General features: G+C 37.2%; 4 protein-coding genes and 2 long non-coding RNA genes across 21 annotated transcripts in view; 4 read left to right on the top strand and 2 right to left on the bottom strand.

Moving 5' to 3' along the window:
- The window catches only part of LOC110942029 (sugar transporter ERD6-like 5), a 6,517-nt gene extending 5,201 nt beyond the window's left edge, over positions 1-1,316 (top strand). For both annotated transcript variants that reach the window (XR_002594586.2, XM_022183722.2), the window contains exons 14-18: positions 106-165; positions 254-307; positions 555-614; positions 700-814; positions 986-1,316. Coding sequence is in view for 1 of the 2 variants with exons in the window: in XM_022183722.2 (XP_022039414.1) it covers positions 106-165; positions 254-307; positions 555-614; positions 700-814; positions 986-1,128 (432 nt within the window). In the remaining variant the exon portion in view is untranslated. The remainder of the gene's footprint in view (positions 1-105; positions 166-253; positions 308-554; positions 615-699; positions 815-985) is intronic.
- An 8,998-nt stretch (positions 1,317-10,314) lies between these two features.
- LOC110939440 lies at positions 10,315-10,790 on the bottom strand. Its single transcript, XR_002592258.2, has 3 exons — positions 10,704-10,790; positions 10,533-10,589; positions 10,315-10,416 (listed from the first exon to the last, which is right to left on the bottom strand). It is a non-coding gene; the product is annotated as an uncharacterized LOC110939440 (long non-coding RNA).
- Positions 10,791-13,220: 2,430 nt separating this feature from the next.
- LOC110942028 (RNA-binding protein 39) lies at positions 13,221-22,392 on the top strand. 4 transcript variants are annotated; one of them, XR_004863210.1, is made up of 15 exons: positions 13,221-13,795; positions 14,656-14,739; positions 15,956-15,987; positions 16,062-16,140; positions 16,252-16,308; positions 16,540-16,595; positions 17,698-17,926; positions 18,664-18,754; positions 18,845-18,919; positions 19,033-19,116; positions 19,479-19,543; positions 19,625-19,826; positions 19,987-20,075; positions 20,487-20,601; positions 22,151-22,392. XR_004863210.1 is itself a non-coding variant. In XM_035975544.1 (15 exons), the coding sequence occupies exons 3-15, from the start codon at positions 15,944-15,946 to the stop codon at positions 22,190-22,192; spliced, it is 1,224 nt and encodes a 407-aa protein (XP_035831437.1). In that variant the 5' UTR covers positions 13,221-13,795; positions 14,656-14,739; positions 14,873-15,943; the 3' UTR covers positions 22,193-22,391. The 4 variants fall into 4 exon arrangements, 3 of the variants coding, with proteins under 3 accessions (XP_035831437.1, XP_035831436.1, XP_022039412.1); XM_035975544.1 differs by having other exon boundaries at positions 14,873-15,987; positions 18,664-18,750; positions 22,151-22,391; XM_035975543.1 differs by lacking the exon at positions 14,656-14,739 and having other exon boundaries at positions 13,228-13,795; positions 15,956-16,140; positions 18,664-18,750; positions 22,151-22,391.
- A 2,648-nt stretch (positions 22,393-25,040) lies between these two features.
- On the top strand, positions 25,041-29,567 carry LOC110942027. 10 transcript variants are annotated; one of them, XR_004863213.1, is made up of 5 exons: positions 25,041-25,505; positions 25,911-27,122; positions 27,221-27,332; positions 28,527-28,756; positions 29,130-29,567. It is a non-coding gene; the product is annotated as an uncharacterized LOC110942027 (long non-coding RNA). The 10 variants fall into 10 exon arrangements; XR_002594584.2 differs by having other exon boundaries at positions 29,299-29,567; XR_004863214.1 differs by having other exon boundaries at positions 28,527-28,698.
- Positions 29,568-29,800: 233 nt separating this feature from the next.
- On the bottom strand, positions 29,801-36,282 carry LOC110942026. 3 transcript variants are annotated; one of them, XM_022183718.2, is made up of 7 exons: positions 35,646-36,282; positions 35,436-35,547; positions 34,921-35,002; positions 33,674-33,818; positions 30,811-33,410; positions 30,640-30,739; positions 29,802-30,556 (listed from the first exon to the last, which is right to left on the bottom strand). In XM_022183718.2, the coding sequence occupies exons 5-7, from the start codon at positions 33,303-33,305 to the stop codon at positions 29,915-29,917; spliced, it is 3,237 nt and encodes a 1,078-aa protein (XP_022039410.1). In that variant the 5' UTR covers positions 33,306-33,410; positions 33,674-33,818; positions 34,921-35,002; positions 35,436-35,547; positions 35,646-36,282; the 3' UTR covers positions 29,802-29,914. The 3 variants fall into 3 exon arrangements, with proteins under 3 accessions (XP_035831438.1, XP_022039410.1, XP_035831439.1); XM_035975545.1 differs by having other exon boundaries at positions 29,801-30,556; positions 34,921-35,547; positions 35,646-36,280; XM_035975546.1 differs by lacking the exon at positions 34,921-35,002.
- A 1,598-nt stretch (positions 36,283-37,880) lies between these two features.
- Positions 37,881-53,159, top strand: LOC110942025. The gene is made up of 11 exons (XM_022183717.2): positions 37,881-38,030; positions 50,334-50,667; positions 50,747-50,962; positions 51,051-51,143; positions 51,254-51,376; positions 51,453-51,818; positions 51,998-52,084; positions 52,167-52,304; positions 52,390-52,512; positions 52,584-52,829; positions 52,900-53,159. The coding sequence occupies exons 2-11, from the start codon at positions 50,338-50,340 to the stop codon at positions 53,026-53,028; spliced, it is 1,851 nt and encodes a 616-aa protein (XP_022039409.1). The 5' UTR covers positions 37,881-38,030; positions 50,334-50,337; the 3' UTR covers positions 53,029-53,159.
- The last annotated feature ends 18,176 nt before the right edge of the window (positions 53,160-71,335 follow it).

Genomic DNA, 71,335 nt, shown 5'->3' on the forward strand with positions numbered 1-71,335 from the left:
CACCATCCCAACTAACCAAAGTCGGTTGCTTTAATTTACATTACATTACATTATACGAAGAGTAAATTGTTCTCCTAAACCGTAAAATATTTGCTTTGCCTCAAGGTTTCTGCAGCTGGAACATGCTTGGGTTGTCTCTTCTTGGGGATATCTTTTTTGCTACAGGTTTGTTTGTTTATTTATATAAAATTTATTTTCCACTTTAATTTTTTTTTCTACTACAAGATATTAAATTTGTAATTTATTGATGCAGGACCTTCATGAATACAAGGAGTTAAGCCCCATATTGGCACTTGTCGGGGTATTGGTATGGAATTTTATGGCTTCCCAATTTATTTTTTTACTTTTTGGTCATGAAACTTGATTGTTTGGTTCACATCTTAACATGCCTGAATACTACATTTTCTTTTCTTAAGAAGTCTAGATTCAACATGCTTTCTAACATAGCGGACCAAAAAGCCAAAATGACAAATTTTTACGTAGTTCTGTTCTGTATAATCTCATGGTCAAATTTATAATCTGTTAATAGTTCAACTGAAGTTCATTGCTAGCAGGTATTTAAAGGATCATTTTCACTGGGCATGGGAGGAATTCCATGGGTCATTATGTCTGAGGTATGGCTTTCATTGAGCCTATGGCATGTTCCATTTAATTGATCATAATAAATGCAAATGTCTGTTGTGGTTGATAAATATTCAGATCTTTCCTATAAATATTAAGAGCTCTGCTGGCAGCCTGGTGACAGTAGTTAACTGGTTTGGTTCTTGGGTCGTTACATACTTTTTTAACTTCCTGATGAAGTGCAGCACCGAAGGTCCTTCCCCCTCTCTCTCTCTCTCTCTCTCTCTTGTGCGCAAGCGCACGCACACACACAGTTACTATGTTTTTTTTGTTTAAACGTTTATTATATGATTTTTTTTCAACTAAACGCGAGTAACATTTTTGACTTGCATATGGAGTTGATGGGTAATGATTTTTTTTGCAGGAACCTTTTTCTTGTTTTCTGGCGTATGCTGCGTTACCATTTTGTTCGTTGCAAAATTAGTACCAGAGACCAAGGGCCGGACACTAGAAGAAATACAAGCGTCAATGAACCCATTGACGACTTCGTCTCTCTCTGATCTATAAGGTTTGCTATTGGTAGTTTGTGCATCCTATATTGGAATAAGTTTATACGTACATCACAATATACATGTTTATATCCACATTGTAATGATATGCGGGCCGGGCGATATAAAAAATGGGCCCCTAAATTTTAGAATAAGTTGTAAGGGTAATATATTCTTTAATGAAAGTGGTGATACTTGCAAGATTCAGGAGAGAGTCGTCGTCCTCATCATCATAATACTCGGTAAATTCCACCAATAGCAAAGCTAAGGTAGGGTCTGAGGAGCATAAGATGTAGACAGCCTCGATGGTAGTTTTGCATCAAGCCTTGGACATAAGGCATATAACACTCGCCAATTAAGACAAAGACCAATTAGTGCATGTACTCCATTGTCTTTTGCCTTTCAACGCCACCACATGATGCATGAATCCCCCTCTTTTAACATTATTTTCACGAAATTAGTAAAATAATGTTAAAATTAGTGCACTTTCACTTTTGCCCCCCGAGCGCCCACACATATATACATTATATGCGCATACCGCAAGCAGGGGCGTAAAGATTCAGGAGAGAGTAAATTACAAAATCGTCCTTTATGTTGACGCCAGATTGCTAACTATGTCTTTTATCTTCAAAATGTACAAAAAACGTACTTGATGTTTGCCATCCCTTGCACGTTACGCCCTTTGGCCCTAACTCAGTTTATTTTTATTGTTAAATTAGGTAATACAAGGGTATTTTAGTCTTCTTACCCATTTATTTAAACATTTTCATAAACAAAACAAAATATAAACTTAAAAATTTATTTTAGTATTTAAGGTAAAATGACTAAAATACGCTCATGTGAGGTCCACTTAGTCAGATTTAACTATGGAAACTAACTGAGTTAGGACTAAAAGACGTAATGTGCAAGGAGTTGCAAACATCGAGTACGTTTTTTTTGTACTTTTTGAAGACAAATGACATACTTTGCAATCTTGTCTAAAGGTAAAAGACGATTTTTGTAATTTACTCTTCAGGAGCTAATATACAAGTGATCTTTACCTCAATTGGTTTTGCATGTCAAAGAGTTTAATCCATTAATTAGAAAGGTTATTATACCCATCAATTAAACATACATAATAACTTTAACTTGTTAAATTGTAAAACCATTTGACATGACTAAATACACAAGTTATGCAAGTCGTATTTGAGTTATCCTAAAGGGAGGGGGGTGGTTCACTAGTGATAGAATTCTATCACTCACAAGCACCAATCAAGTTCCGCCATGTCATCGACCATTTTTCCATCACTCACAACCTTTTTTAGTCAGGGTGGTCATCACTCACCACCACACCCAACAATTTCCCCCCAACCAACAATTACACTCACAAAACAAAAACAATAACGCGTTAAAAATATCACGAAAATGGAATTGCGTTATAGCAAGTCCACGGGGTGGGGGAGATGAAAGTTCCACGCGTTGAACTTCTCTTCCGTGATAGAATAATGGACGAGCCCGGGTTCTCTAAGTGTCACGACTAGGCTTAATGTGTGTATGCCACTACACACTTTAACTTCCATTTAACATGATTAGATAAACATGTTATACAAGTCATATTTGGGTTGATACAATTTTAGATAACCTGGGCTATGGTTGATGTCTAATCGCCACTTCAAACCCTGTTTGACACAGTTAAGTAAACAAATTGTACATTTCAAATTTTGATTATATCGTTTTGAGTGCCCATCTAGGGTTGATGTTTGTTCACCATTTCAACCATAACTTCGAGAATCTAAAACAATTAATCTTTTACTATTCTATAAGTATATATGTACATTATTTTATTATTTATAAAAGTAAAAATGAAGAGATGGTTTTGAATGCTTTCAATTTATTTTCTTTTGGTTAGATTTCTTTTTGTTTTATCAAACTTAAATTAACACTGAAATACGAAGCAACAAACATTTCACGTTCTAATTATTTTCTTCATCGATGCCCTAACAAGCAATTGCCTTAGCTTGGGCTAAACTTTGATAATAGGCCCTAAGGGTTCCTCTGCCCCATACCAATATTGTAAACATGACTCTTATGACACCACAAACTAAGATGAGCAAATGGTACCAGTTTGGAACCGATACTGAACCGGTACCAGTACGCAATTTTCTGAGCTGAGTTGATTTTCGGTACCGATAATTAGCGATTTCGGTACTGGTTTGGTATCGATCCGGTACCAGTATTGACCAAATTTTACCTTCAAATACCGGTCTGTACCGGCACCGAACCGTACCATACCGGGTATTTCCGGTACCGCAACCGAGCGCATCCCTACCACACACACATCGCCTTGGGTTAGGCTGCTTTAAAAGCTACTTCATGTAGAATGACCAACACATGAGAAAGTGTGCCTTCACAACCAACATGTGTTTATACCATTTGCATTTGATGCTTTTGTTTTCTTTGCGTCTAAGACTGTGGAGCTACTGAGTCGAGTCTAACGGGTATGCATGGTTTACATATCCCTAAAATCATCATCACAACAGCAAATTGATCAGAAAAATTGTGAGTGCATATGTCTATCGCTTCCGTCAATCACATATCATAGCTATCAGATGAGACAAGACATGGTTTAAAGTGTAGATCATACTTGATAATGTACATCCGCATGAATCAAACATGTTGATCCGCACGGATCAACATGATGCGATGTTCTAGGGTTTCACACGAATGCGCATTTCCTGGTCCGCACGGATCTACTATATCCGCACAAAGGTCTTGATCCGCACTAGTTTAGTTGATCTGCATTTAGGCTTGATCCGCGCATATGGGGAATGTTCATTTGGTGCGGACCTGGGATCACTGTATATAGGAGTGTTATGTCTTGCTCATTTGTAACTTTGAGTGTCAGAGAGGGAAAACTCTGTCAGTTTGTTTTCGTGGTTTTGTACTTACAAATCTATCAATAGAAAACAGATTATAATTAGCTTGTTCTTGTTCAATCCACTCTCGTACTTGGATTCCGCACAAGATACAATATCTACGCAATCAACTGAGCATTCAAGTGCATCGGAATCGATCCTAACACGCACTTTCAAAAATTCAGACAAATACATGAAATTTACATATCCTTAAAATTTGCAATCCAACAATTTAATTGTGTAAGTCTCAGAACGATGTCATCATATACTGTACAATAGGGATTCGAAGCAAGCAACGAAACCCTTTCATATAGTCAGAGAAGGAAACCGGCAGCAAACCGTCCTGTATGAACGAAAGTACCGGACCACTGTACAGGCCCAAAACGATAGTGCCTATAACGTCGACGAAGGCGGCCAGCTTTACGGCATCTCTGATGATACCATCAGTGTGAATGCATATGTCTATCGCTTGCGTCAATCACGAACGTAGCTGAATCAGATGTCATAAGACCAGTGCTGAATTAGGGAAAAGTCAAAGCTTGTGCATGTTGAAGCCCATCCGTACGGATGGACATCAAGTCCCTACGGACGGATGGAGTAAACGGTTATCCGGAAGCTTGTAAAAGTCCATCCGCCTGGATGGAGGCCCATCCGTCCTGATGGAGTCCATCCGCTAGCTATGTCATCCGGATGAGGACTGCCTATATAGAGAGGTCTATGGTCTTGACATTTGTATCTTTTGGGTAACTTTGAGGCGAAGCTCTGCCCATTTGTTTTCACGGTGTAAACGTTGTCAATTTAGTAAAGGAAAACAGTTATAATTACATCCTCGTGTTTTATATACGCACGTGATTGGATTCCGCACATATCACGTGTCGGTTCGCATTCAACGGTCAATAATTCAATCCGATCCTGAACTCACAAGTGGTATCAGAGCAAGGTGCTTGATTGCAAGGATTGAAACAAGAAGATTCAACAACTTCATCAGATATCAGAGACTACAATCAGAGAAGTCCACCCATTCCAAGTCTGTTCATCAAACTTCAACAATTCTTTACAAGATCATCATTTACAACATCAAGAACACTCTTGGTTTCGTTATGATTATTAGATTTCGAGTGTTCTTATGTTAGATCGAGTCGAAACTCTGTCCGGTTGTCGTTGATACGTAGTAAAACGACTATTATTTACGTTTTCGCGCACGATTACAACTCGATTTATCGGATTCCGCACGATAAATCGTTTCAACGTAGAGCTTGTGATCGTATACGATCCGATCCTGAACTCACAATCATCATCGACACCGTACAAACCTACCGCCATCCAATCGACGGCCAGAGCTTCCGAAAACAGAAACCCTCTATGCTTTTCTCTATAGAAACCCCTATCTGTTTCTCTCTTTACAAGAAGAAAGTTACAGTAACACTCCTCAACGATGAAAGTATCGAACCCATTGCCGTAGGCGGTCGGGACCGCCGACAACGAAGACAAAACCCCCAAAGGGAACCCATCGTTTGCCTCTCTTCTCGACAAATAACACATGGTCACCGGCCTTCGACGACAGAACAACAAACCTTTTAGTGCGAGATGGTGGCGGCGACGGTAGTTGGTTGGAGATTGTGGTGACGGTAACAGGTTGGAGGATGGCGATGGAGATTGTTGTGGTGGTAGTCGTTCAAGTGGGGTGGTGACCGGTGGTGATGAGGTGGTGGGTGGTGGTTGGTGATGGAGAAGAGAGAGATAAATATGTAGAGAGAGAAGAGAAAGGAGGAAGTGTGTGTATATGACAGTAATATATATATATATATATATATCACTAGTCTAAGTTCCCGTGTAATACACGGGTGGCTAAACAACAAAAAACATTATACTTTAATACGTAAATTCTTTATTACATCCTGATGATATTGAGCTATAAGAGAGTAACTGAGTGCTTCTCTTTGACATCCTAAAGTTATGTATATTGATCGTAAACATAATTTTTCCATAGATATAAAATAAATAATTATCCAACCTCGAATTAGTGTTGAAGGCCTTCCACATTACATAAGCAATGATTCCCCTAAGAGTAGAAACAAAAAGCCCCAACATTGTATCTAGTTGAAATATCCGATGATCGGAGTTGTGTTTGCGTGTCAACCCAACCCGACTCATCCCATACCATAAAAAAAATCAAGGAAGCCTATTTACAAAGAAAACCTCAAATTAGGCATGCAACTAAAGTAATTAATTCAATCTTTTGTTTTTCTAAACGGGGACGGCACCCCGTCAAAACTTTATTAATAAAATTAAAAAATAATAGTTACACCTAAAGAGCATTGGGTCTTCCGAGACATACCCCAAGAACACCAACCTCAAAAACGCCTAAGGCCTTACAAAACGGGTTTTAACAAACCCCTACCCCAACCACTCTAACAAATAACAATTACTACTTCTAACTCTACTCACGACCACACACAACCCAAGTGTTACAAACATAAAACCTATTCAAAATCCAAACAAAAAATAAACGAAAACAACCAAAATCAAGACTAAATACAGTTCAAACAAAAAACATCAATCTTCAAAACTCTATCGGCTTTCATACGCATCAGCAACAAACTTCAAGCTTCTAGCCATCATTCAAGTCAAACCCAAGTCCAATAACCTGCATTTACCACCAAACCTAACAATACCTATCAGCAAATAAACAGTCAATAAACATTCAATGTGAGTTTAATCCCAAGTCCACAAATTTCATGCCAAAAACTAAAAAACTGGTTGAAACTTTAAGTGAATTCAATTACAAAATAAATAATGAATCAAAGTAGAAAGCTTAACACATTATATGTTTTTGTCCAATTTTGTTCTTAATAAGTATTTATTGTGTTAAATAGTATTACAAAAACCATATTAATACAATAATAATCTTAACATATGAATTAAACAATTTTAGAAATTGTGTGCATTAAAACAGACTTCGTCAACTTTCAACCGTTTGACACTTTGACGCATTCAAACCGTCTTCTTTTAACCGATTAAAAGGTTCTAGGTTTTATAATATGAAAATGGGTGACTTTTAACTCATTTGGCCCAAACCTATTTAGCCTTTTTTTATAAACAAATTACCCCTTTGATGTGTTGTAAGCTGACCCGCTTATAAGTAAATATGTCAAGTTTAAAATCATAATCAACAGGGAGTATTTGAATAATCCTGAAATGCAGCTGGCATAATCTGAATGTTGAATTCTTCTATAAATTATATTTTCGGGTTCCTATAAAACTGAAAGAACAGAACCCATGAAATTGAATCAACGCCCAATTGTAAAAACCAAATAACATCGAAAAAAGATATAAAATCACCTTAATTGGCAGAGACTTGTCTCGGAGTTCTTCTACTCCTTAGCGACCAACAATTCATCACCGATTATAGCCAAGTTAGATTTAAAAGCTGAAAAACTTAGTCCAAGGTCCAAGGCTTCGATTTACTTCCTAAACCAGATAAAAATGACTCCAAGTCTGTTTTAAGTAAGTCGTTGTCAATTTCCTTCAAAGTTTACAACTTTGTTTCAGTAAACAATCACTTTCATTCAATTGGAACCGGATATAATTATAATAATATTGACGATGAACATTGGCATGCTCGTTTCGACAACAGTTGCTCACATAGGCATAGGCACGACAGGTTAGAAGTTGAGAAAATAGAATAGCACGTATATGAAAGATGGTTGTCTAAAAGTTTAAGTTCTTTCCCATATGAATTCACCTAATAATTTTCTAATTTCGTAATTATTGTAGTTAAGTTACAATAAAATTGGATTAGAACATACCTACCTACAACATAATATGTGAGCCTAACCTTAAGACCATATTTCGGCAACTCATAAGCTATCATTAGCAACTAAATAATCACTCCAAACAAATATAGATCACAATAAATAAGAATCGTAACCTTTGAACAAAACGGTTGATGAGGTTGTTTGGATGAAGTTTGGTGACCCAAATCAACCCACATAAAAGTAAATGAACAAAAGTGACACCTTTGTTTAAAATTATCAACTGTTTCAGAATATAAATACACACTTGTAATTTATAGAAATTAAAACAAACCACATTGGCACTTTGAGTAGAACACAAAAACACACCTGAGTTCTTTAAATTTTGCAGCAAGATCTTCCAGTGGAACACATTTCTGTTTCTGCAAATTGAAGAGCATGTACGTGATATCATGAAATCATTTTATAACCCATTACCTTTAAGAAAACAATTTACACATTAAGTTAAATTATTTAATAAGACCAAAGACATACCTTAATGTACTCAACAAAATCAAAAAGCAAACCATGGTTGGCATATCGAACTTCATTTTCTATAGTACTTTCAGCATCTACTTTAAAATCCCTTTTTCCATTTCTCAAACTCTAAAGCTGCTGATTAGATTGAATTTAACCTATCAAATGTTCAACACTATATGGAGGTCGAAATTCGTGTCGACTCGCTAGCTTTTATATTAAGTTGAAATCAAAGAGAATTTTACATATATAATAAACTAAATTTTTATAAAAATAAAAAAAACCATAAAATTTGGTATTCTTCAGCTATTTAGTCACTAACCAGCGAATAACGTCAAAACCTCGCAACGCTACGGCACGCGCTATAGTGGGCGCTATTACCACTATTGACATCTATGAATCTAATCTCTTTTAAATAGAACAATTTAGGACATTATACGAATTTTAATATAAGTTAGACTAATTTTGACCCGTTTAACTTGTACCCATTTTATATTTTGCTACGTTTTTTTAATATTTTACATATATCAAATAAAATTAAAGCCTGAATTGACCCGTTAAATGAGGTGCATATTGGTGACTTTGCAAAAGAAAATTAACGGAAATTACCTGGTCATAGTTAAGTTCCTCTGAAGGCAGCACCTTTCCCTGCAAAAAAATATATTAAAAAACAGCGTATTATCATCAGGTTTCTAGAAATTGACTGCGAGAAGTAACATCACCTAAAGGCAGCACCTTCCCCTGGAAAAAAAAAAGAAAAGAAAATCAAACTAATTGACACATAACTCCCATTTTTAGATTAAAAAAAAACTTACAGCAACAAAACCACCAACTCCATTACCAGCATCCACAATTATATGAAATCCTTCCAACGGCTTTTTTGTTATCCTGAAGCAGGTGACAAAATTAAAATGACAATGTTCCTTCAAGATTAGTTAATACTCGGTTCCGCTCATTTTACCTGTTATGATAATAGCTCCAGTTGTATAAAAATGTTCATTTTTTTTCAATGTAGTATTGAATACTGCTAGTGTGGCCTGCCACATCGACTGGGCGAATGGGCAAGAAACAAAAAAAAAGTTAGCTTGTTTCATTGTATTCACCACAAACAACACATGTTTTCGAGGGAACCTGGATTCTCCTTCTAAGCAGCAAAATTATAGTCAACATTCTCTCTTTCACAACCCTCCATGCCACAATTCCTACCTTCTTTGGAACCCACGAATTCCACTCAAAAACATAATTAGGTCGAACCCTATTAACTCATTGCACCCATACTTTAATGCTCCTAACATAAGTTCCAATCCAATTCAGCACTCCCAAACCCTACCCTAACTCAATTTAAACAAACAGAAACCTGAACCCTAACAACGTGTCACTTAAGACACTGATAATACATGCGGTAGCTATCATTAGCAACTACATAATCACTCCAAATAAATATAGATCACAATAACACTTGAAAAAGATTAACAAAATGAACATAGAGAAACCTGATTGTAAGAGACTTGCCAATCTTTGACTTTTCAACCATAAACAATTTATAACCCTAGAAGATAAGATATCAATAATTGGTGTTTAGAAAGGCATAAAGGGTTTGATATGAGTTTCGGGAAACATTTGAATAAAGTGGAAACCTGTGTAGGAAGATGAGGTGAAGTTGTATAATGAAAGCTCTTTCCAGTGCTCTTTGCAAATTGAAGATTTCGAATGAAAATGAGAATCGGCCAATGCTCTAATCGGATTACATCATAAATCCCCTCAAAGACTGATTTGGTAGAGTGTCTTTCTCACTCCCAATAAAGACAGTACGATCCAAAAGCAGCGATGCATCACATCCCTACATCATGTTTCACTGTAATTCACTTAAAACTGAATTCTAAACATAACAAATGCATATAATACATCTATGTGTTTACATATGTCTGTTCTTTACAATGGAAACATGTAACTAAGAACGTAAAGCGTTTGATGCTTAATAACGAAACACAACCCATATGAGAGCAATAGATGGTTCATGTACACCTTGAAGTACATACAAAAAGCTTTCTTAACTTTTTAACCCATCCATAGCTTCAAAACTCTATCCCGACCACCCGATGCAACTTTCTCACCATCTGGACTCCAATCCACAGCAAAAACCTTAACAAATTGAAAGAAAAGAATGATAATAATTATCATCTTGTTGAAATGACCTTTATTCTTGTTAACCTTCTTTTTTTTTAAGAAAAACAATATAAATTAAAAAAAATAATAACCTCATCTTCATGACCAGGAAGGTCTTGCTTCAATTTCTGTGTCCTCACATCCCAAACCTAAATATATAACATGTTTAAGATCATAACAAATTAAAACAGTACTTGTAAATTTATAGAATTGATCTAGATTATTCATTATTTATAATCAATTATGAACAAAATTAATGTTACCTTCAAGGTAGAGTCCTTGCTACCACTCAAGAGAAGCCTGCTGTCAGCAGACCAACTGCACAAAACCATACAACACTTGAGAAACGAATTTGTAATAGCATTTCATGGATTTCTATTACTTTATAACATCTAACAAAATAAAATTGGCAAATAAAGCAGAGTTCCTAACCAACTCAGATTTATACGGATCCGTCATATGAACCAGAAACCCAACTTCCATATCTGCAAAGAAAATAAGAATACACACAAAAAAAATTGAAATTAGAACAATATTATATTCAAATAAACAGAACAAAAAGTCTGTTTTATTAAATTTTCAAACTCCGTAACAGCATGGCAACATAATAAATCTGTATACATAATCAAAATAAGCGATTAGGGTTTATGATGGAATGAATGAACTGGAAAACTAAGAAAAGAGGATTAACCAGAAACAAATAGAAATCCATTACGGTGTATTAGAACATCAATAAACAGACAAATTACAACAATCAACTGGTTAAAATCTCATATCAAAAACAATTAGCGGATCCGTTAACATCAACAACAACATACAAATCATACAACAAAATTAGGGTTTTCTAATAAAAACTAAAAATTAACATACAAGGTGGAATCCAACTTACCGATCCTTGTATTTCGAAGTCTGATGATGAACATAAAACATAGCAGGCTTCTTCAGTGATCGTTTCAAACATCCGATTAAAAGAAATAATTTGTATATAGGCGATATAATTGGAAACGGTTCCATAATTTCCTAATAAAACTTCCAATTATTGAATAAGATTGCAACCTTCCATATATAATCTAAAGAAACCGCGCAGAGAATTGAAGGAATTGAAGGAAATTGAAGGAAATAGGTAGAATATGAGAATGACGCCCAATTTCACAATTCTCTGGCCAAAGAGAATAGCCACATCAAAGTCAAATAGTCAAACACTATTTTGCTTTAGTATAATAGATAGATATTAATATCTTTACAAGTAAATTACCAAAAGGCCCTTAATTTTATCTTAAAATTACCAAAATGTCCTTCTAGTTAACAAACATTATAGATGGAGTTAAGACCATAGAGCAAATTGGGAAAACATAGTAAACGATCGGAGAAAAATGGCTATTTTTAAAAGACTGGAACAAAACCGTTAAAACGATCAAACCACATGGAGCAAAACGGAAGTTTACTCTTGTTAATAAAAAGAGTTAATTTCAGAGTAAAATTCCCAGATAGTCCCTGTGGTTTTGTAAAGTAACACATATAGTCCCTAACTTTTGGAAATTAAACCGGTGCTCCTTGTGGTTTACTTTTTGTTACTCGGATGGTCTCTGGAATGGATGTCCGTTAGTTTTCACAGTTAAATCTATGTAAAATGACAAAATTACCCCTTGCTTTTATTAAAATACAAGAAAAAACTAATTAATCATTTAAAATATCAATTGCCCCATAATTAATTATTAATTGTTAAATACAAATATATAACACCCCACCCCACCCCCACCCCACCTATCTCTCTAAATCTGTGAATCTCCCTTCAAAACCACTATTACCATCACCATGCCACCACAAAACCACCCGTCACCACCACCATACCACCACAAAACCACCGGCCACCACCACCATACCACACCACATCTACCAAACACCACCAATCAACCATTGTAACAACCACAATCACAACGCCGCACCACCACCGCTGCACCACCTCATCCCTGAACAATGACCGCCGCACCACCTCCACCCTAAACCCACCACCGTCGCACCACCTCCACCCTAAAAATATAACCGCCACACCATACCGCGACCACTCTGATTCTGTGACTTATCCAAACAGTCCACCCACTAGGCCAGCGCCCCTTTTTGTTATTTATTTTGTTTCAAATTATTTCAAACAAAACTCAATAGTCACATTCTCCAAACAATACCCACCTGAAAGCCCAGAAACTTAAACACGCCAATTCGAACAACATAGTCGATAGCACTCAAAATTGTTATGGGGTTTTTGATCCCCCTATGTAAATCGATTAAAACAATGCCAAAAAGACTTACAGGTTTCAATTCCGGCGATGGCGACAATCACGAACAGAAGACGAAACAGAGAATATAAGATGAAATTCGAAAGCACAAAGTGTTGGAATGATGTTCTTATGGTTATTCTTATAACGATTCGGACCAACACAAAGAATTTGGAAAGAAATTGACGTTTTTGAAGTGGTGATGAAGGGTCGGGGTGGGTGGCGGTGGTGATGGTGGGTGTGGGTGGTAGTGGAGGTGGGTGGCCGGTTGTTTATAAGGGAGAGGTAAATAAGATGGGCCCACACTTTTAATAATCCGTATTGTTTTTTTTTTTATTTTTAAGAAAGAGGTAAATAAGTAATTTCAGATGGACTTAACGAAGAAAACTAACAGATATTCACTCCAAAGATAACAAAAAGTAAATCACAGAAAGCACCGATATAATTTTCAAAAATTAAGGGCTCTAACTGTTGCTTTACAAAACCATATGAACTGTACCGTCTTTTTACTCTTAATTTCATTTAAACCTCGATCTAACATAACATAAAGCCCGAAGCAAATTGCAGCGACTCAATAGCGAAAGCTAGGGTTCACTTCCCAGTGCCCACATCTATAACTCTCTCCACCACCAAAACCCTAATCCATCAACTGCAATGGACTTCGACGAATACGACTACTTAGAGAAGACGGTCGACGAGCCTGACAACCGGAACGGTTCATCATCGAAGACCAAAGACGACAAAGGTCACCGGCGGAAGCATAGAGAAGACGATGTTGAAGATCAGAAGAAGAGAAGCAAAGCCGATGATGACAACGGTGGAAGCAGAAAGGATAGAGATAGAGAACGTAGCCGTGAGGAAAGGTCAGAGCGCCACAGAAGTCATGGTAGGGATGAGGACAGAGAAAGAGATCGTCGGAGAAGCAGTAGGGAGAGGAGAGACAGAGATAAAGATAGGGATAGGGATAGGGATAGGGATAGGGAGAGGAGGAGCCGCAGTCACTCGAGGCATGAACGCGAACGAGAGAAGGATAGGGAGAGGGAGAGAGAAAGAGAAAGAGAATTGGAGTCAAGAGAGAGCAGGTAAATAACTCATTGCTTTTATCTGATTATATCAATACATTTTACTTTTATAAATATATGATTGTGAATTTTATGGAATTAAGTTAAATTAGGTGCTGTTTTGAGACAATAGGAGTATGGTTTGTTAGCCGCAAACTTGTTATAGATTATGGATGAACAGAATGGGATATGCTTTGTGTTAGGAATCAAATGGCACAACAGAACAAACACACAATTGAACAAACGATTTAAACACTCAGAAAGAATTGAATTTAAAAACAAATAGAAACAAGACAATTTGACCTGGTTTGGATTTGATGCGAATCCTACATCCACGGGCTGTAACTAGATATATTTTATTAAGCTTGGTACGAAGATTACAATGCATGGAATGGGTATATATTCTACCTTACAAAGGTAAAGCAGATAGAAAAATTTGCACAAGAACTAGACAAAGAAAAGGCTGATCAAAAGAAGAGGTTAAGAGAACAACTTCTAGCCTTTATCATGAAAGAAAAATTCTATCCTGCAGAAGAACAACAGTTTAAAGAATGGCCATTAGTAATTAGGTTAAGAAATTTAGGCCCCAAGAAACTAATCATGTATCAAAACAGAACCAAAGTCTTCTAAGCCTTCACCAAGCCCAATAAGCAAAGGTCTTCAAACCTAACACTTTGTTGGTTTTTTGTGTGTAAATGCTCATTGATCTAGTAGCTGTCTTTCTAGTTACATAGTGATTCTATACTTCATGTGTGAATGCATCTCTTAAAGGAACGAGAGGGCTATGCAAAAAAAAAAAATAAATAAATAAAAATAAAAAAACATAGCTGTAGCTGGCAAACTAGCCAAGTATTAGTATCTAACTTGAGTTGAAATCGTAGATGGATTGTTTGCACATACTAAAATGCGGATTCTTTGTCAAGTCTTCACCGAAGAAAGTGAGGTTTCCACAATAGCTTTATAAGGTCTGTTTGTTTTTTTAAACTTCGTTTGGCCCTTAAAGCTTGGCTCACATCAAATATTCTACTTTCTGTAAATAAATGGATTTAAGGTTTATTGTGTTTGGAGATGTTAATGAATGGTGCGTTTAATTTATAGGTTGGCAATGCATATGGTGCTGTCAGTCTTACGAAGTTTTTGTTCACTGGGAAGACATTATTGTTTTAACTCCAAACTTATGTTCCTTGCTGTGAACCATGGATAGAATTATGGAATATCAACCTCTTGGAGTGTTCCAATATCAGATTGTAGTGTTATACACTTTTGCAATGTTTAGAGTTAGCATATAATTTTTTCCCAGAAAAGAGAGAATTGTACTTCTAGCATTTTTCGTTAGCTTAACTAAGCATAAATTTACATTATTATTTTTTATTTCAGATTGTGAATACTTTTATTTTAGAAAGTTCGTTCGCCCGTACTTTTCTTGTAAACAAGTATTTTGAATTCAGTAGCAATTTTTTTTCTTCTAAAAGTAACTTGATGATATGCCGTTGCTTGAATACTGCATCATCTTTGCTTGCCTGATTAGTGATGCGTCAAATTGTGACAAGTCTATAAATCAATTACGAGAAAGAATGCAAACAAAGAATTGGTTATGAGCAAATATGATAGTCATCTTGTTTATGAGAAGTCACTGTACAATACAAGGTGACTTTTTATACTTTTTATTTGCTTGTGGAATTGATTGGGACTACTTTTTATATGCTTTGTGGAATTGTTTAGGGACTATGCTTACTTGTGTTCTACGAAGGATCTGTTTTTGTTGACTAGATTCTCATTTTACATTTTGTTTCTATCAAGTTGATGTTTTAGTTGCTTTACGATGTTTTTAGTTAGTTCTATGGTATGCATGCATATAAATACCCGTCAAAATCATATCTAAGTCATAAGTTAGTTCATGTTTCACTAGGAAAGCTATTGATGAATTGACTGATCATCTGCCTTGTTTGTTTGAAAACCTTAGAATCATCATAACATTGTCGGTGCTAGTGCCCTTGTAACATTGCATGTAAATAACACTTGGCATTAATGATCCCACAAGGTCACGGATGTTGTTATTCAAAGGTTTGTGGAAGCAGAATAGATGGTCTTTATTTGCATTCTCATTTGTGATCGTGAATAAATCTGTTAAGTGTTAATTATTGCTGTTCAAATGACCAAGGAAATGTTATGTGTTCACAGATTCCTTGTGCACTTCATGTTTCCACAAAAAGGTAACGGCAGATTATCCAACAGTGTCTGCCCTTGATTTTTTTACTTATTGTGCTGTAAGTTGTTTCCATGACAGGAGGTTGAAGGATAAGAAAGAAGTACTAGAGCCTGAAGCAGATCCAGAAAGGGACCAAAGAACTGTTTTTGCTTACCAGGTAGGTGGTTTATTCTTATCCCATTGAACCTTTTCTGCGTCTGTAGGTTTGTCTATATTTTTCTGCACTATAATATTTAAGACTAATGTTGATGCTACCTTTTTTATGCAGATGCCCCTGAAGGCAACTGAATGGGATGTTTACGAGTTCTTTTCAAAAGCGGGGAAGGTAAGGGAATCACCTGATCAGATTGTTTGTTTGTCATAGGAATGGTTTGTTTTTATTTTTTTTTTATTTTGCTATATATAGTTTTGAAATTTGTTTTAGCATGTAAAGCACTGGCTTTCACAAGGTTGCATACTAGCTATTGTGTAATATGTATTATTGATATCCAAGAAGGCATTGTGTCAATTATTCTGTTCTGTTTTAAATCTATTTATATTACTTTTTCTTCTGCAGGTGAGAGATGTGCGATTGATCATGGATAGGAATTCACGACGATCAAAAGGAGTTGGGTGTGTGCTCTGTTTAAATGCTTCTCTATTTTTATAAATGAACTATGAAGTCGTATTTCTTATTTAGCGAAGACAGATTTTGTGATGTATATAGTTATGCCCTTATAGGCATCTCAATGGAGAAGTCCTTACAAACAATGATTATCCTAGGAGTTGGAAATTTTACATGTATGATTATCAAGTATCAAAATTTGTATCTCTTCATCAAAATGCAACCTATGATTCTAGCATGTTGTGCATCTGGTTGTCAAGGATATTAAGTTCTATGTACATGCAACCAACCATTGCTTATAAGCTACACTAGTTGCAGTTTTATAGATATATTTAACATTGTTATTTGTGAAGCACTTATCTGGGTCCTGGTGGGAATATTGTTTCTTTTTGCAGTTTATATCTAGCATCAGAATTAGTTCTAGGTACTAGGATTTTGTACTTCTGTGATTCATTGGCATATTAAAAGTAAAAAAAAAAAAACTAAACTTAATATAGTAATATACATTCTTACTTAGAAAACTCAATTGTGGTAAAGCCAGTGTCCGATGTTTTGTAAATTTGGTATTCATTGTAGTTTAAGCTTTTTTGTTCAAACACGATGCATCATCTCTCATCATTTTGATGCCTTTCTTTTGATCTGCAACTTGGAAATGTTAGCTTCCTTTTCAAGTAAATAAACCAAAAAGTTAGGTGTGTTCTCCAAATTTTTAAAATGATTTGAGCAACATAACTTTTATTTCTGTATTCGCGAAGTATTTTTGAGTAGAAGACTAGAAGGCAAAGGAAATATAGACACATAAATATGAATATGGTGTAATAATTTAGCTTCACAAAACAATCAATCTTGTGCTTAAGGTAATAGATGAATGACATGGACACATACATAAGATTACTCTGCCTATTGAAAGTAAAATGGCTTGATTAATAAAGCCAGTCGACGTATTTTCTTAAAAAAATTCCGTTGCTATCTTGATTTAAAACATGATATATCTTCCTCTCGTTCTTTTCCTTTCTGTTTATAACATCCTAAGGCTTATCCCATAATCTTTTTATTACCATGTCTTTTGGTCACAACGATCTAACTTGTGTCTTGAATTATTTACTTCAGGTACATTGAGTTCTATGATGCAATGTCTGTTCCCATGGCGATTGCTCTATCTGGTCATCTACTTCTTGGGCAACCCGTTATGGTTAAGCCTTCAGAGGCTGAGAAGAACCTTGTCCAATCAACTGCTACAAGTGGAGCAGCAGGCGTTGGCGGACCCTATGGTGCCGCTGATCGGAAGCTGTATGTGGGAAATTTACATTTCAACATGACCGAGCTGCAGCTAAAGCAGGTAAAATGCTTTGCACCTCACATAGTTTATTAGTGGCAGATTAAGTTGGTTTTTTCTTATGGATTTTTACTTTTCTGTTCATAAGAGTTATATGGGAAAAAAAACTCTAGGCCTTCACATTGTTTCTTTAATCCATGGAGAATGAACTGTGTTTGGAAACATTGTGAAAGTTGAATTTTTTAGGAAGTAGGGACAAAGTGAGAAAACTTAAACAGAAAGGAGTTAACAAATTTTAAAAGCAAAAATCACCCATAGTTCATTAATACGTGTATGAAATCATGACCAACCAGTATGCACATGTTAGAAAATGTTGCCTTAGAAAGCGTAATCTGTTTCAACTTTCTGCTCCTCATTGCTTCTTTTCAATTCTCAACCTCATTATGTAACTGAAAACACATCAATACACCTATTTTAATATTGTGGAATTTATAATATTATTTAATTGCGTCATGCAACTTAATAATATTCAAGATACCACAATGTTAAAAGAGGTGTATAGATGTGTTTTCCTTTACATAATGAAGTTGAGAATTGAAAAGAAGCAATGAGGAGCAGGAAACTGTCCAATATTAAGTCTTATTTAAACAAACCAAAAAGATGCATTATATATTCAAACATTCACAAGTAATAGATGTTAAAGTGATTATCTTATTCAAAAGTACACGTGAGTATTGGAGCTTTAAGATTTTTCTTCTTGTTATCTTTGAGATTGACATCTGTGCTTTCTGGAATCACAGATTTTTGAAGCTTTTGGACCTGTGGAGCTTGTGCAACTCCCCACTGATCCCGAGACAGGGCACTGTAAAGGTTTTGGCTTTGTTCAAGTCGGTATTAACTTCGATTTTAATTCGTTTTTTCACTAGTTATTAAGCTTCCATTGATGTTAATATACAACCCTTGGTCTCATTTTTTTTATAGTTTGCTCAACTTGAACATGCAAAGGCAGCACAAAGTTTGAATGGGAAGCTTGAGATTGCGGGTCGGACAATTAAGGTGATATTTTTGTCAATTTACTTTTTATTCCTTTGTCATATTATACTTTGGTGTTTATGTAGCCAATATTTTATATCAAGGGCTTCTCACAGTTGGTTGCTTTATCCTTGTAGGTATCTTCAGTTACAGAGCACATTGCTGCACAAGACACTGGGGCAAAAGCAGCGGACTTTGATGATGATGATGGTGGAGGCTTGGTGAGTCCGCATGACAGTATATATCTATCTATCTATCTATCTATATATATTACATATATCTTTTAAAGATCATTTATTTTACTGGGGGGAGTCTGATTATTTGATATAAAATATAGGTTCTCTATTGAGCACAAACATGATCGAACCAAGCTAGTTGTTTTTGACTCCACTATTTAAAACTCTTTGCGTTGACCGAATAATCATTGGATCAAAGTTATCTTCTGTTTTTACTTATTCCCCTTGAAGAACTAATAACTGTTTTTCATGGTGAAATCAGTGATGATCACTGTAAAGTGTCGAATCTTTTCATTTAGCAAAAAGATATGTTGTTAATAGCTAACTTTTTATTTCTTTCTCTACAGGCACTTAATGCTCAATCAAGAGCGATGCTAATGGCAAAGCTTGACCGCAGTGGCATTACCTCAGGGTATGTTTGTGGGACCTTCATTTTCATTGCATTTTTGTTCTAAGTTGAGCTATATTTATGTTAATATGTTTATTGTTGCAGTCTCCCTGGATCTCTTGGAGCACCTATAGTTAACGGATCTGTTCCGACGGCCCTACCTGGTGCTTTGCCGATGAATGTGCCAGCAGCTACACTTCCCGTTCCTGTTTTGCCAACCCAAATTGTTTCTCCTGTTGCTTCAGAACCCATTGGAAACCCAAGCGAGTGCTTGCTGCTAAAGAATATGTTCGACCCTGCTACAGAGGTTTGTTCTTTCCTTAATCAACTGTTTTGCTGCACTGTGCGCTTAATTTGCCTGCCTTTGACTAATGTGATCAATTGTTGATACATGTTTCTTGTAATCGAACGAAACTTAGAAGTTGAGTATTTTGTGCAAGGAATTCATATTTAAGTATGTTTTGCAGGCTGACCCAGAGTTTGATTTGGATATCAAAGATGACGTGGAAGAAGAGTGTTCCAACTATGGACGGGTGAAGCACATTTATGTTGACAAGTATGTGTGTTTAAAATGGTTTTGGCGTACTTGCATTAAACTCTGTTTGATTCGGATACAAGTTCAGTTGAATACCAAAAAAAAACATCGTGTTTTTAGTCATATATTTGTCTGATAAAAAGCATATTTATTAAGAACACGTTAATGTGCTTATGCTCTGTGAAGAATTTTTTCCTTGAATGAGGTTGTGAACAACATCCATTTACACATAAGCATACAATAGAGGAGAACACAAATATGAATTTGTATAATTAAACTGATGAATAAGATTTGCATACTTTTGTACATGTGTTTCTTATTGAATGACACATGCTTAATCTGTATGTATGAATGTATACCAAAATTGTGAATTTTCTCGCCTAGGATGGATCTTTACAGAAGTTGTGTTTTAATGAATTATCTCGATGACAGGAACAGTGCTGGTTATGTGTATCTACGATTTGATAGTGTGGAGGGAGCTGCACGAGCTCAACAGGCAATGCACAAGAGATGGTTTGCTCGTAGGTTGATTTCAGCCATTTTTTTGGTGAGTTTCATTATACACACACACACACATATACGTAGAGGTAAGTTAACGTACAATTGGCCTTAACGTACGATGCGTTCGCTATTAGAAATCGCATGGCTTCACAAACCCGGACTCACAAAATTGGTTGTTCGCATGTTATATAGTCAAAATCGCATGGCTTCACAACCCCGGAACATGTCATAAACTCGGACTGACAAAATCGCATGGCCACAAATTCGGACAACCAAAATATACAAAATCGCATGTTATACACTAATCGCGTATGCATCGTACGATAAGGCATATTCATAGTTATCAAAAGCGTGCGCTTTTGGCGCCTAGGCGTTTTTTCTGGGCGATTCCCAGTAATTGCGCCTTTGATTCCTAGCTAATTATAGCGCAGCCTAAATCCTATTGATATTTAATATTTTTCTTTATTAAGTCGTAATATCCCCTTTTTCTGCAGTATTTATAGGGATTTTACTAACAAATGATATCACTAAAGATCAAAATCTCATTTAGTAATATTCAGTTTGTATTAATTCGTAAATTCCACTTTTTCTGCAGTATTTATAGGGCTTTACTGCAGTATTTTTTTGCGTTCTCTTTTATTACTTTAATGAACTATTTGTTTTCGAATATTAACATGTTGGTTTTGAGTATTTTGTTATCTGAGACTTTTTAAATGGAGTATGAACATTTTTGTTTTGGTTTTGAGTACTTTATTGCTTTAATGAACTTTTCTATTTTTTTTTTATTTAAGTGCGCTTTTTTTTTTCTCAGGCCCACGCTTTTTTTGCGCCTATCGCCTAGGCCCTAAGCGGAGCCTAAGCGCCTTGAGTGCGCTTCACGCCTTTGATAACTATGGGCATATTGTACATTACACTTTTTCTATATATGTATGTATATATAATTATATATACACACTAGGTGTGGTACATGGATTGTAAGGTCCAAGATTCTAGTAACCTGAGGATGCATGGATACGTGTTTGCACGTTTATAAAAACTAAATCATAATGAAAGTTACAGATGTAACATATGGATTTGAAACATATCAACTTATTAAACTAAATTCTTTCAAACCTCACTTCAATTGATCATCCATATAAGTCTAGGCTATTACTGTAAATTAGTATGGTGCTGCCATGTAGGATGGATTGCAAACATATTAACTTTATTGACAAAGGTAGAATTCTAAAACTTAATTGACACGAGTATGTGTCAAATGGGTTGGAAGTCCTCCAAAGTTCATTTTGGAATGCTCAGAACCTCATTTATCTGCTTTATTAAATAACTAGATAGTTACTTTAACACTAGTTTCTAAAATTTTATTTAAATATTAATTGTTTACGAAATAAAAAAAAGTGCAAAAACTTTCAGCTCGGCCCGACCCGACCCGACTCATTTGGACCTGTGTTAAAAGGGACCCACCCCGATTTGTTATTCAACCCGTCCATTTTACTATCACGTGAGAAGTGAACATTGATATCTTCTCAGCAGTAATGATGTTGGATATGACGTTTTTCGTGTCTAATAGCGTTTTTTTTTTTGTTTTGGAATTGCAGCAACCATACGAGTATGATGCCAAGTTCAAAGGTACTGCGTGACGTTCGTCATTTTAAGGTTTTGGTGTGATATATATGGACTAGTTACGTTTGTGACAAGATATTAAATAAACGGTCTTTGGTTACGTGTGGTGTTTGGGATTATGAATCTGTAATTTATTTATAAATCATGGGTATGTTGCTGGAATGTAATTTTACACATAATTGCATTTTTTAATACAAGAAAAAAAGGGTTAAACGACCGGTTCAATGTTTCAAATTGTGGGCTCTATTTTCAGCTGGTCAGATGGACTTGTTTTTCTTTAATCAGATTAAGCAGTTGGATCAACTGCAAACTGATTACCAAAGACTTTCAAACTGTAGCACTTTTCTACAAAATCAGGTGCAACAAATTTGGGGAAAAGTGATTAAACGAATCATAAAAATAGTGAGATTGGTTTTAAACATGTTAAGTGTAGGACAATTATGTATTAAAGACCCGTAAAACATTTCTCTTTAATTTCTCTTTTTTTCTTGGGTAATAGAAAAATCTACTAATTCACTAATCTTTGGTCTTCATAATTTAAATTTAAATTTTATTGAGTAATAAATGGGGAAAACAAATCTGGGACTATTAGATATGTGATAATCTTTGGTTTATGGTGCGGTGATTTCAGTGAACTGGATTTGGGGGTAAGGTGTTTGATAGTGAAGAGAACAAAGGATGTTATATAATCATAACTAGAATTTAACCTCCACGTGTTGTCGCCTGCTAAACCAAATCATACTTTGATTACTTGTACATTACTACGTATTCATAACACGGTTTCGAAAAAAAGTAAATCGAGATGTAGATAAAAATTGAGACGATAATTGCATATTTAACTTTATAACTAATGTAAAGTACGTGTGTATACACATATTATATGTAAAATTAAAAAATAAGAAAAAATCTATAAAAATTAGAAATTTAAAATGACAAAAACAGAAATCTCACATAAGTTTAGTCTTAAAAAAGGATTACATCACTACATATTACCCCGGGTCATCCACCTTCATCTACTCTGGATATTTTCAGAAAAATATATATATTACATTATTTTTTAAAATAATATTATTATTATTAGAGTAAATTACTATTTTGGCTTCTATGGTTTCGCTAGTATAAGTCTTTCAGCCCAGAAAGAAATATTTTGACACATCAAACCCGGAGGTTACATTTTATAATGATTTTGGCAACTGACACTAACTGTGTTACTTTTTTGCAGTAAGGATAATTTGGTCATTATATACCTTAGGGGTGTATTTTATAAATATTACAAAGTTCTTTGTATGTTTAAGAGACTATTTATTTTATTATTTAAGTTTTATTTATTATTTCGTTATTTTCATGATTATTATTTAATAAATACGTTTTAAATATACAAATGTGTTATTTATAAACATTGTTTTTAAAATCATTTGTTTTATTTACTTTTTTTTCTCAAAATCATCCATCTTTTTAGAATCGTTCATTTTTAAACCGTTTGTTTTGTTAAATCATTCTTTTAAAGTTCACTTTTTCAAAATAATTCATCTTTTACCGTTCTTTTTAAAATAATTTGTTTATTAAGGTTTATTAACTATTTTTTTAATCGTGCGTTTTTAAAGCAGCTCTTTTTAAAATAGGTCATTTTAAAAACTTTGTATTCTATAATTTACTTATATCCGTTGGGAAAAAAGAACTTAAAAAGGCAACGATTTTAAAAATCAAAGGAATTTAAAACGATCAATTTTAAACAAATGAACGCTTTAGAAACGATTTTTTTTAAAACATGACGTGTATAAAAAAACAAAAGGTTTTAAAAGATTAAGTTAAAAATGTAAGGTTTTATCGAACAATTTTAATTAAAAATGAATGAATTTTGAGCAAACGAATGATCCAAATAAATGGAAGATAAAAAAAAAAGATAAACCATTCTCTTAAAAGGTTTGCAAAAGATCGTTCATTTTCAAACTTTTTTTAGAATGATTTATCCTTTTTCAAATCTTCCATTTCTTTAGACCGTTCGTTTGTTCAAAGTTCATTATTCTTTAGCCTTTAGTTTATTTTATTTGTGCACTTTTAAAACATTACACTTGTTAACTTATTTTTAAGGATTTGTTTTTTATAAACGTCGTTTTTTAAAATCTTTGTTTTCTAAACCCCTCATTCGTTCAAAATCGATCTTTTTTAAATTCCTTAAAATTTTGAAATCGTTCATTTTTTGAAGTTCTTTTTCCCTAATTGCTATAAGTAAATTGAATACAAAGTTCAAAAAATAAACGATTTCAAAAACGGTTCTAAAAGGAATAGTTTAAAAAGAAACGTTTTAAAATATTGAACCAGTTAAAAAAAATTGTTTAAAAAACAAATTATTTTAAAATAATGGTATAAAATGAACAATTTAAAAAAACTTTAAAAGACAAACGACTTTAAAAAGAATAATATTTTAAAATACTTCTAGCCACACAATTTATTATTAACGTGACAATTGTATACCGGTTCGAAACCTTTAGCCACATTTTTAAGAAAATGTGTGACAGTTACTAGCATGTCTAGCCACAGCTTAAAAAATGTGGCCAAATATAACCTATTGTCACGGTATTTGTTTAATTTTTTAATTAATGTGACGGAAACACATTTTTTTTAAAACCTTTAGTCACACTTTTTATAAAAAAATATGACAATCACTAGCCACGATAGAAAAGTGTGGCCAAATATTACTAACCGTCATAATAGGTTTTTAATGATATGGCTAAATGATGATTTATATAAACCACTTAAAGAGTATTGATTATTTAGTCACTTATAAGTTTTTTTAAGTGGCTAAACATTATCAACTGTGACCGTAAAAAAATGTGGCTATACTTATTCTATAGTCACACTTTAATTTATTTAGTTTACGTGACCAACCTTTTCACTTCTTTACCCCCTCCATTTCTCCTTCCCCAACCATGTTCTGTGTTTCAACAAAGCTACCCAGTCTCTCTTTCATCAAAAACCCTAATCCCCAAATCCCAGTTTCACCCAAAATTCAATATAATAAGCCATTTATTCGATGCGATATAACAAGGTCTAAATGAGCATATGCCAATCGGAGAAAAGGAAGCTTAAATCAATATAACATATTAAGCCATTTATCCGAGGTCCGTTTCGAGGTGTCTGAATGGTGGTAATTCGGTTGTTGTTTCTGGAGGTGGTGATAGTGTGAATTTGTTCTAAGAGGCGTGGGAGGTCTGTGTCTAAGAGAAATTACGGTGATGATGTTGGTAGTGCAGCAAGGGTTGTTTCGGATAGTGATTGAGGAATAGGCGGTCTATTTCGGTTGTTCAGCATCAGATTAGTGGCTCCGAGGTATAATTTGATACTTAATTAGTTAATTGTATTCTGTTGCCATGTTTGTAGAGTGTTTACATGAAGTGTTAGTGAAATTAAGTGTGTTTGTTTAGTGCTTTTGGTTTAATGATTAAGAATAATGCTAAGTTTATAAGAGAATTTCATGAAACTAGACCTTATTGAAGGATTAGTGAGATACTGGATTTTTTATTAGAATTTCAAGATTAGGATTTTGTTTTTGTTTGCTACCATGTTTCCAGTTTTAATCAAGGTTAGGTTTTTATGTTGTTTTTGAAGTTTATATGGTTGAATTATGTTCTGTTAATGGTGACTTTCAGTTTTATAGGCTTTTTAAACTTGGTGTTCTTGTGATATATCTGTAGCATGATTTTGATCATCATTTTCTTTTGGAAAAATCTACAGTTATCATAAAAACCGAAGGCAATCGCTACTTCTGCGAGTTCTTCTGTTAGTGAAAGAGAAGTTGTTCTCAAAAAGCCTGTTAAATCTACTTCTCAAAACGGGTTCGGGTCAAAACGGGTCAATTCCAATAAAGGGTTGTTCTCTAGGAAGAATTCTCCCGGTTCGTTTTATTGCCATTAGGGGTGCAAACGAGCCGAGCTACTCGTGAGCTACTCGAGCTCGGCTCGAAAAAAACTCGAACGAGCCGAGCTTAAACGAGCTCGAGCTCGAGCCCGAGCCTAAAAACAAGCTCGTTTAGTAAACGAGCCCGAGCCCGAGCTTCGCTTATCGAGCTCGAGCCGGCTCGCGAGCCTAATCGAGCTTTCTATTTATATATATTTTTTATTAATATATTAAACATATATTTATATAATAATAATTACCATTTATATAAATATAAAAAATAACGAAATTATATATATAATAATAATAATTATTATTATTAATATAAATTAATTAAAAATTACTAAACAAGTCGAGCCCGAGCCGAGCTCGAGCTTGAAGAATTACATTCGACCCGAGCTCGAGCTTCAGAAATAAAGCTCGAATCGAGCCGAGCTCGAGCTCGAGCTTTCATATGTTAAACGAGCTCGAGCTCGAGCCTGGTCGAGCTCGGGCTCGTCTCGGCTCGTTTGCACCCCATGGGTCCGGGTCGGAATGGGTTTCGGGTCGGAACGGGTTTCGGGTCGGAACGGGTTTCGGGTCGGGTCGAGTCAGTTTTTCTTTTAAGACAGTCAAGAGATAAGCATTCAAAGGGAAAACAATGCCACAAACATTAACTCTGCACAAATATTATTAGTTTAAATGTATAATCTTCGTTACAGATAGTGACATATGTTTTGAAATTGTGACGAGTACTACAAAATTTGAATGTCAGATCACGAGTCATCCAAATTGGCTTTAACCGGTGTCGTTTTACGCCTTAGGTTAACCCAAATTGGCTTTAACCGGTGTCGTATTAATAAATGTTTAAGCGCAATTGATCAGGATCAAGTGATTTCATAAATGTTTTGCGACTCGGTAGACCGTTCCTTTCATGTAACTTGGCCTATACAAAGTACACAGAAATTTCTTTTAAATCTCAGATAGGTGCGTTTCATGGCAAGGTGGTTTAGAGTACGCGGGGATCAGCTTGGGAACCAAAGTCATGGATTCGGATGGCCTTATGGCCCCGTAAGACACCCTTCACTCATTATTATTACTTTCAGTTTATTATTTATTAACTCTATTAATATTTATTTTCTTCATGCATGTTAAATTTTTAATTGCAGGTGGCGTTAGTTACACCATTCAGTTTTAGTTTTCCTGTAAAGATCCCGGCAGTCCAGCTGATGGGAGCTCTTTACATGGGCATCAAACTGGTCCTTAGAGTTGATAAAAACAGTGAGTTTTTAAGGCACATAAATAACTAATATTTATACCTGGGGATCATCTATATAGGTTTGCGTCTGTTCTCATTCTTTTTGTTTATGTATTTAACAATATGTTCGTACTGTACTGTTTGGCAACAATGTTTTTATCATAATAATGACCTAAATATTTAAACGAAACCATTTACCAAAACCGCAAAATGTTTTGACCCGTTGGACCCATTTGAAAGCATTTGGAATAAAACAAAAACAAAATGGGTTAAAATCGACAACTCTACATTCTCGATTGTTTATAGGTTGTATATAAGTTACTTAGCTGAGGTGAAACAAGTGTCTTGAACATCCACTACCAACATATTAGGCTGCAGAAAAAAGATGAGATTTGACTTTCTTAGGTCAAATATGGTATTGCTAATTTGACCTTATTTGACCACATGGTAATGCAGGTGAAAACTAACTTCAATGCACCAAAATTTGAATGTCAGATCACGAGTCACCAAAACAGTATTATATGCATTCTTTTTATAGGTATGCAGAGTATTTGCAGCCTGACTGCAGCATGATCGCAGCCGATCTGCAGCATGTTCGCAGCCGGCAAACGATTAAGCGGCCAATTTAGGGGTGCAAACGAGCCGAGCTACTCGTGAGCTACTCGAGCTCGGCTCGAAAAAAAACTCGAACGAGCCGAGCTTAAACGAGCTCGAGCTCGAGCCCGAGCCTAAAAACAAGCTCGTTTAGTAAACGAGCCCGAGCCCGAGCTTCGCTTATCGAGCTCGAGCCGGCTCGCGAGCCTAATCGAGCTTTCTATTTATATATATTTTTTATTATTATATTAAACATATATTTATATAATAATAATTACCATTTATATAAATATAAAAAATAACTAAATTATATATATTATAATAATTATTATTATTATTATTATTAATATAAATTAATTAAAAATTACTAAACGAGTCGAGCCCGAGCCGAGCTCGAGCTTGAAGAATTACATTAAAAATTACTAAACGGGTCGGGTGGTTTTGATAACGGGTCAAAATGACTATTTCATGTGTCATGCTAGTAAAAGTTACGATGGGTTGGGTGGTTTTGATAATGCGTCAAAGAAACAATTCCGGCCGGTACCTAGCACTGATGTGCAATTCTTTAGATACCAGATTTGAGGAGAGATGTGTAATAATCTTGATTCACTTTTTTTTTGCAGTCTGTACCAAAGATTGGTATCAGGGTACTGGTACCAAGCACTGATGAAGGTGGAGAAATGGCTATCATCTCTGCGGCAGCTAGATATCACAGCTTGAGAATATGCTGAAGCAGAAAACTTTTACTATGTTTGTTTTTTGCACCAGTTGTTAATCTTTTCTATGATCTGTGATGTAAGTTTGACAGCTGGATATTACAAAATTTGACAGTAATGAGCCGAGCCCGAGCAAGGTCAGCTCGCTCATTAGTTGGCCCACTTAAATTAAAGTCCAAATTTGAAATATATAAAAAAATTATAACATATATTGAATTTTCTAAGTCTAAATTTACTATCAGCCAAACCCAATATTCAAATAGTACATACGGCCATTTTTCAATGAGAAAATCAAATAAAATCTAAATTTACTATCACCACTTGACCATAACTTTTTCCAAGGCACAAATAAAATCTAAATTTACTATCATCACTTGACTGTAACTTTTTCCAAGGCAATAAAAAATATTACATTTTTAAGAGGTAACCATATATTTCATTTAATTGAATGTTCAGCTGATCGCACCCACACATTTCTAACACTTTTAACTTTCTTTCTTTCTTTCGTAGTGTTTGGGGTGGTTTGTGTCCGGTTTGCGGGTTTGATCCCGAGTCCGCTGATCATCTTTTAGTGAGGTGTACGGTGACGAAAAGAGCTTGGTGGTGGATTTGCGTTTGGCTAAAAGTCCTATACCGAGCGTTTTAACTAAGTGACCCACATCCTAGCTCATTGTCGCAGCCTGGGAATGGAGGCAAAAAGGAGAAGATAATTTATGCAGTTTTTTTGCTAACTTGTCGGAAGCTTTGGCGAAACAGAAACGAGAGTATTTTCGATAAAAAGTTCACTTCAGTAGCGATCTTGGTCGATGACATAAAGGTTGAATCCTTTCGATAAAAAGTTCACTTCAGTATCGAGTGATTGTTTAAAAACCAACTAGATCTGGTCTGTATTATGTAACATGACTACATATATGTTTTATGGTTAAACGTCTACTGAAGTTATGTTCAGCTGCTGGAGTTTGTACCTGAAATTTCCGGATACAAACTTTATAGTGGGACCTAGGGAAACTGAATTTAACAAGAGGCATTTAGCAACCAGGTTAGTCTCAACCCGAACCAACCCGGAACCATTTTAACCCGACAAAATTGCCCCTTGATGTACATTCTCTTTAAAAAAAACTTTATTTTAACTAACCTGACCCGATCCGACCCGAAACCTGTTCTGACCATTCAGACAACTGTAGGCAAAGGTTCTAATATTATCATTCAAAACATTAAAATTCAGCATTTTTACATATTATTCACTAAATAAGAAACAAAGAAAATGACTAATGTAATGATAACAATGACATGCTTCAATCGGCATTACGTAAAACTATACCGTTACAGTCGGTTCTGTAATAATCATCGCGGGATTCATTACCCATGTCAAGTGGATCTACACGTGGCAATATATTATCATTGTGAGGAAAAATTACAGTACTAAATTCCTCATCAACGTCGTCATACGAATCTCTATAGTTTTTGGGAGGTGTCATAAAGACAATAGACATTTTTTTATCCAGCTGGTCTTTAACATAAAACACCTGTCGTGCTTGTGAGGCCAAAATGAACGGATCATCCTTGTGGCCTAATTTGTTAAGTTCAACCAACGTGTAACCAAGACTATCTTGTTTGACCCCGTTTCTATTTTCAACCCAGTCGCACAAGAAAAGAGGAATTCTTTTAATATGATAATCTAGTACCCAGATCTCTCGTAATACCCCATAATAGAAGTTTTTTCTGTAGGTTACTACTTCTTTAGAAATGTGCATGTCAGTTGCCTCTACACCAACCCCACTGTTTTGGTAAACTCCACCGTCACGAGCTTTTGTACGAAATGTATATCCATTGATTTCATATACATCGTATTTTAATACGTTGCTGTGTGCTCCATGTGAAATCCACTTTACGGTTTCTGATATACTTTCAGTGGAAACCGCTAACTCTTTTTCAACCTAAATTTCATTACTAGGATGAGATTCACCTTGCACAAACTACAATAAAGGAAAAACTAATATTATGCTAAAATTTAAATTACCTTGTTACGTAACCAGTGACCAAACGTTGTGTTATGCTCTTTCTCCAGCCACGCTTGTGGTTTACCACCATGTCGGTTTTTCAAAAAGGTCATGTGTTGTCTACAAGTACATAAATTAGTATCATATTTGATAGATTCTAATGTAAAAAAAAACATGTTAGTTATACTTACTCAATATAAGGCACAATTTCGGGCGTATTTTGCAAAACATAGAAATGTGCTTTCAAGAAGAGTTCCGGAGAAACCAGAACTGGTTTACCGGCTGACAAAGGATTTCCTTCCCCGTTATCATTTTCAGATGTCTTATACTTATATGGTGGAATGCCAATAGTCTTCATGTTTTTTTGGTATTCGCTGAAAAACTCAATTGTTTCTTCTGCAATATTCTCCTCAGCAATGCATCCTTCTGGATAAGTTTTGTTTCGCACATGCCCTTTAATAACCTTCATGCACCTTTCAAAGGGATACATCCACCGAAAGCATATTGGCCCGCATAATTTTACCTCCCTAGTAAGGTGCACAGTTAAATGAATCATAATATCGAAAAAGGATGGGGGAAAATATTTCTCGAGCAGACACAGTGTCACACAAAGCTCTTCTTGCAACTTATCTAGTTCTTCTACCCTGATTTCTTTGCTACATATTGATTTGAAAAAAAAGCAAAACCTGATAATAGCATATCTTGTGGGTTCCGGCATGATAGACCGTATTGCAATGGGCAAAAACTGTTGCATAAGCATATGATAATCATGTGATTTAAGTCCCACAAGTTTCCTATCCTTTCGATTCACCAAACTAGAAAAATTAGAACAATACCCTTGTGGAACCCTTAAGTTGTATAATGTTTCACAAAACTTGTCTTTTTCATCTTTCGTTAATGTGTAACATGCTGCAGGAAGTATTGTTTTGTTGCCTTGTTTTTTAGCCTGCAACTCTTGTTTTAACCCAAAATGCGCCAGATCCAATCGAGCATTCAATCCATCTTTCGTCTTTCCTGGAACGTTTAGCAATGTTCCGACAATACTCTCAGCCACATTCTTTTCAATGTGCATGAAATCAATACAATGTTGGACACAATTATACCGCCAATACCTAAGTCGTCGATACCATATGTTGAATTTCTTCCAATAGGTCGGTTCTTTATGTCCGGAATTTGAACTATCACACTCTTTTGATGTGTTCCTTTTTCTCTTAATTGTCTTCCCCCCTCTTCCAGTAGAAGTTTCTAGGATTCCTGATACTTTATCCTTAAATCCTTTCCCCCATATATTCTTAACGTATTTAACCTCGTTGAATATTTCTTCCCCGGTCATAGGATTTGTAGTAGTTCCCCATTCTTGTTTTCCATTGAACGCCTTCGTTTGCTTTCTGAAAGGATGGTTATATGGTAGATATCTTCTGTGACCAGCATAACTCTGCTTGGATGAGAAAGGAAGTCTACAACATTGAGTTTCTTTTCGACACACTACACAACCATGGAATCCACTATAAGGGCAGCCACATAGTGTACCAAGAGCAGGGTAATCATTAATCGTCCATAAAACAACTGCACGTAGGATAAATTTTTCTTGTGCATAGGCGTCATATGTTTCAACTCCTTCTTCAAATAAGAGTTGTAGATCATCAATCAAAGGATCCAAAAACACATCAATATCGTTTCCAGGCGTTCCCGATATTAGTACCGAAAGCATGATAAACCTTCTTTTCATACACAACCAAGGCGGAAGGTTGTAAATGACAGCTAAAACCGGCCAAACACTATGATTTCTATTACCTCTATTTACGTCAACCCCATCTGTGGAAATGCCAAGCCGAAGATTTCTTGGATCGTCAGCAATTTCGGGAAATTGGTTATCTATGGCTTGCCATGCAGGTGAATCTGATGGGTGGCGTAAAACACCGGGTTTTTTGGAACTGGTGGCGTGCCATAATAAATCTTTTGCTATACTCTTAGCTTGAAAGAGTCGTTTCAATCGTGGTATTATGGGAAAGTACCACATTACCTTTGCAGGAATATTTTCATACATTATTTTAGTGTTCTCATCCACCTTCCACCTTGACTTCCCACAAGTTGGACATACAACCAAGTCTTTGTACTCCTTCCTGTAAAGAATGCAGTCGTTGATGCATACATGTATCCTTGTATATCCTGAACCCATTGCCTTCATTGTCTTTTTTGCCTCATATGTATTGTTAACCATTTCGTTACCTTCAGGTAGCATCTTTTTCAACAAAACTAGAAGTTCAGTAAAGCACTTATCTGAGACTCCATGCTTACTCTTCAAGTTGACTAGTTGAACTAGTGCGGACAACTTTGTGAAGTTAGGACATCCTTTATAAAGGGGCTTCTCAGCATCAACAAGTAGTTCCTGAAGCTTCTCATAGTCCTCTGTGAAATTATCTTCTGTGGCATTTACCATTTCTATTGTTTCCGTGGCATCTGTTGGAATTTCGGTGTCAAAATACTCTGTATGAAGCACATTTTTAACTGGCTCATCTTTTTCTCCATGTTTTATCCACCTTGTATAATTTGGATCAATTCCCTTATTGAACAAGTGATGATCCACTTCATCCAAAGGAAGAGAGTAGTGGTTTAAACAATTTATACATGGACATGGAATTTTTGTTTTTTGTTTAGTTTTTTTTGGGTCGATGTTCGTCGACATCTTCAAATTGCGAACTGCGTAATCTAGAAATGCTGCAACTCCACATATATGTTTTTTTGGTTCTATCGGTTAACATCCAAGACTTATCCATCCTTTAATCACGACCTGGTACATAAGCATAGTAGAGTAAAAACACATTAGAATAAAAATACGACAAGGTATGTAGAGAAACATCATATAATACACGCATCCTTATGATTGTCAAATTTTATTGCCTGATCACCGACCAAGCAATAAATACAGGGTTGTATTAAATTAAAGAATAGTAGGGTTCCATAGTTCAACAAATCGTAGTTCAACAAATCATATATCTATTGAATATGTTTAAACAATATTTATTAAAGAACATGCATAAATTAGTTGAACACCTTTCAAAATTGTGGAACAACAGCCTTGTAGTTTCGTATGATGCAGCCTTCTTTTCGTAACAACAGGGTTTGTATATATGCAGCCTTCAAAATTGTCGAACATGCAGCCTTCTTTTCGTAACAGCAGGGTTCGTATATATGCAACCTTCAAAATTGTCGAACACTAGGGTTACGTATAATGCAGCCTTGTAGTTCCATATTACTTCAAAATTGGTTATTTTTAAATAAAAAGGACGATGAAAGTTGGTTTTTTATAAATTAAAAACGGATTATTTTTCAAGCTGATGGAGTGGTGGAGTGGTTCTGGTGCGTGTGAAGCAATCAAGGGGTCGTAGGTTCGATCCTCGTTTATGCCTGGATTTTAGGCTATTTTTTTGAAATTTTAGTTCTTGTATTTTGCAGTTAAATTGTTCAAATTATCTTTTTTTTCTTGTTGGTCAAGAGACCTGGCAAACGGGTCGGTTCGGGTCAGGTCGGGTCATGGGTTATAACGGGTTCGGGTCAAAACGGGTCAATTCCAATAAAGGGTTGTTTTATGGCCGCTTAATCGTTTGCCGGCCCGATGAAGGAATGATCATCATTTAACAGTTTACCAGCTACAAGTCGAATATTAATAAATTACTTATGATTTTTATGGCCGCTAGGGGTGCAAACGAGCCGAGCCGAGCCCGAGCTCGACCAGGCTCAGGCTCGAGCTCGAGCTCGTTTAACATATGAAAGCTCGAGCTCGAGCTCGGCTCGATTCGAGCTTTATTTCTGAAGCTCGAGCTCGGCTCGAATTTAATTCTTCAAGCTCGAGCTCGGCTCGGGCTCGACTCGTTTAGTAATTTTTAATTAATTTATATTAATAATAATAATAATAATAATTATTATAATATATATAATTTAGTTATTTTTTATATTTATATAAATGGTAATTATTATTATATAAATATATGTTTAATATAATAATAAAAAATATATATAAATAGAAAGCTCGATTAGGCTCGCGAGCCGGCTCGAGCTCGATAAGCGAAGCTCGGGCTCGGGCTCGTTTACTAAACGAGCTTGTTTTTAGGCTCGGGCTCGAGCTCGAGCTCGTTTAAGCTCGGCTCGTTCGAGTTTTTTTTCGAGCCGAGCTCGAGTAGCTCACGAGTAGCTCGGCTCGTTTGCACCCCTAAATTGGCCGCTTAATCGTTTGCCGGCTGCGAACATGCTGCAGATCGGCTGCGATCATGCTGCAGTCAGGCTGCAAATACTCTGCATACCTATAAAAAGAATGCATATAATACTGTTTTGGTGACTCGTGATCTGACATTCAAATTTTGGTGCATTGAAGTTAGTTTTCACCTGCATTACCATGTGGTCAAATAAGGTCAAATTAGCAATACCATATTTGACCTAAGAAAGTCAAATCTCATCTTTTTTCTGCAGCCTAATATGTTGGTAGTGGATGTTCAAGACACTTGTTTCACCTCAGCTAAGTAACTTATATACAACCTATAAACAATCGAGAATGTAGAGTTGTCGATTTTAACCCATTTTGTTTTTGTTTTATTCCAAATGCTTTCAAATGGGTCCAACGGGTCAAAACATTTTGCGGTTTTGGTAAATGGTTTCGTTTAAATATTTAGGTCATTATTATGATAAAAACATTGTTGCCAAACAGTACAGTACGAACATATTGTTAAATACATAAACAAAAAGAATGAGAACAGACGCAAACCTATATAGATGATCCCCAGGTATAAATATTAGTTATTTATGTGCCTTAAAAACTCACTGTTTTTATCAACTCTAAGGACCAGTTTGATGCCCATGTAAAGAGCTCCCATCAGCTGGACTGCCGGGATCTTTACAGGAAAACTAAAACTGAATGGTGTAACTAACGCCACCTGCAATTAAAAATTTAACATGCATGAAGAAAATAAATATTAATAGAGTTAATAAATAATAAACTGAAAGTAATAATAATGAGTGAAGGGTGTCTTACGGGGCCATAAGGCCATCCGAATCCATGACTTTGGTTCCCAAGCTGATCCCCGCGTACTCTAAACCACCTTGCCATGAAACGCACCTATCTGAGATTTAAAAGAAATTTCTGTGTACTTTGTATAGGCCAAGTTACATGAAAGGAACGGTCTACCGAGTCGCAAAACATTTATGAAATCACTTGATCCTGATCAATTGCGCTTAAACATTTATTAATACGACACCGGTTAAAGCCAATTTGGGTTAACCTAAGGCGTAAAACGACACCGGTTAAAGCCAATTTGGATGACTCGTGATCTGACATTCAAATTTTGTAGTACTCGTCACAATTTCAAAACATATGTCACTATCTGTAACGAAGATTATACATTTAAACTAATAATATTTGTGCAGAGTTAATGTTTGTGGCATTGTTTTCCCTTTGAATGCTTATCTCTTGACTGTCTTAAAAGAAAAACTGACTCGACCCGACCCGAAACCCGTTCCGACCCGAAACCCGTTCCGACCCGAAACCCATTCCGACCCGGACCCCTGGGGGCCCGGACCCGTTTTGACCCAGACCCGTTTCGACCCGAACCAAAACAACCCTTTTTTATAATTGACCCGTTTTGACCCGAACCCGTTTTGACCCATGACCCGACCCAACCCAACCCAACCCGACCCGTTTGCCAGGTCAAACAAATACTAATTGCAAGTCAAGATGGAGTAACAAAAGTATATCCAAGCCTTCTTCACATATATACAATCATAATTCAAGTGATTTAGGACATAGAGGTGTAAACGAGCCAAGCTACTCGCGAGCTACTCGGGATCGACTCGAAAAAGAGCTCGAACGAGCCGAGCTTAAACGAGCTCGAGCTCGAGCCCGAGCCTAAAAACAAGCTCGTTTAGTAAACGAGCCCGAGCCTAAACGAGCTTTCTGTTTATATATTTTATATTATTATATTAAACACATATTTATATAATAATAATTACCATTTATATAAATATAAAAAATAACTAAATTATATGTATCAACAAATCATGCCCCGATCACCTTGTCCGCTGCGGATCGGGGTGTGAAAGATTTCCTACCTTAGCTTTCCTATTGATGGGATTTACTGAGTATGATGATGATGCGACAAAAATCTTACAACAAAAAGTCATATATGGCTTAATGGACGATATTGGGCCTTATTGGATTGCAATAGACACTAGCATGTCATACAGTTGCATAAATCAGTTCGGTTAATTCGTATAACCGGTCAATTAGATTAGTCATTTGGGCCCATGATGGTTATTTGGGTTCTTAAAGGTCAATTAGGCCCAATGAAGGTCAGTTAGGGTTGTTGAGCTCAATGATTGTCAATTAGGCCCAATGACGGCCAATTAGACCCAACGATGGTAAACTAGGTTCAATGAAGGCCAATTAGAGTTGTTGAAGCTTAGTGATGGCCAACTAAGCCCAGTGGTGATCAAATAGACCCAATTATGGTCATTTAGGCCAAATGATGGTTAATTGCGGTTTTTGAGCTTAATGATGGTCAGTTAGGCCTAATGAAAGTCAACTAGGTCTGATGATTGCCAGTTAGCTTCAATGATAGTTAGTTGAGCTTAAGGAAGGTCAATTAGGCCTAATGAAGGCCATTTTGGGTTGTTAAGCTCAATGATGGTCAATTAGGCCCAATAAAGGTTAGTTAGGGTTGTTGACCTAAATGACGCTTAATCAGGGCCAATAAAGGTGAATTACTTGTTAGAATGCTCCAGTGAGTAGAGTGTGAATTCTCACACGACCCGAAAAATAACACGAACCTAATGTAGTCACTTAGAGGCAATTAAGGTGAATTACTTGTTACACTGCTCTAGTGAGTATGGGTATGAATTTCGGACACGACCCGAAAAACAACATGAACCATAGGAAAATTGACCAATAGGGACTAAATTAGTATGATCATGACCCAAACTTTTGTGGGTTGACCCGAACACAACTCGTTTAACCCGAGTTTTTTAATTTTTTTTCTGAAATTAATATATTAAAATTAAAATTTACTTAAAAAACACAAATGTATATAATAATATCATATATTTATTGTTATTTTGTGTAATATATGATAAATGTACCTTTAATTTTCGTTTCCCACCACTTCCCCTAAAAAAATTCTAATTTCCCTCCTCTTAAGTTTTATTTTCCCCCTATATTTTCATTTAACCCTAAATAGATTCCCTCCCAAAATTCATACCCAGATCTCATCTCATCTCATCTCGTACTGATGCCCCTCTTCTCTTTTTGTCTAATCTCTACTCTGATTGAACGCGAACCGAAGGAAGAGGAACATAAATCGGAAGCCATCCGATTTTAGACGTTAATCGGAGCTCTGAAAACCAATTAAGGACTGACGTGGTTAAGGTAAGTGCAAGAACCCTATTTTCTTCGTATTTATTGGACAGTATGCGTGCTTGTGTTGGTTGGTTTTTCGAATTAAAGTCTTGTGAAAAGTCTGAGAATTGATGAGAGGTTTGCGAATTGAAGGTGTAGATCTGAGAATTATATGAAATTGTGATAAGTCTTATGAACTGATGAGAGGTTTGCGAATTAAAGGTGTAGATCTGTTATATAATTGGACAGTATGCGTGCTTGTGTTGGTTGGTTTTTTTCCTTTGGAGTTGCTGTTGGCGAAATGGGAATAAGGGAGGTAGTGTGACACTCGAGGTTTTTTCCGAACGAACACCTTGTAATATTTTGTGTATATAAATATTATTAAATGAAAATGTGACTTTTACATGTTATGTGCGATATGTATGTAATATATATATGTGTGTATGAGAGTCGAGACCACGACTCGCAACCACCCGGTTGCGAGTGGGCCTTTGGGTCGTAACCGGTTTGGGCCGAAACCCCAAGCCCAACCCGAAAACCACCCCTTGTATATATATCCCACCTTTCCTTATTTCCTTCATTTTACACAAACAACAAACACACACACTTCTAATCCCCCTCAACTAGAAAACCCCAAAACAACATCCAAACTCTTCCAAATCTCGGTCCAAGCTCAAGGATTTCGGACAAGAAACTCGGTCAAGATCATCACTCGGACACTCCATCTTCTCGGTTCCTTTCTCTTTGTTTTCGGCTCCTTCTTCTTCTTCACAACCGGTTAGTATTATCCTTGTGCATAGGATTTATGTTATGTTGAATGGACTTGTATGCTTGGTTCATAGTGTTATGTATGAATTTAGGATGATTTGTGAAGTTGAATATATGTGATAACATGTTTAAATGGCAAGAAAAAGGGTAGTTTAAAAGTGTTCATAGCCAAACATATTATGCTTTATTATTCTTGCAAAATGATGTTGCTAGACTTAAGATTTCGGCTCCAAATAATATGTTTCTTGTTCTTACATGACAATCTTGTTTGAAATATATGATTTTGGTTCAAAATGCATGGTTATGATTAACATGAAAACCCTAGAAAAACTATGAACTTGATGAACTTGTTGAAGATAGTTTGAAGATTTTAAAATGGTAATGTTTGATCTATTGTTGTATATGGGCAGATTAGGAAAAGTGTTAGTGAAATATTATTGGTTGTTTCCTAATCTGGGCCTGAATTCTTGGTACAATTTGGACTGTCATATCTGCATCATCACGTGTACATGAAAGGGACATATTACGACTCGCAACCACAGCATTCCAACTCGAGACCACGCAGTTGCGACTCGCAACCATAGCATGACAAGTCGAAACCACACGATTGCGACTCGAGACTACGACGGTTGCGACTCGCAACCAAAACGTGACAACTCGAGACCACGGTTGCGACTCGCAACCATAACGTGACAAGCCGAGACCACCTGGTTGCGACTCGAGATCTTCTGGTTGCGAGTGGGCTGTCCATTTTGGTTTTTGGGCCGATATGTGTTAACTTGGGCTATCTGTTGACTGGATTATGTGTTGCTGTTGACTGCTTAATTGTTTAGGCCGGCCCAATAACCCAACGACTGCTTATTTGTATGTATGTTACGTGCCAGTATGTGTTTTACGTGAATGCTTGTATACCGAACCTGACCTATACCGGTAACCATGTTAGGACGTGGTGACCAGCGTGTTTGACCAAGTAACCCAAATCTACCGAGCAACCCAAGGTGAGTTCACAACTTAAAAGCATGCGTCCCGGTGGTTTGGGACACGAGACTAAAACAACCCCATCCCCTGGTAAAAGGGGATGCCATTTACATACCTTCCCTAGTTATCGGGAACAAAACTTACTTTTCCTTCCCTGGTATTGGGAAACCTTTTGGTTAATTACTGTTTATACGGATTGCAACTAACGGCACTAAACGAAACTCTATCACTCAAGTCCCTACTACAAATACCGATTAGTCGCCGGGGTCAGGCGAACGGGTTATTAGTTGATAGCGCTATTTAGGTGTTTACCAGCCTCACACCGTGCCCTGGTTTGGGATCGGTCGTGAACTAATGTACTCAGACATCCGTCAATGATGATAGAACATTGACATCGGGGCATCCTGCGGATACGCAACGGTTACCTAGTGTTCGGTATTGGAAAAACAGTTTAGTCGCTAACTTTTGGGGTAGCTCCCCATGGCATGTATAAACGGATAAATTAACTGGCGAAACAAGTTTTTGGTAATTAAAACTGGACAACTAGTGAACTCACTCAGCATTATTGTTGACCCCTTACTGCATGCTTTGCAGGTAACCCGTGACGAAGGAGCTTGCTGCTTGGGAACGTGTAGTGTCTGTTCACCCTTGTGTTGGGTGTTACCTTATTGTGAATTATGAACTTTGTTTAAACTGCCTTACTTATGCTTCCGCTACTTATTAACTGTTTGAACTTAAAACCTTAAACTCTGAACTTGATATTTGCTAATCTTATGGTTAGTAAGTATTACTTTTGTTATCAACTTAATTATTCAGTATAATTGGTGGCTGGATCCTGGTCAGTCACGCCCTCGAAGCGGGTGTTATCCGCAGGTGGAATTTGGGGGTGTGACAGATTGGTATCAGAGCCATTGGTTATAGTGAACTTGGTTTTAAAAAGGGGAAAATCTTTTTGGAGAAAACCAGACTATAACCCGTGACTCGCGACGACACTACACTCCAAGTGCAAGGCTCGACACATTTGACCTCATAGCTCGGACCAGTGTTTACTTGTTTGCTTACTTTATGTTTCCTGTTTTGCTATACATATTAGTATGTCTAATTAGATAGATACACCTCTCTTTTCTATCTCATTCTCGTTACACTACGGCATCACACTCATACTGCGTTTTCTGATTTGAAGACAATGAGTGGACGCGGAAGAGGAAACATCAACATGACGCAGGCTCAGTTCACTAACCTACTCAACACAGTGGCTGCAGCTTTCGCAGCTCACCCTATAGGTAAGCTCGTTGTTTTAGGATGTTTAGATCCTACCGCCACATCGACTTTTCGCCTCTAAACCTATACGTTTCGCTTCTCACCCTATAGGTCAGTATGCACCTGCGCAACCACCCGTGTGTACTTTCAAAACCTTCATGGATTGCAAGCCTCTCCCTTTCAACGGCACTGAGGGTGCCATAGGTCTTCTGCATTGGATTGAGAAAATTGAAGCTGTTTTTGCTGTTTGCGAATGTCCCCCTGCAAATTGGGTGAAATTTGCTACTGCTACGCTTGAAGGAAGCGCGCTTTCTTGGTGGAAGGCACAGATTCAGATGTTTGGACTGGAAACTGCAAATGCTACTGCGTGGGAGGATTTCAAGGATATGATTAAGGATGAATACTGTCACCGGGATGACATCCACAAGCTTGAGAACGAGTACTATGAGCTCAAGATGGTTGGGTCAGAGATTGAAACTTACACCAAGCTGTCTAATGACTATGCTGCTCTTTGCCCAAACATGTCTCGACCTATGTATCGAAGAATCGAACTGTACATCAAGGGTTTGGCTCCGGAAATTCGAAGCCATGTAACTTCAGCCAACCACACTACCATTCAGCCGATCGTTCGACTTGCTCACAAACTCACTGATCAGGCCGTAGAGGAGGGCAGGTTGCCCAAAAGGATCAGTGCTACTGTCGGAACTTCTAGTGACAGCAAGCGTAAGTGGGAAGGAAGTCAGGGCAAGGATGCTAACCCCACTCAGGCCCCAGCACAGCAAAGGAAAACTGAAAACAACAAAGGCACTCAGCAACAGGGTGGCTACCGGGGAAGCTACCCTAAGTGCAACAAGTGTAACAGGCACCATAATGGGGCATGTAACAAGGGCCAGTGTCAGCGATGCCACAAAATGGGGCACAAAGCCAAGGATTGTAGAAGCCAGTTCCCAACAAGACAGAATCAGCAACAACCTCAACAGCAACAGCAGCAGGGAAACGACCGAGCATGTTTTAAATGTGGGGCAACAGGGCACTTTAAGAAGGATTGCCCTGAACTGAATCAGAACCGCAACAATAATCAGGGAGCTGGGAACAACAATCAGAACAACAATGCTGGGAATGGTGCTAGAGGAAGGGCTTTCGTGATTGGAGCTGGCGAAGCAAGGAATGACCCCAATGTTGTGACGGGTAAGTTCTTACTCGATGATCGTTATGTTTCTGTGTTATTTGATTCTGGTGCCGATGCTAGTTATGTATCCCTACGTATTAGTAAGAAGCTTAAGCGTCCGCTTTCGTTGCTAAGTTCTCCTCATATCGTCGAGTTAGCTAATGGTAGAAACATCGAGGCCTCACATGTTGTCAAGGGCTGCAAACTAGAGTTGTCTGGTCAGACATTTAGTATCGACCTTTTCCCTGTTACTCTTGGAAGCTTCGACGTTGTTATTGGTATGGATTGGTTATCCAAGCATCGCGCTGAGATCCTCTGTCAAGAGAAAGCAGTTCGTATTCCTCGCCGTTCTGGCAAACCCCTCATTGTACAAGGTGGCAAAGGTGGAGAAATCTCCGGCATTATCTCGTTCTTGAAGGCCCAGAAGTGCTTACGAAAAGGGCACACCGCTATCTTGGCACTTGTTACCCACACGCAGGAAAGGGAAAAGAGGATTGAAGACTTTCCAGTAGTGCGTGACTACCCCGAGGTATTTCCTGAGGAATTACCTGGACTCCCTCCCCATCGTCAGGTCGAATTCCAAATCGAGCTAGCTCCCGGAGCAGCGCCTATAGCTCGTGCGCCTTATCGACTAGCCCCCGCAGAATTGAAGGAACTCTCGACGCAACTACAGGAACTATTGGATAAAGGGTTTATTCGCCCTAGTTCATCACCCTGGGGAGCACCGGTACTCTTTGTTAAGAAGAAGGATGGCACGTTTCGAATGTGCATTGACTATCGTGAGTTGAACAAGGTCACCATCAAGAATCGTTACCCTCTCCCGCGAATCGACGACCTATTCGATCAATTGCAAGGATCAAGCTACTATTCTAAGATTGACCTGCGATCAGGCTACCATCAGTTAAGGGTCCGTAATGAAGATATTTCCAAGACTGCATTCAGAACTCGTTATGGTCATTATGAATTCCTCGTTATGCCCTTCGGAATGACCAACGCCCCTGCAGTGTTCATGGATCTCATGAACCGGGTATGCAAACCCTACCTCGACAAATTCGTGATCGTGTTTATAGACGACATCTTGATCTACTCGAAAAGTCAGGAAGAGCATGAACAGCACCTACGCCTTATCCTCGAACTCCTTCGCAATGAGCAACTGTATGCCAAGTTCTCGAAATGCGACTTCTGGCTTCGAGAAGTCCATTTCCTGGGGCACGTGGTTAACAAGGATGGAATCCACGTCGACCCGGCTAAGATTGACTCTATAAAGAATTGGCCTACCCCTAAGACTCCGACTGAAGTCCGCCAATTCTTGGGACTGGCGGGATACTATCGAAGATTTATCATGGGATTTTCAAAGATCGCTCAGCCTCTCACGGCTCTTACTCAGAAGGGTATGGTTTATAAGTGGGGTGAAGCTCAGGAAACCGCGTTTCAGAGGCTTAAGGATAACCTCTGTAGTGCTCCTATTCTCTCGTTACCTGAAGGGACGAACGACTTTGTGGTTTACTGCGATGCGTCTATTCATGGGCTCGGTTGCGTGTTGATGCAACGCGAGAAAGTTATTGCCTATGCATCTCGACAACTCAAGACACACGAAAGGAACTACACAACACACGACTTGGAACTAGGAGCGGTGATATTTGCGCTTAAGATATGGAGACATTACCTGTACGGTACCAAGTGCACCATTTACACCGATCACAGGAGTCTCGAACATATTTTCAAGCAAAAGGAATTAAACATGCGACAACGTCGATGGGTCGAACTTTTGAATGATTATGAATGCGCCATCAAGTATCATCCGGGCAAGGCCAATGTTGTGGCAGACGCCCTCAGCCGAAAAGACACTATACCAAAGCGAGTGCGAGCATTACAACTTACCATCCAGTCTAGTCTTCCTACCCAGATCCGAAATGCCCAGATCGAAGCTCTGAAACCGGAAAACATCAGGGCTGAGTCCCTGCGAGGATCGAGACAGCAACTAGAACAGAAAGAAGACGGCGCCTACTATGTGACAGGGCGCATTTGGGTCCCACTTTACGGAGATTTACGAGAGCTTGTGATGGACGAAGCCCATAAGTCCCGTTATTCAGTACATCCTGGTGCAGATAAGATGTACCACGACTTAAGAACCACATACTGGTGGCCTGGCATGAAAGCCCACATAGCAGCCTATGTTGGCAAATGTTTGACCTGTGCAAGAGTCAAGATCGAGTATCAGAAACCAGCAGGCCTACTACAGCAACCGGAAATCCCGAAATGGAAATGGGAGCAGATTTCCATGGATTTTGTTACAGGGCTACCTAGATCCCAACGCGGGAATGACACTATTTGGGTGATAGTAGATCGATTGACTAAGTCTGCACACTTTCTGGCTATTAAGGAAACAGACAAGTTTTCTACCTTGGCAGAAATCTATTTAAAGGAAGTAGTCTCCAGGCACGGGGTGCCAACTTCTATTATTTCCGATCGAGACGCTCGTTTTACTTCCGAGTTGTGGCAAGCTATGCACAAATCCTTTGGCTCACGTTTGGACATGAGCACCGCTTATCACCCGCAAACGGATGGGCAGTCTGAACGCACCATCCAAACCCTGGAAGACATGCTTAGGGCGTGTGTGATCGATTTTGGCAAGAACTGGGAGAAGCATCTACCGCTGGTGGAATTCTCCTACAATAACAGCTACCACACTAGCATTCAGGCGGCACCTTTTGAGGCATTGTACGGTCGTAAATGCCGATCACCTCTTTGCTGGGCGGAAGTCGGTGATAGTCAACTCACAGGCCCAGAACTGGTGGTAGATACAACGGAAAAGATTTCCCAGATCAGGCAACGCATGGCGGCAGCTCGTGACCGTCAGAAGAGCTACGCTGACAAGCGTAGGAAACCGCTAGAATTCCAGGTCGGGGACCGGGTTCTACTTAAAGTCTCACCCTGGAAGGGTGTGGTTCGTTTTGGTAAACGAGGCAAGCTGAATCCACGATATGTTGGACCATTCGAAATTACCGAGAAAATCGGTAAGGTTGCTTATAGATTGAACCTGCCTGCGGAGCTGAGCGCGGTACACAACGTATTTCACGTATCTAACCTAAAGAAGTGTTTGTCGGATGAAACACTTGTGATTCCTTTTAAGGAACTCACTATTGATGAACAGCTACACTTTACTGAGGAACCGATTGAGATCATGGATCGAGAGATCAAAACCCTCAAACGTAGCCAGATACCCCTTGTGCGAGTTCGTTGGAACTCACGACGCGGCCCAGAGTTTACCTGGGAGCGGGAGGACCAGATGAAGTCCAAGTATCCCCAGTTGTTCCCAAACGAAAACCCCAGCACTGAAGCTACAACCGAATTTCGGGACGAAATTCCAAACTAACGGGGGGATGATGTGACACCCCGTTGAAACACGCTAGCTTGGCAGTGGCTGCTTCAACTTTCGGGACGAAAGTTCTTAAAACTTGGGGATAATGTGACACTCGAGGTTTTTTCCGAACGAACACCTTGTAATATTTTGTGTATATAAATATTATTAAATGAAAATGTGACTTTTACATGTTATGTGCGATATGTATGTAATATATATATGTGTGTATGAGAGTCGAGACCACGACTCGCAACCACCCGGTTGCGAGTGGGCCTTTGGGTCGTAACCGGTTTGGGCCGAAACCCCAAGCCCAACCCGAAAACCACCCCTTGTATATATATCCCACCTTTCCTTATTTCCTTCATTTTACACAAACAACAAACACACACACTTCTAATCCCCCTCAACTAGAAAACCCCAAAACAACATCCAAACTCTTCCAATCTCGGTCCAAGCTCAAGGATTTCGGACAAGAAACTCGGTCAAGATCATCACTCGGACACTCCATCTTCTCGGTTCCTTTCTCTTTGTTTTCGGCTCCTTCTTCTTCTTCACAACCGGTTAGTATTATCCTTGTGCATAGGATTTATGTTATGTTGAATGGACTTGTATGCTTGGTTCATAGTGTTATGTATGAATTTAGGATGATTTGTGAAGTTGAATATATGTGATAACATGTTTAAATGGCAAGAAAAAGGGTAGTTTAAAAGTGTTCATAGCCAAACATATTATGCTTTATTATTCTTGCAAAATGATGTTGCTAGACTTAAGATTTCGGCTCCAAATAATATGTTTCTTGTTCTTACATGACAATCTTGTTTGAAATATATGATTTTGGTTCAAAATGCATGGTTATGATTAACATGAAAACCCTAGAAAAACTATGAACTTGATGAACTTGTTGAAGATAGTTTGAAGATTTTAAAATGGTAATGTTTGATCTATTGTTGTATATGGGCAGATTAGGAAAAGTGTTAGTGAAATATTATTGGTTGTTTCCTAATCTGGGCCTGAATTCTTGGTACAATTTGGACTGTCATATCTGCATCATCACGTGTACATGAAAGGGACATATTACGACTCGCAACCACAGCATTCCAACTCGAGACCACGCAGTTGCGACTCGCAACCATAGCATGACAAGTCGAAACCACACGATTGCGACTCGAGACTACGACGGTTGCGACTCGCAACCAAAACGTGACAACTCGAGACCACGGTTGCGACTCGCAACCATAACGTGACAAGCCGAGACCACCTGGTTGCGACTCGAGATCTTCTGGTTGCGAGTGGGCTGTCCATTTTGGTTTTTGGGCCGATATGTGTTAACTTGGGCTATCTGTTGACTGGATTATGTGTTGCTGTTGACTGCTTAATTGTTTAGGCCGGCCCAATAACCCAACGACTGCTTATTTGTATGTATGTTACGTGCCAGTATGTGTTTTACGTGAATGCTTGTATACCGAACCTGACCTATACCGGTAACCATGTTAGGACGTGGTGACCAGCGTGTTTGACCAAGTAACCCAAATCTACCGAGCAACCCAAGGTGAGTTCACAACTTAAAAGCATGCGTCCCGGTGGTTTGGGACACGAGACTAAAACAACCCCATCCCCTGGTAAAAGGGGATGCCATTTACATACCTTCCCTAGTTATCGGGAACAAAACTTACTTTTCCTTCCCTGGTATTGGGAAACCTTTTGGTTAATTACTGTTTATACGGATTGCAACTAACGGCACTAAACGAAACTCTATCACTCAAGTCCCTACTACAAATACCGATTAGTCGCCGGGGTCAGGCGAACGGGTTATTAGTTGATAGCGCTATTTAGGTGTTTACCAGCCTCACACCGTGCCCTGGTTTGGGATCGGTCGTGAACTAATGTACTCAGACATCCGTCAATGATGATAGAACATTGACATCGGGGCATCCTGCGGATACGCAACGGTTACCTAGTGTTCGGTATTGGAAAAACAGTTTAGTCGCTAACTTTTGGGGTAGCTCCCCATGGCATGTATAAACGGATAAATTAACTGGCGAAACAAGTTTTTGGTAATTAAAACTGGACAACTAGTGAACTCACTCAGCATTATTGTTGACCCCTTACTGCATGCTTTGCAGGTAACCCGTGACGAAGGAGCTTGCTGCTTGGGAACGTGTAGTGTCTGTTCACCCTTGTGTTGGGTGTTACCTTATTGTGAATTATGAACTTTGTTTAAACTGCCTTACTTATGCTTCCGCTACTTATTAACTGTTTGAACTTAAAACCTTAAACTCTGAACTTGATATTTGCTAATCTTATGGTTAGTAAGTATTACTTTTGTTATCAACTTAATTATTCAGTATAATTGGTGGCTGGATCCTGGTCAGTCACGCCCTCGAAGCGGGTGTTATCCGCAGGTGGAATTTGGGGGTGTGACAGGTAGTCTATGTGGTTTAACAGGACAAATAGAGGATGTGAGTTATTAGTGTCTGGATCCTTTCAGAATAGGTTGTTGTAAGTTCTTCAGAAAATTGCAGGCCATGCTCTTGTTAGTTGTTACATGTGCTTATGTTGTTACTGGCTGCTAAATGCTTGTATTATTTTATTACTGCACCTTCATGCTTCTCTCATAACAGGCATTGTTGTATCCCATATAATGTTCAGGGCCTCTAAATTAGCATCATAGATGTATTATACATAACCATAACCATAACCATAACCGAGATGTCGGTTATTGAAAAGTCATAACCATAACCGCTCGGTTATGGCGGTTTCGGTTATGGCGGTTTTGATGGTTATGATGGTCGGTTATGGGTCGGTTAACCATGAACTTGGGTCTAGCTAAATTTAGCTCAATATTTAAGAGTAGTAAAACAATAGTTAAATGATGATAATTTATTATTATTCAAAGGGTAAAAATGAGATGGTAAAAAAAGGTTTGATAGTTAAATGCTCTGTTTTTAAAAGTAAAACACATATTAGAAAAACACTATAGTTTGATACTTTGATTTGTTTATGGAAAACTAGCAGCAGATTCTAATTATAGAATTAGGGGTGCAAACGAGCCGAGCTACTCGTGAGCTACTCGAGCTCGGCTCGAAAAAAAACTCGAACGAGCCGAGCTTAAACGAGCTCGAGCTCGAGCCCGAGCCTAAAAACAAGCTCGTTTAGTAAACGAGCCCGAGCCCGAGCTTCGCTTATCGAGCTCGAGCCGGCTCGCGAGCCTAATCGAGCTTTCTATTTATATATATTTTTTATTAATATATTAAACATATATTTATATAATAATAATTACCATTTATATAAATATAAAAAATAACTAAATTATATATATTATAATAATAATAATTATTATTATTAATATAAATTAATTAAAAATTACTAAACGAGTCGAGCCCGAGCCGAGCTCGAGCTTGAAGAATTAAATTCGAGCCGAGCTCGAGCTTCAGAAATAAAGCTCGAATCGAGCCGAGCTCGAGCTTCAGAAATAAAGCTCGAATCGAGCCGAGCTCGAGCTCGAGCTTTCATATGTTAAACGAGCTCGAGCTCGAGCCTGGTCGAGCTCGGGCTCGGCTCGGCTCGTTTGCACCCCTATATAGAATAAAGTGATGGAATTTAATTATTTTGAATAAATGTCGATTTTATCATGATTTATTTATATAAAAATAGAGGATTATACGTGACCAAAGATGATGAATTAAAGTACAAATCCACAAACCTTAATATGGAAAAAGAAACCAGGAAATATGTACTCCTTTTACTTTATCAGTTAATTATGCAGTCGATAAACAAACAGCAGTTTATTATCAGGAAATAACACCACAAACAGCAGTTTATTATGCAGCCAATAAACAAACGAGAACAAAATTAGTTAAAGGTGCAAACGAGAATAAAATCAGAAACAATACGTAATCGATACGACGGAAGACAATACGTAAACGAGAACAAAATCAGAAATTATACATAAACGTAAACAAAATCAGAAACAATATGTAAACGAGAACCAAATTATTTTATTGGTTTAATTCAATGTGGTCCTTTGGTATTCTTTCAGGCTCCAACATATAAGATTGGATCGGTTATGTATATGGGTCGGTTAACCATGACTTTACTAACTAGTGGGTCGGTTCGGTTATGGCGGTTATAGAAACGTACAAAACCATAACCGACCCATGATTATCGGTTTTCAAAAAATTAAAAACCGACCCATCGGTTTTCCATTCGGTTCAGTTTTTTCGGTTATTTCGGTTATTTCGGTTATGGGTCGGTTAATTCGGTTTTTTGCACACCCCTAGATGTATAGAAAACATTTATGTTATTTCATTATCATGTCATTTGGACACACAATACTTATTTTTTTATGTTTCATAGAACATTACCCCCCATGTAAAATGTAGTTCTAGTGGTCTTTGATAATAAATTCAAAATTGCTTGCATTAGTTTTGACATCAAACCGTAGCTTCTATGCACAATCCCATTTGCTGGCGATTAAGTTTTATTTTCTGGTAATGGTTGCACTTATTTCTAGCAACATCTTAGTTTTGTGCCGAAGTTATTTCATGGCTCAAAGGAGTTCTACTGTTTTGTTCTAGTATGCCATTTTCTTTGATTTTTCCGCATGGTAGCTAGTTCTAATCAAAGGGGTGTAAATTAGTTAATTTGAGATTTAGTTGACAACCCGTTCTAACAAGAATCATTTAACCCGGTTCCAAACCAGTTTTAAATGGTCCGGTTCCAGTTCTCATTTCTGGAAAATTTATTCATTCTCTTTATTGTATATAATAACAACTTTTGTCAAACTCATTTCTAGCATCATGGAAGTTGAAGAAGAAAGCGATTTCTCGGATAGGGATTTGACAGGTGAATCTGAAAGCGATTTCTCGGATATGGATTTGACAGCACACAAAACAAAAACACCAAAGAGGGGGTTGACCAGGTTACCAAAAATGCGAACAGCATTTACAAACTCGGGTGGAAAAAAACACAAAGTTACATTTGATGAATTGCAGAAGTTTTCTGGGGAATACAGATCAGAATTTTCAAGTTTTTTGGGAGACCTAGTAAGAGAACATGTCGGATTTAGGTTTTTAGCATGGAAAACAGTGCCAACAGAAGTAAAGGATAAACTGTGGGAGGAAATAACGGTTAATTCTTTTCTCTTAATTATAAATGTATTTTTACATTTTCATGTGACTAACATACAACTTGTATTATATATTGCAGCGTTTTTATGACATTGATGCATGTCGTAGGCGTTTTGTAATGACTCGGCTTGGTGACCTGCTTCGAAATTTTAGAAGAAAAGTATATGCGGGATACATAGTACCTAACTTAGGTAAACCAAAGAAACTTGCACGAATTCCTAAGAGGTATCGTTCAATGGTGGAGCAAACAGACTGGGACAAGTTTGTAACATATACACAATCAGACGAGTTTAAGGTTTTAATCTTTTATTCTAATGTTCATCATTATTTTATTTTAAATATAATTTTAAACTCTAATGAAATAATTACAAATTTGTTGTAAGGATGTGTCAAATAAGAGAAAAACAGCACGATCAAAATACGTTTATGATCATCACTTGGGACGAGGAGGGTATGCTTATCTAAGAGAAAAACTGGTAACTTCATTTCTTCAATTAAAGTTTGTTTTTTTTTTTTGTGCTTATAATGATTTTTTGTTTGTATGTCTGATGTGTGTGTCCGTTATTTTTGTTGTATATATTACAAGGTACAAAATAACGAACTTTCAGTTGATGAGATCCCCTCTCGTGCTTTAATGTGGAGGAAAGCAAGGGAAAACAAAAATGGAGAATACAAGAATGTTGATGTAAAAGACATAGCTGATAAAATAGTAAGTTCAACTTTAAACTTTTTTGGTTTATTTTTAATTACTATAATACATGTTTATTTGTTAACAATTTCTACAGATTGACACTGAAACGCAAATTAAAGATGGATCCGTGAACCTTGATCCGGGCACGGATGCACTCACATTAGTATTTGGCAAAGAAAAAGGTGGGTATTTAAAAGGTGTTGGTTATGGAGTGACTTCTAGTAGATATTGGCAGAGTCCTCGAACAAAAGGATCATCAAAAGAACGAATTGCACAACTGGAGTTTCAACTACATAACGAGAGACTTGAGCGTGGGAAAAAAGATGAACAAATTAAGACCCTTTCGATGCAGATGGCAGAAACAAATAACACACTTAATCAAGTTTTAGCTCATCTGGCTGCACAAGGACAAACATTACAAATATGTTCATTATCTGCAGACAAAATGTCACAAACACAAGTAAGTGACTTATTTTATTAGCAAATTAATACCTTAATAGTTTTCAAATGTTAACCATTGTTAGCTACCATAAATAGCAACCTATTTATATAAATTTACCATGTGCATTACAATTTTAGAAATTTTCCCTGTTTTATCGAATCGTATTATCTGTATTGCTTCCTTGTTACATTTTGTAGGTAAATTCTTTGGATAAACATGACGGATCAAAGCATAAGGCCAATGCTACCGCATCTAAAATAGTGCAAAAAGAAATGGCACCAACGGTAAGTATGATAATTTCATTATTTTTTTTATAATTTTCCATGTAATTATTGATATTTCATAACACATTTATTTGAATTGTAGGTAAAATCTATGAACAATAGTACTGGATCAAAGGACAATACTAATGTTACCACATCTAACATATCAAGTAAAGTAGTGCAAACAGAAGTCACTTCTCATGCTAACACTTCTAAAATGGTGCAAAAAGAAATGATAACGGTAAGTGTTTGACAATTTCGTATTTTTTATAGTTTTTATGTGTGATTGTTGATTTTCTATAACTTAATTAATTCAATATTTTTAGGAAAATGTGAAAACTAGAAAAAAAGGTGTTTTGTCTACGCAAGAGACTTCACTTCTTGGGACATCATCGCAGTTGGAATCACAAGAAAATATACATAATACACATTCAACAAATGTTCTAGAGGTATGTGTTACGAGATACATATTTATATTGATTTTAACCTTAAGATGTTAATATAAAATTTTTTTTTGTAGATCAAGTGTACTCTATATACTATAAATATGAACAACTGTGTGGCTTATGGTACAATTCATTTGTCAACGGGAAAACAAAGCATTCATGGAGTTCCACTACAAGATAATTGCTATAGAGTTTCTATTGATAAAGTTGTAAAAGAAGCAGCATTTCTACCGGTAGAATCATGTGAGGTCAAAACAGTTGGGGATGCACTAAATACTTTTGTTGCTTGGCCAAAATACCTTGTCAAAACTAGCCAAAAGGTTTGTTCTTTATTAATATATGATTAATTACTCTAGCTATTGATATTTGTTTTCATGTTTTTTGTTTCAGATACCAAATCTATCAAGCATTCAAACACAAAACACTACAACTCAAGTCGCTAAAAAGCAAAAGATGTGTTTTACAACGCTAGATGACATCAAAAAACAGGGAGCAAGAAGAACAAGAAAAACACTTTAAACTAGTACTTATTTTATGTTTACAATCATTTCCTTTTGCAACATTTGTAGATAGTTTTTTATTAGAAGTTTAGTTTTTGGTATTATCGTGCACATATTTTGGTTTATTAATTTTAATATTATTTGGTTTTAGGTTTTCTCATGTTTATTATTGTTTTTTATTATTTGGATATACATGTGTGGCTAAAGGTTAGCCATAAGCCACACTTAAAAGCACAAAAGTTCATGTGGCTTTACATAAACATTAGCCACACCATTGTCATTTTATCTTTTAGTGTCACAAAATCATAGTAAACGTTATGTAAAAACAAATTATGTGTGACCAAAGATTAAACAATAGCCACATAGTAAAATTACAAATTTTCATGTGGCTTTATATAATTACTAGTCACATCATCGTCACTTTGTTTATTTTGCCGTGACGAAATGTTAGCAATTGTCATGGGTAAAAAAGATTACGTGTGACCAAAGGTTAGACAATAGTCACATTTAAAATTACAAAATTTCATGTGGCTTTACTTGATCATTAGTCACACCATCGCCATTGTGTTTATTTTGGTGTGACGAAATATTAGCAAACGCCATGGGTAAAAAATATTATGTGTGACTAAAGATTACACAATAGCCACATTTAGAAAGAAAAAAAATTTCATGTGGCTTTACATAACTTTTAGCCACACCATTCTTATTTTGATTTTTTATTGTGACAGAATGATAGCATCTATAATGCACAAAATGAATTTGTGTGGCCAAAGGTTAGATGATAGCCACACATAAAATCATAAAGTTTTATGTGGCTTTACATAATCATTAGCCACATTATCCTTACTTTATGTGACGAAATGATAGCAAATGTCATGAGAAAGTAAATTATAAGTGACCAAATATTAGCCATTGCCACACTTAAAACCACAAAACTTCATGTAGCTTTACATAAACATTAGCCACGCTATCATCACTTTATTACTTTTGTGTGACGGAATAATAACATATGTCATGTGAAAAAAAAAATGTGTGACCAAAGGTTAAACAATAGTCACACTTAAAATTACAAAATTTTATGTGTGACTAAAGGTTAGACAATAGTCACATATAAAATTACAAAGTTGTTTTTAGTGTCTAGAAATATTTTTTAGCCACAGTTATAGTAAACATATGTGACTAAATAATAAAACGGTCACACTTACAGTGAGTTTATGTGGCCGTTCCAAACATTTAGTCTTACTTAATAAATGGAATGCTTAATTACAACAACTCTTTTTGCCACATTTTTTTTAATTGATGTGGCTAAAACAAACTTTTAAGTGACTTTATAATAGAAACAACCACATTTACAATAAATTCATGTGGCTGTTGTTACCCTTTAGCCACACTTATTGTACATAACGTCTGATTTCCAGCAAGAGATAGTGGTACCCTTTAGCCACACTTTAAAGTTGCTACGGCCACTAAACGTGAATGTGGCCGTATGATACCTATGATGACTGGACCTTTGGTCACACTTGAGTTGAAAAAAAAAAGTGTGACAAAAGGCGTATGGTCACTCTTTTTTTGTGTGGCCGTAAGCCTTTTTTGGCGTAGTGAATTTCTAAAAAACAAAATGTTTAAAAAGTAGCAATTTTAAAAACAATACAGGGTTTTAAAAAAGGTTAAAAACATATTATTTTAAAAAAGACGTTCATAAAAACAAATGGTAAAAGAAAATACGTATTTATTTATATATTTAAAAATATTTTGACAAATAATAATAATTGTGAAAATAACGAAATAATAAAAAAAAACTTGAGTAATTGCATTAATAATCTCTTAAATATTAAAAGAAGTTTGTAATTATTAAAAATAACCCTTAAGAATGACCTAACTATCCTTACACTTAACTGCAAAAAAGTAACAAAGTTAGTGTTATGAGCCAAAACTATTATAAAATGCAACATCAGGGTTAGGGTTTGATATATCAAAATATTTCTTTTTAGGCTTAAAGGGTTAAACTGGCTAAACCACATGAACAAAAATAGTAATTTACTCTTATTATTATAGGTTCGATTAAAGAACAACAATAAGATTTATAGGGGAAAGTTTTTTTTTTGAAAGTAGAACTTTGATGCGTGTCAGTGTATATATGTTTTTAGATATATATTTAAGCCCTTTTTACACTTTTAGCCAAGTTTTAAATTTATAAAACACGATATTCACTAACACTAGACACACATATGGGCAAGTGCACCCATCGTGGACGTAGTATAGTGTTGGTAAGATACCGAGGTCGTCCAAGGACACAAGAGCTTTTAATACCGGTTTATCCTCAACGTCTAATCAAATCAAAAAGTTAGAAAAATGTTTTAAACTAAGAAAAATAAAAACTAACTAAATGCTGAAAATAAAAATAAAAATAAAAAACAGATAGACAAGATGAATCACTTGGATCCGACACGTGTATTAGTATAACCTTTGATTATTTTCGCACTTTTGCACTTGTTTAAGAGATTATCTTAGTTATTGTAGTAGGCCCCTCTTTTGAAGGTGACGTTACCCTCAACCCAGTAGCTTGAGTCAGCAAGGATACAATCCTAAAGGGTCGGATTATTGAAAGATAATGAATTAAGTTATTAATGCAAATTGTGGTAGGCCCCGCTTTTGGCGGTGACGTTACCCTCGGCTAAGTAGTCTGAGTCAGCAGGGATACAGTCCTAAATAGCCGGGTTATAGTATTAATAGTAGTTAACTTATGAGGGGGTCAAAGAGTTTGGATCCCCGCCATCCAATACCTATGGGCATTGAAGGAGATCCTACTAAATTTGACCCAGGTCCCAAGCAGGACCTCTAAACGCTGAACAAGGGCAAGACCCTTACCAAACCGTTCCCTTAACCCCCGACCAGGTAGCCAACATACCTCCATATAGACCGTGGAGATATGAATGGTGAAAATCTTTTATTTTATATAGACAGTAAAATAATGCCAAGACACCACGGACAAACGATAAGGAAAGATCACCTTCAACATAAGTAACTAGTTATTAAAGTCATTAATACAAAACCAAATAAAAAGTGCAAAAGATTAAAAATAAAAAGTATTATACTAAACACTTGTCTTCACCAAGTGATGTAAGAGACTTAGGCAAACATGGCCTTGATTGTCAAGAACTCTTACGATCAATCTTGGATCCCGAGACGACTCACACACTCTACGATGGACAATGGATGATGGTGGTGGATGATGGTGTTATGGTGGTGGTGGGTGGTGGATGAAGTGTGAGAGAGGTGGTGTGCCAAGGGATGAGAGAGAATGAAGCCAAGCTCCTCTATTTATAGGCTGAACAGAAGGCTGGACACGGCCCCGTGTCCGCTGGACACGGCCCCGTGCCCGCCTGACACTCTCTCTCCTCATTAATTGTAATTGCGAATTACAATTAATGCGCCTGCTGTACTTTCACCACGCCCCCGTGCCCGCTGGACACGGCCCCGTGGTGGGCAATGGAAGCTTCTACTGGTTTGTCTTTTCTGCTGCTTCCTGGGCACGCCCCCGTGTTCGCTGGACACGGGGCGTGTTCAGACTCTGTTTCTTTTCTTTTGCCTTGGGAGATGCCGTTGAGGGTCCGGGCAGTCCACTTTTGTTCCTTTTCTTGTATTTATGGTAGAATTAGTTGTCTTTTTGCTTCTTTTGTGATTTTGAGCTCATTTCATCCTGAAAATACAAAAGGAAGACAAAAACACTCTTTTTCCAACATTAGTACTAAAAAGGGTTAGTTTTATGCCTTAATTGATGTGTTTTATATGTTGCATTTTACACACATCAAATACCCCCACACTTGAACTTTTGCTTGTCCTCAAGCAAAACTCTTTAAATGTGGCTTACACTCCCAAATGGAATAGGTAGAAGAGAAGTTTTTTAGCTTGTCCTAGAGTGTCGGGAATCCAAGGTTTTTTTATAGGTTTTATTTTTATTTATTTACAATCCTATTCGTTATGATTTATTTTGAACTTTTCATAAGATGAATTACTTATTTGGGCATAGCATGCCTTATTAAAATTCCATTTATATACAAGTTCACATACCTCACGGGAGATCACTCAACACTCGGCCGAAGGTGTATATTTTTAGTGAATCACTCGAGAGCGGCACGGAACTTACGTCTTCCATAGGCTTGCCAAGCAATCAATCCTCCTCCTTTTTAACTTTTTACCTTTGTAAATATCAAGAGGACTTTTTGGGTGAAGGCTTGGGTTTAAAGGTGGGTGGTTGGTTAGTGGTTAGTAAAAAGGGCGAAAATCGTAACAAGCGTCGGTTTTCGTGAAGTACCTTATTTTTAGTGACTTTTATTTTGAAGTATTTCTCCAAACAAGCTTTTTATAGCTTTTGTTTGTTTTTGACTTCATCATCATTTTTTTTTTCGTCACATAAAAAGGCGATTTTTACGAAAAAGCGAACTTGTTGCTAAAAAAAATAAATAAAAAGGTTTTTGGTGGGTAAAAAGGGTTTTGGGGTAATGAAATGAAAGGTTTAGGCTCAAAGGGGCTATCTAGGAGGATTTTGGGTAGGTAAAAAAAAATGAAAAATAATGGTTTTGAAAGAAAAATGGTTAGTCCTAATGCCTCCATCATTTACTTACTTGGGTTTAAGTTGGTAAGGACCTGGAATGTATCGTCGTGGCAAGTTCTAGATTTGTAAGGACCGAGCGGCTATTCACACAAGAAACGAAAAATGAGCATTTAATCTAAATATGTGTATTTTTATGCTCAATAAAGGCTCAAAACTCACTTTTGTGGGAATGGGTTTTTAATGTGACCAAGCATATATAATCGAATTTTAAACTAGACTTGTTATGCCGTTTCATAATTTTCTTATGTTGGTTCCTTTTTTATCACGACGCTATCGGTTGTAAACTTGTAAAAATATAACCTTTTTAGAACTTGTTATTCCCAACTTAAACTAAGACAAGTAAATAAATAAAAAAATTGAAAAAGTTTTTGAAAAAATTTGGGGTGTTTAGCGGTTCCAATAGAGTTTTGTGTAAGGCTTGTGTTTAGGATTTTGCAAAATTTCAAGGTTTTAGCATCCCCCCCACACTTAAATTACACATTGTCCTCAATGTGTCCAAAAATAATGTTTTTGGTTGATTAGAATGTATAAAAGTGGGTTAAAAAGCAAAGATTTATGTTACTGGCAGTCTGGACACGACCCCGTGTTCAGCGGACACGGCCCCGTGGTGAACTGCCAGTAACGAAAACTTACAGAAGGTGAACACGGGGGCGTGTTGGGTGAACACGGCCACGTGTCGGGCAAAAAATTGCAGGTCAGTAGCCAAACAGCAGATCTGGGAGATGGACACGGGGGCGTGTCGGCTGGACACGTCCCCGTGTGGACAGTCTGTTAGCCCGAAAAATAGGTTTTTCTCCCGGTTTCTCCATCCTGGGGCTGCAAGTGCTAATGTTTAGCACTCTAACCCTTGCATTGCACCTGTTTAATCATTCAATACCAACCAACCAAGCACAAACCATCCTAAATTACCATTGTTAAACATTATCCAAACATAAAACAAAATAAAGATAAAAAATAGTTAGGGAAAGTAAATTGTTCGACAAATGGCACGCAGGCCATGAATTGTTTGATAGATTAGAAGGGCATTCAAACCTGTGGGCTCATCACCAGCCAGCCCCTTGTTCCTCCAAGCCTCCTATTCCATGTCTTCATCACTTCCATCACCTCCGCCCCCATGCCTCGCCATGTACTCCCGGATGTTACCGATATCATCTTGTATATCGTTAACGCTGCGCTCGATAGCTCCAACCCGGTGGTATGTGTTGTTGGCGAGGTTGTTGGTGTTCCTGGTGCACATAAGGTTTTCCTGCAAAAGATCATGTAAACTTTGAAAGTTAGGAAAACCACCTCCTTGAGAGGAGGATTGACCCGGATCGCCTTGGGGTGGATACTGAAAATGGGGAGGTGGTGCATGAAGAACTAGAGCCTCCTGCGGATTCCATGCGTAGCCTTGCGTCCTCTGAAAGCTCACCGTCCTGTCCTCCGCTTCATAAAGCAAGTTCATGGCTCGGCAAATGTGATAATCGACCCGGCCCGACCATGGACTCCTTTCGAAGGACCTTGGGATATTCGTGAAGTGCTTGAAAAGACGGTACACCCATCCCCCGAAGAAGATTGGTGGAGCAGAAGCAAGGCGGTTCAAGTGCATGTTTCGCAGTAGGAGGTAAGGAACATCGAGAGGCTTCTGGTTGTGGATGCAGTGAAGGACAACCAAATCTTTCAACCCAACAACGCCACTACTGTCATGGCGTTGGTTCAGCGAGTACGTGAGGAGCCTGTGGATGTAGCGGTATAACGGGTCCCTCAGTTTGGTGCTTTTGGTGCTGCTCGGGTTGTAGATTCCTTCACCTATTTGAGCCCATGCGGCTTGGCGTTCAGTTGCATCCAAGTCTCGTAATCCCCCAGTATTCTCTTCATTCCCCGCTTCTTCATCTTTGTATAGCCCAATGATAGATCCAAACTGTGCCATGGAGGTTCTATACGTGGTCCCTCCACATCGAAATTCGACCGCCTCGTGATCAAACGGTTCGCATCTCGAGTTGAAAATGAAGGTGCTATAGAACTCCATCGTGCATTGATGGACCGACCGTAGTCGGGTGGTCAATGCGACATGCAGTGGACCCCTCACAATGTTGTTGAAGCGGTCAAGTTGGTTCACCATGGTTAGCAAATCTGTACACGCCCGCCTTGGGTACTCTTCCGGTCGTGTTTGTAGAACCTCGTACCGTGCCCTAGCATCCAGTTTATTTGCGCTAAACCTTGTGAATTTCGACATCTGAAAAGAATACATAAAAAGTTAGTACGAAACAAGGAAAATCAGAGTGAAACTGCAAACAGTGGGCTGGACACGGCCCCGTGTTCAGCGGACACGGCCCCGTGTCCAGGCGTCTGTAACCCAAAAATTCCATTTTTCGTCCCGGTTTCGAAAACCTAGAAATTTTTAGCCCAATAGTAGCGGTTTCTCCCGAAAATGAAACCCTAAGTGTCATTTTTCCCAAAACAAACCGTTTACCCTTTCAATTTCGTGTTTTTCGGTTCAAGAACAAGGGTTTGGTGTTTTATTTGGAAATCGGATAAATCTATCAACAATACTTGCCTAGTTACTTTCTACTACACTAATCTAAACTACTACTAACAAATTTCATAAAAAATTTTGAGTTCGATCCGGATGAACATGAAGAACCCTATATTTTTCCCCAATTTTTGATGTTTTAACTACATGCAAGTAACTAATCTAACTACTAATGAAGATAGAATCATACCTTGACGTTGTTAGATTCGGTGGTGACGTAGAAAAACTGCAGAAAATCGCCTCGAACCAGAGAGTTTTCGGCTAAACGGGGCGTGTGGAATGGTGTAACTGATAGAAAAAGAGGGTTTTATCCTGACAGTCGCCTCGACACGGCCCCGTGTCCAGCGGACACGGCCCCGTGCCGGGCAAAGTTTTTGAAATTTTTTTTTTATGTGCTCGTGTGCATGCCCCTTATTTCCGAAAAATGGTTAGAAGATTTACCGGTTTTTTAAACGTACACTTACCTGTAACATGTCGGGTATGAGTTTATTCGTTAACCGTTTGAAGTGAGATCTCCTCTTCCTCATCCTCAATGGATCCTCTGTAGAGTTTCAGCTGTTGGCCATTGACTTTAAATGGTGTCCCATTTCGAGTTTTAATTTCTACTGCACCGTGTGGAAAAACATGGGTGACGGAAAAAGGTCCTGACCACCTAGATTTTAACTTACCAGGAAATAATCGAAGTCGTGAATTAAACAATAGAACTTGGTCTCCAACCCGAAATTCATTAGATTTAATGTATTTATCATGCAAATTTTTCATTCTTTCCTTATAAATTTCGGAGTTAGAATATGCATAATTCCTAAGCTCGTCTAATTCGTTTATTTGACAAAATCGATTTTTACCGGCATTTTCCAAATCTAAGTTTACGTTTTTTATTGCCCAGTAGGCTTTGTGAGCTATTCCTACTGGCAAGTGACAGCTTTTTCCATAGACGAGTTTATATGGGGTTGTGCCTATAGTGGTTTTATAAGCAGTTCGAAAAGCCCATAAAGCGTCGTCTAATTTATCGGCCCATTCTTTTTTATTTATTCCTACGGTTTTTTCAAGTATTCGTTTTAAACCTCGATTAGTCACTTCGGCTTGCCCATTGGTTTGAGGATGATATGCTGTTGAGACCCGGTGATAGACCCCATACCTTGTTAATATTTTTTCGAGTTGATGATTGCAAAAATGGGTACCTCTATCACTTATCAAAGCCTTTGGTGTCCCGAAACGAGAGAACAGCTTTTTCAGAAATTTTACCACTACTCTTCCATCATTTGTTGGAAGAGCCTCGGCCTCTGCCCATTTAGACAAGTAATCGACTGCCACAAGTATATATTTGTTTCCCTTTGAAGGTGGGAAAGGTCCCATGAAATCGAGTCCCCACACATCAAAGATTTCACAGACGAGAATGCCATTTTGAGGCATTTCGTTTTTGGAAGAAATATTACCTGATCTTTGGCAGGCATCACATGTCTTTACAAGGTTTTGTGCATCCTTGTAAATGGTTGGCCAGTAAAATCCTGAATCAAATACCTTTCGTGCGGTACTTGCGGCACCATGATGTCCTCCGTATGGACCTTCATGACAATGATGGAGAATTCTTTGTGCTTCATTACCATAGACACACCTTCGGATGAGCTGGTCGGCACACATTTTGAAAAGATAGGGGTCTTCCCAAAAGTAATGCTTTACATCAGCAAAGAATTTTTTTCTTTGATGATGTGGCCACCCTTTGGTGACTACACCGCTAGCTAAGAAATTAGCGTAGTCGGCATACCATGGTTCTTGTCTACTTTCCATCATTTCCAAGGATTCCGTGGGAAATTTCTCGTTGATTTGCTCGTCCCTGGTTGTCTCCAAAGCTGGGTCTTCTAAGCGTGAGAGATGATCTGCAGCAGTGTTTTCTGCTCCTCTTTTGTCCTTGATTTCAATGTCGAATTCTTGGAGGAGTAGAATCCATCTTATCAAACGGGGTTTTGCGTCTTGCTTTTTGAAGAGGTACCTGATGGCTGCATGGTCTGTATAGACTACTGTTTTAGAAAGAACAAGATAAGAACGAAATTTATCAAAAGCAAATACCACCGCTAGTAATTCTTTTTCTGTAGTTGTATAATTTTCTTGCGCATCATTAAGAGTTTTACTAGCATAATAAATTGGGTGGAAATGTTTTTCTTTTCTTTGTCCCAAGACTGCTCCAACAGCGAAGTCACTTGCATCGCACATGATTTCGAAAGGAAATTTCCAATCTGGCGCTATCATGATAGGTGCATTGACTAGCATTTCCTTGAGGGTTAGAAATGCTTGATTGCATTCCTTGTCAAAGATGAAGGGTGCATCTTTTTCAAGTAATTTTGTTAGAGGCCTTGAAATTTTTGAAAAGTCTTTGATAAACCTTCTATAAAATCCGGCATGTCATAGGAAACTTCTGATTGCTCGCACGGAGGATGGAGGAGGTAATCGAGAAATAGTCTCTATTTTTGCTCGATCAACTTCCATTCCTTCGCTTGAGATTTTGTGACCGAGTACTATTCCCTCTGTTACCATGAAATGACATTTTTCCCAGTTAAGGGCGAGGTTAGTTTCCTCACATCGGGATAGCATTCGTTCAAGATTATCGAGGCATTGGTCATATGAGTCTCCAAAGATGGAAAAGTCATCCATGAAGACTTCCATTGTCTTTTCGATCATATCATGGAAAATGGCGACCATACAACGTTGGAATGTTGCAGGCGCATTACATAGACCGAATGGCATGCGTCGATATGCAAAAGTTCCGTAGGGACATGTGAAAGTTGTTTTCTCTTGGGCTTCTGGTGCTATCGGTATTTGAAAGTAACCTGAAAAACCATCTAAGAAACAATAAAATTTATGACCGGATAATCTTTCTAACATTTGATCAATGAAGGGTAAAGGAAAGTGGTCTTTCCTAGTCGCTTCATTTAATCGCCTATAATCTATACAGACTCTCCATCCTGTGACGGTTCTCGTTGGTATTAATTCATTTTTCTCGTTAGTTATTACCGTCATACCTCCTTTCTTTGGGACTACTTGAACGGGACTTACCCACGGGCTATCGGAGATAGGGTAGATTAGTCCGGCGTCGAGTAGTTTGATGACTTCATTCTTAACGACTTCTTGAACATTGGGGTTCACTCTTCGTTGTGGTTGAATTACCGTCTTGTAGTCATCATTCATTAAAATTTTGTGCGTGCACATGGAAGGGCTTATTCCTTTAATATCTACAAGCTTCCAAGCGATCGCGTTTTTGTGTTTTTTAAGTAGGTTAACTAATTTCTCTTTTTCTTTATTACTTAATTTAGATGAAATAATTACGGGTAAACTACCTTCTTTGCCTAGGAAAGCATATTCCAAACCTTTAGGAAGTTCTTTGAGCTCAATGGGTGGGTCTTTAGAAGACACCTTATTTTGTGGCTCGTCTAGATCAAGAACCTTAAAAGTTTGTTCTATGGCTATCTCTTCCTCGACAAAGTGGTCCTCTTCGTTGGTTGTATCGGGTGGTTCAACTTCATCTTCAATTAGGGGGTCATTGTTGCCAAAAGGATATTTCATTGAGCGCTCAAGATCTATGCTCCTTTTGAATGCCCCTAATTGAAGAGGTAGATTGTTGAATTTCCGGTTTTTCAAAGCTCTATGAGTTTGTACAAAAGGTTTTCCCAAGACTAAGGGGGCGTCATCTAGGATGACGAAGTCGGTTGGGATTACCATTTGATTCGTTTGAACCAAAACATCTTCAACTACACCGATTGATTTTATTACTTTCCGATTGGATAGAAAAATGGGTATTTGAAGTGGAGAAAAATCACTAACACTTAATTTTTCAAAAATGTAGTTAGGCATTATGTTAACACAAAGATCCTTATCGATGGTGATATTGCTAATAAATGAATTTTGAAAGAAACATGGAACCGGTGTAATGTTAATTTCAAAAGGATCTTCTTTTATTAGCGAGGTTTGATCATTAGTTAACTTAACACTTACTAAGTCTTTGATTTTAGCACTAGTGTTTAACTCTTTTAAAAACTTAGCATGAGGGGTTATTAAACAATGATTTTCGAAAGTAGGTGACAAGAGGTTAATTTCTTCAAAATTAGACTCTTCTTGAATTTTAACATTACCGGACTCACCATTTTCGTTGTTTAACTCATGTGTCGGTTTTTCACTTTCTTGTTCTTCCATTTTTACATTTTCAACTATCTCTACGTTATTATCATTTTTTAGCTCTTCTCTTGCGCGGGATTCCTCTTCCCTTGCGCGAGATTCTTTTATGCAACGTTCGATAGTTTTAATGTGTTCTAATATCCTATTGGTCACTTCGGTGAGATTGAAAGAATTTGGATCCTCAAAGCTTGAATCCAGTTGTTCGATCCTTGGTTCCTCATAGTACTCATATGAAGTAGATGGTTCACACCATTGTTCTTCATTGTAAGTATATGATGGATAAGGGTCGAAACTTTGTTCTTCATAGTACTCATATGAGGTGGGTTGTTCACGCCATGGTTCCTCATAGTAAGAGTATGAAGATGGTGGCTCATATCTTGAATCTTCAAAGTATGAGTATGAAGGCTCATACCTTGGTTCATCAAAATATGAGTATGAGGGAGGAGGTTCATACCTTTGGTCTTCATAGGATGTGTATGAAGTTGATGGCTCGTACCTGGGCTCCTCATAATGGTTGTATGAATTGGATGGTTGATATGAGTTATTATATTGAACCGAGAGTGCGTTACGACAATTAGTGCAATAATTACCCCTATAATCATCCTCATCATAGGTGTAGTTGTAACCTCTTGAGTATTGATCCATAAGAATCACTCAACAGATCACAACTGAGTCTCGGGACCAGAAAACAAAAATAAAGACGGAAACAGAAGCTGGACACGGCCCCGTGTTGAGTGAACACGGCCCCGTGTTCAGGGACTGTATCTGGGCGTTTTAATTAAATTTACTGGTCACGTTGAGCACGGGGGCGTGTTCAGTGAGCACGGCCCCGTGTTCAGACTCTGTATCTGGGTATCTACTCTAAAAATATGCAGCACGGGGGCGTGTTCAGCGAGCACGGCCCCGTGTTCAGGCTACTGTAAATGCAAAACTAAACTAAAATGCAGAAAAATGCGCGCGTTTTAAAAAGGTTTTGAAAAATAGATTAGGCCGTCGATTTTAAGCTTTCTTAAAATCCTTGTGTCCCCGGCAGCGGCGCCAAAAACTTGATGCGTGTCAGTGTATATATGTTTTTAGATATATATTTAAGCCCTTTTTACACTTTTAGCCAAGTTTTAAATTTATAAAACACGATATTCACTAACACTAAACACACATATGGGCAAGTGCACCCATCGTGGACGTAGTATAGTGTTGGTAAGATACCGAGGTCGTCCAAGGACACAAGAGCTTTTAATACCGGTTTATCCTCAACGTCTAATCAAATCAAAAAGTTAGAAAAATGTTTTAAACTAAGAAAAATAAAAACTAACTAAATGCTGAAAATAAAAATAAAAATAAAAATAAAAAACAGATAGACAAGATGAATCACTTGGATCCGACACGTGTATTAGTATAACCTTTGATTATTTTCGCACTTTTGCACTTGTTTAAGAGATTATCTTAGTTATTGTAGTAGGCCCCTCTTTTGAAGGTGACGTTACCCTCAACCCAGTAGTTTGAGTCAGCAAGGATACAATCCTAAAGGGTCGGATTATTGAAAGATAATGAATTAAGTTATTAATGCAAATTGTGGTAGGCCCCGCTTTTGGCGGTGACGTTACCCTCGGCTAAGTAGTCTGAGTCAGCAGGGATACAGTCCTAAATAGCCGGGTTATAGTATTAATAGTAGTTAACTTATGAGGGGGTCAAAGAGTTTGGATCCCCGCCATCCAATACCTATGGGCATTGAAGGAGATCCTACTAAATTTGACCCAGGTCCCAAGCAGGACCTCTAAACGCTGAACAAGGGCAAGACCCTTACCAAACCGTTCCCTTAACCCCCGACCAGGTAGCCAACATACCTTCATATAGACCGTGGAGATATGAATGGTGAAAATCTTTTATTTTATATAGACAGTAAAATAATGCCAAGACACCACGGACAAACGATAAGGAAAGATCACCTTCAACATAAGTAACTAGTTATTAAAGTCACTAATACAAAACCAAATAAAAAGTGCAAAAGATTAAAAATAAAAAGTATTATACTAAACACTTGTCTTCACCAAGTGATGTAAGAGACTTAGGCAAACATGGCCTTGATTGTCAAGAACTCTTACGATCAATCTTGGATCCCGAGACGACTCACACACTCTACGATGGACAATGGATGATGGTGGTGGATGATGGTGTTATGGTGGTGGTGGGTGGTGGATGAAGTGTGAGAGAGGTGGTGTGCCAAGGGATGAGAGAGAATGAAGCCAAGCTCCTCTATTTATAGGCTGAACAGAAGGCTGGACACGGCCCCGTGTCCGCTGGACACGGCCCCGTGCCCGTCTGACACTCTCTCTCCTCATTAATTGTAATTGCGAATTACAATTAATGCGCCTGCTGTACTTTCACCACGCCCCCGTGCCCGCTGGACACGGCCCCGTGGTGGGCAATGGAAGCTTCTACTGGTTTGTCTTTTCTGCTGCTTCCTGGGCACGCCCCCGTGTTCGCTGGACACGGGGCGTGTTCAGACTCTGTTTCTTTTCTTTTGCCTTGGGAGATGCCGTTGAGGGTCCGGGCAGTCCACTTTTGTTCCTTTTCTTGTATTTATGGTAGAATTAGTTGTCTTTTTGCTTCTTTTGTGATTTTGAGCTCATTTCATCCTGAAAATACAAAAGGAAGACAAAAACACTCTTTTTCCAACATTAGTACTAAAAAAGGGTTAGTTTTATGCCTTAATTGATGTGTTTTATATGTTGCATTTTACACACATCAAACTTCATTAAACACAAACGAGAAAAGGCTCTCCAAGACGGAGAGACCCCCTTGAAAATTACATCACATCAATACAAAAAGAATTCCAACAATTCCAATCTACCTTACCCCCTTTAAACCGACTCCTATACCACAGATAGTCCAAGGCTTTAATATCTGACACTATCTTCAAAACCTTGACATCCTTATTGTTAAATTGTTTCTCGTTTCTAGATTTCCAAAGGCACCAATATGTCAAGACCATCACCCCATAAATGACTTGTTTCCTAGCGCAGATAAAGTTAACGTACTAAACGTACGAATAACATGAAAAAACAAAAAGCACACAGTGGCATTTTTGTAATTATCTGCTTGTAGGGTAATTATCAAAATTACTCTACAAATGATACTGTAGCGTAATTTTGTAAAATGTTCTTGTAGAGTAATTTTGATCTTGTAAAGTAATTTTATAAAATGTTCTTGTAGAGTAATTTTGATAAAAAAAAACTATACCTAACAAAAAAAAACCCAAAAAACCTAACCCCCCCCCCACCACCACCCAAACTAAAAGCTAAAAACTAAACAATAAAGCTAAACCCCATAATTAAATGCTAACAAAATTACTCTACAAGATCAAAATTACTCTACATGATCATTTTACAAAATTACTTACCAGGATCATTTGTAGAGTAATTTTGAATTGTATGTTGTTTGATAAACTTGTAGGGTAATTTTGATTCACTTGTAAAGTAATTTTGATGCAGAGTAATTTTGATACACTTGTAGAGTAATTTTGTTAATTACCCTACAAGAACAAAACTACTCTACAAAAGATCAAAATTTCTCTACAGGATCATTTGTAGAGTAATTTTGATAGTTACTGACAATTACGAAAATGCCATCGCGTTTTTTTGTCTTTTCCTTCAGTTCGTACGTTTTGTACGTTAACTTTATATGTATTTGATCTTTTATCAAAATTTATATTGGTACATAGATGGGACATAGAAATAATGAAATAAATGTGTTGCTGTAAAAAGATAAAAAGAATATCCATAAAATGTTATATTATTCATTAGATTTAAAAATAAACTAGAGTTATGCGCCGCTCGCGTTGCAGGGCGCTAAACCGAAAATTTCTTAGTTTAATAATATGTACGCATTTATTTCGGTTAGTTATACATGCTACTTATAACACGATATAAAAAAAGATACATCGAGTTAACGAAGTAAAGGAAAACACTATCATAGTTATGATACAAAAATAACTACAGCGACGGCAAGCGTGTAATTTAGAATTGGGGGCAAAACAATAATTTATTAGTACTAATTAACGAGTGCTAGGCAGCTGTTTGGCACGAATAAAAACTAAATTGAGTCAACCAAGTAAAATAAAACACTACCAAAGTTTTGCCCAAAAAAACAGTTGCAAGATTGCAATTTTTAGATGGGGTAAAATCGTAATTTTAAACTGGACGTAAAATAATATTTTGAACCGAGGGCAAAACCATTTTTTTTATTTTGTATTGGGGGTAAAATCGTAATTTTTTACTGAGGGCAAAATCGTAATTTTTAGCTGGGGGCAAAAGAAAATGTTATTTTGAACTGGGGGCGAAACTGTAAATTAAACTGGGAACCAAATTGTAATTTGGCAAGACTGTAGCTGTGGATAAAAATATAATTTTTTTTTAACCAGGGGAAAATCGTATTTTTTAACTGAGGGCAAAATCGCAAATTTAAGCTGGGGGCAAAGCGTAAATTTAATTTCGAACTGGGGGTAAGATCGTAATTTTAGGTAGGGGTAAAATCATAATTTAACAGAAGTTATAAATAACTATATTATGCAAAAAAATAAATAACTTATATTATGAAATGAAAAAAAAAAAGGTTGGCCAACACTTTTGGCCAACCAAATGCTTTAACTATTCCGTCGATTTTTTGGTTTATATGTATTGAAAATGAAAATAAGTGGCAAGATGGGCGAATCAAGTTAAATGTCAAAAGACATACTTATTAGTTTGAGTTGGTTTGGTCCGGCTAACTTAACTTGAAAGGGTAAACATTTTTTATCCAGTTTAGGGGTGTTTGGGGTTGAGTTTTGAAAATAGATTATGCGTTTTGGATAATCAGAATCAGATAATTAGCTGTAACAAAACGTGCTGCAGAAAGATAGTGTTTGGATTTGATTATGTTGTTTGATATCACAACAACATTGTTTGGATTTGATTATGTTGTTTGATATCGCAATAATCAGATAATCAACTATTTGAGTGTTTGGCAAGTATATATATTTCAAAAAAATAAATAAGTGAAAACGTAAAAAATCAGTTTTTGGATTATCACGTTTTCCTGCAGCAAGGGGTGACCTACTTATGGATTATCACGTTTTGAACTCTACAAAACGTAAAAAATCACTTTTTATTAATTTTTTACCAAACACTCAAAATAGATTTTTTGCGATTTCAAAACACAATAATCAAATAATCAGGTTGAAAACGCAATCCCAAACACCCCCTTAATGCTTGATCGATAGCGTATTATTAGTTTTTGTCATTTTATAAGGCATATGCTTTTTCTCTTTGTATATAAGATACTATACTTAATGTATGTTGCAATAGTATATTGATATTGGTATGCGTTTAAATTGCTAAAAAAGAATTTATAAGTTAAATTCTAGAGTAATTATTTTGGATATGGGTTTATCATAATGCATGCTATGTAAGGATTAATTGGAAAAACAAAGTATTGGTATGTAGACAATTAAATAATATATTATTTTGAAAAGTTGAGAAACTTCTAGTTAAACGTATATACAGCACTCAGTGAAGTGATACACATACTAAAAATGATAAATTGTGTAAAACCGTGAGGATCTCTCAATGATATCAACAATAACTTGTGTAAGTGCGGAAACCAAACACAAGCGGATTCAAGAAAACTATAAAGTAATAGTAACAAGAACAATCAAATCAAAACACAAATCTTGCATTCACCTTTGTTACGATGACTGATACAAGACAAACACAAGATCTCGAGTGGCCTATGTTCTTCACCAACTGATCAACCCTCAAAACACAATAAGGGTTTGCTTATATACTAACTAAGATGGATCGAGACCCATCATTAAGCCCACTCGAGATCACCTAAGCCCATACATACATGCGACCCAAAACAACTATGTAAACATTACATAACCAACCCAAAACATTTGTTTTTCTCTATGTGTAAGCCTCAAGGTTCCAACAATCTCCCCCTAGGTTTATGCATAGAGATTCTTCAGACTTCAACTGTCACGATCACCACCCAAACGATCTTTGAGCCCACCAAATCCTTTTGTGCGAATGTGAATGGCTGAAGCAACCGCATCAGTCTATCCTTTAGCAATTTCTTCATATTTTTCAGTAGCTCTAATTTGATTGCCAGCTAACACCTCTAGATCTTCATAAGCAAGATTCAGCAAATCAACTTGATCCACCAAGCGGAAATTCACATCATCATCACAAACAATCACTGCCTGCCCTAGACGCTCATCATAAGCCCAAAAATGCAAAGACTTTAAAGCACCTTTTGGAATCTTTCTCACTAAAGGAATCACCTTTTCCTTGCCAGTTGCGGGCCAGTGTACAATCTTCATCCGCTTGTTTGTGTATGGATCTCGAATGCCATTAGCTGGTTTAACAATAGACTCTGCAGTGTGCATCGAGGGAAAGTTACGAAGAACTTCCCTTTGCAATCTCTCAAAAAACAAATATCCACGACCTCCAGGTTTATCATCCACATAAGGTGACTTGGACAAGTTTATCAAATCAACCTTTGTGAAAGTCTGAAACTGAGCTGGATTTTTGTACCACTCTACAGGTCCAACTTTTCTCTTTATCCACCTTCTTCGGCGATCATGATCAAATCCCCAGCTAACCACACCAGATCGATTTCTAACTTTATCATAGAGAGTTTCACCGAAATCCATTAAATGATGAGTTGCTTGAGCATCATCATCATCTGGATTAAGATTCTTGTTCTTCAGAATTACAAACTCCCTTTTCTTTTTGATTCTTTCAGCCTTTTCCTTTTCTGCAACTGGATCAATCACCCTTTTGAAGTATTGTTCCATAGCAGCACTTCTCTCAGCATCATCTCTATCAAAGGCTTTTCTTCTGTTTTCTACGTCAGTTGGATCAGAGAACTCATGTCCAAACTTCTTCTCCAATTTTCCACGTAAATCATAAACCATATTAAACAGCAAACTAACGTCTCTTTGAAGCTGTTCAATTTGTTGATTCTTTTGCACTATAGTATCTTCAAGTTGGA

The sequence above is a fragment of the Helianthus annuus genome, chromosome 7 (genome assembly GCF_002127325.2).
Source record: "Helianthus annuus cultivar XRQ/B chromosome 7, HanXRQr2.0-SUNRISE, whole genome shotgun sequence".
NCBI lineage: Eukaryota > Viridiplantae > Streptophyta > Magnoliopsida > Asterales > Asteraceae > Helianthus > Helianthus annuus.

What these genes read in the sequence shown, in the direction of transcription:
- LOC110942028 (XM_022183720.2), top strand. Translation starts at nt 13,368, where the DNA reads ATGGACTTCGACGAATACGACTACTTAGAGAAGACGGTCGACGAGCCT. An exon ending in ATGATGATGGTGGAGGCTTG is followed by an intron (nt 19,117 to 19,478) that starts GTGAGTCCGCAT and finishes CTTTCTCTACAG; the next exon opens with GCACTTAATGCTCAATCAAG. An exon ending in TGTTCGACCCTGCTACAGAG is followed by an intron (nt 19,827 to 19,986) that starts GTTTGTTCTTTC and finishes TATGTTTTGCAG; the next exon opens with GCTGACCCAGAGTTTGATTT.
- LOC110942026 (XM_035975545.1), bottom strand. Translation starts at nt 33,305, where the DNA reads ATGTCGACGAACATCGACCCAAAAAAAACTAAACAAAAAACAAAAATT. An exon ending in GAAATTGTGCCTTATATTGA is followed by an intron (nt 30,740 to 30,810) that starts GTAAGTATAACT and finishes ATGTACTTGTAG; the next exon opens with ACAACACATGACCTTTTTGA. An exon ending in GTCACTGGTTACGTAACAAG is followed by an intron (nt 30,557 to 30,639) that starts GTAATTTAAATT and finishes AATGAAATTTAG; the next exon opens with GTTGAAAAAGAGTTAGCGGT.
- LOC110942025 (XM_022183717.2), top strand. Translation starts at nt 50,338, where the DNA reads ATGGAAGTTGAAGAAGAAAGCGATTTCTCGGATAGGGATTTGACAGGT. An exon ending in AAGACATAGCTGATAAAATA is followed by an intron (nt 51,377 to 51,452) that starts GTAAGTTCAACT and finishes CAATTTCTACAG; the next exon opens with ATTGACACTGAAACGCAAAT. An exon ending in ACAAAATGTCACAAACACAA is followed by an intron (nt 51,819 to 51,997) that starts GTAAGTGACTTA and finishes TACATTTTGTAG; the next exon opens with GTAAATTCTTTGGATAAACA.